We start from the raw sequence: 69,939 nt of genomic DNA, 5'->3' as shown, positions 1-69,939 counted from the left end.
TGAGTGCCGGGAATTGAACCTGGGTCCTTTGGGAGAGTAAGTAGTAAATGTTCTTAACCTCTGAGCGATCTCTTCAGCCCTATTTTAGTTTATGTATCGGGATGTTTTGTCTGCATGTTTGTCTGTGCACCTTGTGCATAGAGGCCAGAAGACGACATTGGGTCTTCAAGAATTGAAGTTACAGGCTATTATGAGTTAATATGTGGGTGCTGGGAATCAAACCTGGGTCCTCTGGGAGTGCAGCAAGTGCTCTTAACCACTGAGGCACCTCTCCAGTCCCTGATCTATTACATTTTAAACTACTTCCTTTTGGTTTTGTTACAGGGAATAAACCACAGACTCCGAGGAAGTTTGACAGCTATTAAAACCAGGGCTCCACAGTTGGGAGGTAAGAGGGATGTCTCCATTTATACTTTTCAGCTACGCTTTTGCTGCTTTCCTGGACTTAGGGCTCTCCCTATCTGTCTGCCTGTCCTCCCTCCTCTGTCTGCCCGTCCCTCCCTCCTTCCTTTTCCTCACTGGTCACCAGACTGGACTCCACTCAAGAGCTTCTTGAATGCTGAGATTACAGGAGTTTAGCCAGCAAATTGTATGTTTTCCTCTTTTTATATTAGCGATTTTGATTTGCTCTGCTTGCCTAGTGTCCCTGTGAGTTCTCTTTGATTGATGCTTTGAAAAGTTGAGTTGGATTATTGTATCCTTTTAAAAATCTTGTTTCTGTCATTCGGGTATCCAATGTTTGTTTTGTTTTAACTTGTCTTAGTTAGGGTTTCTCTTGCTACAACTGAACATTACAGCCACAAAGCAAGCTGAGGAAGCAGGGGTTTATTTGGCTTATATCCATATTATTGTTCATCATCAAAGGAAGTCAGGACAGGAACTCAAGCAGAAGGAACCTGGAGGCAAGAGCTGATGCAGAGGTCATGGAGGGGTGCTGCCTACTGGCTTGCTCCCCATGGCTTGCTCAGCCTGCTTTCCCTTTGTTTTGTGTTTACAAAACAGGGCTTTTCTGTGTACCTCTGGCTAGATCAGGCTAGCCTTGAACTCAGATGCACCTGCCTCGCCTCCTGAGTGCTGAGGTAAGGGCATGGGCCACCACACACAGCCAGGGTTTTTGGGGGGAGAGGGGGTTAGGGGTTTTGTTTTTGAGACAGGGTTACACTGTGAAGCCCTGCCTGTTCTAGAATTCACAGTGTAGACCAGGTGGGCCTTGAACTCACAGAAATTCACCTACTTCTGCCTCTGAGCTAAGATTAAAGCTGTGGGCCACCACATTTGGCCTTTAGCCTACTTTCTTATAGAACCCAGGATCACTAGCCCAGGGGTGGCACCACCCACAATGGACTGGGCCTGCCCCCATCAATCACTAATTAAGAAAATGCATTTCAGCCGGGCCTTAGGGAGGCATTTTCTCTCCTGAGATTCCCTCCATTCAGATAACTCTAGTTTGTATCAAGTTGATATAAGACTAGTCAAGACACTACCACCCCCTTTTCCAGAAGGAACGCTATGTTCAAAGCTCAGATTTGGAGGGCGGAAATGGTAGTTTCTAGAGTAACATTATGCTGAAGAGAATGTAATGTAAAGGATCAGAGAGACCAATTAAGCAGGTTGGGTTCTCCAGGGTTAACTTTAAAACATTGTACAGAAACCAGTGCAAAATATCAGGCGATTATAAAAACACATAACTATAAAACTTATCACCTGAGCCATCTCACTGGACACATTTCTTAGGAACAAGTGTTGTCCTAGCAAGCACTCTGACTCAGATGATAAGTCTTGGGTTTTGGTTTGTAGTTGTTTTGTTTTGTTTTTGTTTTTTGTGTGTTTTGCTTGCATGTGTGTATTATACTACTTATGTGCCTGGTACCCACAGAGCCAGAAGCAGGCCTAGGTCTTCTAGAGCTGAATTAAGAGATGGGCTTGAGCCGCTCTTTTTAACTCCCTGTTTCCTACCCTGTTAAGAACGGTTGTCAACCTTCCTAGTGCTGCAACCCTTTAATACAGTTCTTCATGTTGTGGTGACTCCCAGCCATAAAATTATTTTCATTACTACTTCATAACTGTAATTTTGCTCCTGTTATGAATTGTAACTTAAATATCCGATATTTCTGATGGTCTTGGGTGATCCCCGTGAAAGAGTCACTCAACAGCAGCTCACACATAAGGGGTGGTGTTGCAAGTAGCTTTTGGCTTCACCCCCCTGTGCTCCAGGAATGGGCCAAGCTACCAGTCCCTACCAAGCTTCCCTTAAATCCATGGATAAACGCGCGCGCGCGCGTGTGTGTGTGTGTGTGTGTGTGTGTGTGCGCGCACACACACACACACATGCACACAGAGTTGCTCATTTTCAACTTGTCTTCTTGGCACAATTGCTGGGCATTACTATCTCCCACCTGGAAAACGTACCCTTATCAATCAATACTCTTAGTTCCTCTCCTCCCACCTGCCCTAACTTTAGTTGATCAGTTGAATTTAGTTCCTGCTAAACATCTTTGATACTGGCCTGTAGGAGCGGCCTGTGTGGCCACTCCGTTTTAAGACCTCACGTGGCTGGTCAACTTTTCTCCATCAGAAGCCCGGCGAACTCTGTCTCTCCTTCCTACTCCAGGGACGCAGAAGTCCCGCCTGTACCTACCTCTCAGCCTCAATTGGCTCTTCTCTTTTCTTTTCTTTTCTTTTCTTTTCTTTTCTTTTCTTTTCTTTTCTTTTCTTTTCTTTTCTTTTCGGGGGGGGGGTTGTGTTGGGTTTTTGGATTTTTCGAGACAGGGTTTCTCTGTATAGCCCTGGCTGTCTTGGAACTCACTCTGTAGACCAGGCTGGTCTAGAACTCAGAAATCCGGCCTGCCTCTGCCTCTGCCTCCTGAGTGCTGGGATCAAAGGCGTGTGCCACCACGCCCGGCTCAAAATAATTTTTTTTTAAAAGATTTATTTTCATTTATGTTGTGTGCATTCCGGTGTATCTGCCACATGTACGTAGGTCCCATGGCAGCCAGAAGAGAGTTTGAGGTCCCTGGAGCTGGGCTTGCAGGTGGTTGTGAGCTAATGGATGTGGGTGCTGGAACTGAACTCAATCTTCTGCAGGAGCGGCAAGCACTTCTCGCCACTGAGCCACGCGAGCATAAAGCACAGTGTTCAGTAGGAAGGGAGGCTCCCTGATGGCTTTCACGTCTCTCTCTTCTTTGTGATGGGCTCAGTAGATAGCCCAGGCTAGCTCCAAAGCAAACTTACTTAACTGTATTTTAATGTAAGGCAAAAAAGACATTTAGGTTGGTTGTTTTTCACTCGTTTTGTGTCTGAAACAGGTAGCTTTGCAGTTTGGGGAGGACTGTTTTCCACGATTGACTGCAGTATGGTTCAAATACGAGGCAAAGAAGACCCCTGGAACTCCATCACTAGCGGTGCCTTAACAGGAGCCATCCTGGCAGCAAGAAGTAAGTGAGCACTGCTTGTTGTGTGTGCTTTGGCTTTTGTAATACTGAGGTTGAACCTGGGCCTTGGACGTGGTGAGCAGGCCCTTACACTAATACCGTTACGTAGATCATCATTTGGACATATTGTCTAAGCCCGTTGCTTAGGAGGACCTATCTGCCTTTAAGTAATGAAACTTGTCTTGAATGCCAGCACTCAGGAGGCAGAGATAGACAGATCTCTGAGTTCAAGGCCAGCCTGGTCTAAGAAGCAAGTTCTAGAACAGCCAGGGCTGCACAGAGAAACAATCAAAATATGGAACCTGTAATCTATGAGTCTGAGCATTGCTTTATTTGGTATAGAATGAATATGGTGCTCTGAAAAGTTAGTAAGAATAAAAAAGTATGGGATTGGTGGGTTTTTAAAAAATGTATTACTATTACATTATGTATGTAATACATAGCTCAGATGACCTTGAATACCTTATCCTCCTGCCTCTGCTCCTCTGTACTGGGATGGACAGGCGAGCGAGTGCCCCTTAGAGAATGTGCATTTCTGCAGTGGTTAGAGCAATGGCCATTTATTACCTTGGTAACTGATAGAATGCCAAACTCTTTGTATGTAGTTTTCTAAGTTCTCCACCGTGTTCAGCTGTTAGGAATAAAGATCCTCTGGATCTTAAGGGCAGAGTGCAAACCAGAATGCCTTTGGGCTTAGACTAGAAGTCTACATTTTTTTCTCGTAAAAGACCAGACATTAATAGTAAGCTAATTTCGTCTATTATATGAATTTAATGTGTGTGTGCACAGCATACAGAAATCAGAGGACAACTTGTGCAGTGGTTCTCTACTTTTGCCTTGTGGGACCCAGGACTGAGCTGGGGTCATTACGCTTGGAGAAAAACATCTTTCCCTATTGAACCATCTGGGTGGTCCAGAAATAATATTTAAAACTTATGGACCTTGTAATCTTGTTGGTCGTTTGGTTTTTGAGACAGCCTTACCATTTAACCTTGGTTTTCCTGGAACCAAGACTGTAGACCAAGCTGGCCTCAAATGCCTGACTCTGTGTCTCAGTGCTGGGTTCATAGGCCTGTGACACTCTGCCAAGGGGCTATGTGATCCAGTGCTATTAAGGAATGCAAGCATACCTCAGTAATGCATACATGCAAGAACATGGCTGTAGTCCAGTATAGCTTTTATATTGGTTCCTTTCTGTTGCTTTGATAAGACACTACGATCAAAGCAATATATAGAAGAAAGTTTATTTGGGGCTTACAGTTTCAGAGCCTGCCCACCTCAAATGACCTCCAAGCAGATCACACCACCTAATCCTTTCCAAAGAGTTCCACCCTCTGGGGACAGAGAATTCAAGCACATGAGTATGTGGGGTCCTCTCATGCAAACCATCTTAGCTTTGTTTAAAAAAATAGGCGGTGGCTGGAATGGACCCCTCAGCCATTGTCTGTGGCTGTGGGTCTTGAAGAGTGGAAGAAGAAGTTTGAGAATGAGAGAACATAACTCTATGGATAGCCCTTTCCTTTAAAGCAGTCTTTTTATTAATGTCTTCAGATGGACCGGTAGCCATGGTTGGGTCCGCTGCGATGGGCGGCATTCTCCTAGCTTTAATTGAAGGAGCTGGTATCTTGCTGACAAGATTTGCCTCTGCACAGTTTCCCAATGGTAAGACCTCTTTCTCTTGAGTGTTCTAAGTTCATACACGAGGGAACAGTTCTCTGACGTTAAGAAAGAATATGTTTTATTTGGTAAAACGGAGTGGTTTGTGATTCTTACTTTAGGTATCAATATATTATTTATATTTTTGAGTCTATGATGACCTCAAAAGCTAGTGTAAAAGTAGTGGGTGGGGGCTGGAGAGAAGGCACCCTTCTTGTGAGTGCAGGCTGCTTTTGTAGAGGATCCCAGGTTCTGTTCCCAGCACCCACTTCGGTCATTCCCAGCTACCTGTAACTCCTCTCCAGTTCCAAGCAGATCTCGTGACCTCTTGGCCTCCACGAGCACTACACAAGTGTGGCACACACAAGCAGGCCCATGCCATACACATAAATAAAACTAAAGTTTTTAAAAGTAGCAGTCCGGGGCTGGCGAGATGGCTCAGCAGTTAAGAGCGCGCTGACTGCTCTTCCGAAGGTCCTGAGTTCAAATCCCAGCAACCACATGGTGGCTCACAACCACCCGTAATGAAATCTGATGCCTCCTCCATCAGGCAATGGTGGCGTATGCCTTCGGGTGTGTCTGAAGACAGCTACAGTGTACTTACATATAATAAATAAATAAATAAATCTTTAAAAAAAAGTAGCAAGCCTATAATTACCATTTTTAGCTAGCCACAATTTGGCAACTGAATATTTTGGTGACTCTAGCTTTTATCTTTTTTTGTTTGTTTGTTTTTGCTTTTCGAGACAAGGTTTCTCTGTGTAGACCAGGCTGGCCTTGAACTCAGAAATTCACCTACCTTTGCCTCCCAGCTGCTGGGATTGAAGTGCCACCACTGCCCGGCCTCTGCCTGCCTGCCTGCCTGCCTTCCTTCCTTCCTTTCTTTCTTTTTTTCTTTCTTTCTCTAGCTTTTATCAAGTTGACATAAAACCAGCTAAGACAGGTACATAGCAAATTTAGAGCCTAGGCTGGGCTATATGAAATTTAGTTTCAACAAACATTTTTGGTTTGTTTGTTAACTCTTGGAAATAAAGTTGTAAAGTTTTGTTCTGTGACAAGTTACAAGGCAGCTTCCTATCTCCGAGATTGCTTCATTGGTTTTGGTCTTTGTTTTTGAGAAGATTCTCACACATTGTTTATTTAAACTGGGTTAGTGGATTCTTTTAAACATAACCAAGGGGTTGTAGCTTAATGGTAAAGGACTTGCATAGCTTTGAAGAGGCCCTGGTTTTTATCTCTTGTACTCCCAAAACAACAACAAAAATATACATAATGTCATTTTAAGTTCTGTGAACATAATTTTAAATGGATACCAAGATATGGGTCAAGGGGAACTGGAGAGGTGACTTACTGGTTCAGAGTACTTGCTGTTCTCTGAGAGGACCCAATGTCAGTGTCTCATTCACATTGAGTGGCTCTCAGCTTCCTCTGACTCTAGCCCCAGGGCATCCAGCACCCTCTTCTTGCTTCCATGGAACCTGCGGGCACCTACACAGACAAACATACAGATAAATTTAAAAATGTTAAACCTTTTTAATGATTAAGAGCTCTTAATTGCTCTTGCAGTAAAGATTCAATCTCAGTACACACATGGCAGCTCACAGCCTCCTGGAACTCCAGCCTTTGTGGCTTCCACAGTGGTGTGCACACATACACTTGCACACATATTAGTAAAACTGTAGGGGCTGGAGAGATGGCTTAGCAGTTAAAAAGACCAGCTTCACTTCAGAGGACCAGGGTTCAAGTCCTAGCACCCACATGACAGCTCATATCTATCTGTAACTCCAGTTCCAGGGGATCTGACACCTTTACACAGAGACACATTCAGGCAAAACATCAATGCACATAAAAATAAATAAATATAATAAAATTTTTTTAAAAAATGTATTAAGAAATAGGAGAATTTTGTTTTGTTTTTGTTTTCCAGTCTTGATCCAGAGGAACTTATTTTGGCAATTCCTTTAAACACTACTACCTCCAGGCCTGAGAATATAGTTCTGTTGGAGTTGTTAGAGTATTTGGGTAGCATGCACAAAGCCCTGGGTTCCTCTCAAGCAACAACTAAGCTGGGCTGGTTGGTGTACACACCTATGATCCTAGTACTTAGAAAGTGGAGACAGGAGGGCCAGCAGTTCAAGGCCAGCCTGATTCTAAGTCAGACCAAGTCTCAGAACAAGAACAAACCTATTACTTGTTCTGTGATAGATCCATCTAGCTGTCCATTCTGAGATACCTGGGGAGCCAGTCCGCCCTGTGATAAATCTGAAGGCTCTCCAGGCCTCTGGTGGACATTGGGCAGATCTTTATGAAGAAATTGAGACTACCGCTATAGTGTAACAGAAACATTTAAGCTGGTTGGTTCCTTTTCTACATATGCGCACTTTAAGTTGGATGCTGGTCTCTTACTGAGCCTTTTTCCATCTTCCTTGCAGGCCCTCAGTTCACTGAAGATCACTCCCAGTTGCCTTCCAGCCAGTTGCCATCCTCGCCGTTTGGAGACTACCGACAGTATCAGTAGGACTTGGTTCCCAGGATTCCTGGAACCGGGTGGACTGTAGTTCGGTAGGATTTCAGAAGATCAAGTTACAGTCTGTTTAAAGCCTTAGGTGGGACATCAGCGGCCAAGCGGGCCATAAAGAGACATTTAGCACATTTTTCTATTTAAAAGAGACTCAGAGGGTGAAAAATATATTGAGTTTATTTATTCTTGCTTGGATTGCATCTGTGATCAAAATAAATGTCTAATACCATTTAAAGAATGTATATGAGCTTAGAAGATAAAGGACCAAAGGCCAAATAACAGTGACACTCCACCATCATTCCTTCGGGACTTCTCTGCCTGGTGTTTTGTGTACAGTTATTCAGACAATAAAAGGCTTCTGGGACTTAACCTTTCCTTTGAAAGTTAGAGTTCTGCCTTTCATACCACGCGTACTTCAGGTAGTGCATGTTTATGCCAGTCCCTCCACTCAGTTGAAATGAGTTATATGAATCAGCAGCAACCATTACACAGCATCTTAAGGACTGAAAGATAAGCCTCTTGCTCTTGTTCATCCTTTGCTTTGGAAGCAAACTGCTGTCTTGGTTTAGCAGATGCTGGATAGCTGGCCATAGAGCACACCTTTAATCCCAGAGCCAGAGGCAGGTGGATCTCTGAGTTCCAGGCCAGCCTGGGCTACATGGAGAAACCCTGTCTCCAAAAAAAAAAAAAAAAAAAAAGATAATGGATTTAAAACTCTTGTAGAGCTGCCTTTTCTTGATTCCTGGTCATCAAAATAACTTCTTTCTAATATACCCAATTCTGTATGAGAATAATTTGTACAAGAAATTTGAGGTATAGTATATTGTTTTGCTTGAAAATACAGAAGATAGGCATGAAAGCTCACACCTTTAATCCCATCACTTGGGAGGCCGAGGCAGGAGGAAAGGCAAAATTGACAGCAGTCGCAAAAAATCAAAAGAGAGAAGAAAGTACGTGCTGTGATTGTTTCAGGTCCCCAAAGCTGATCTGAGAGCCCTGCTGTGGGGTTTGGTGGGGCTAGAATTTACCCAGCCTTACTGAGCAGAGTAGTGCACAGTTACGGTTGTGTTAGGGTGACAGGGCCTTCAGAAGGCAAGTCACCTGCCTGTCAGCTCAAGGCTGTACATGTAGTGAGTGCTTAATTGCTCGTTGTCGTTTCATTATTTGAGGGTGTCTTCTAATTGTGACAAGATGGGTATAAAATAGTATTTATCATTGTGACATTTGTACATGTGTTTTGGAGGCTCAGAAATGCAAGAAGAGTCTTTAACCCTTGGCATTCTGTGTGCTCATAGTGTTACCAACCTGAGGGTTAAAATCTCAGCACCAGGAAGGCAGAGGCAGGAGGATGGTGAGCTCAGTGCCAGCCTAGCTCACAACAGTGAAAGTTAGCATCACAGATAGAAGCCCTGTACCCACTCAACAGCAGCTTCCCTTTATCCCTGCCCTCAACTGCTGGCAATCCACTGTCTAAATTTGCCTGAGTTACCTCATTTGCATGTGTCTTAGGGTTTTATTGCTGTGAAGAGACACCATGACCTAGGCAACTCTTAAAAAGGACAGCACTTAATTGGGGCTGGCTTACAGGTTCAGAGGTTCAGTCCATTATCGGTGGGAAGCATGGTAGCATGCAGGCAGACATAGTGCTGGAGGAGCCGAGAGTTCTACAACTTGATCCAAAGGCGGCAGCAGGAAACTGTCTTCCTCATTGGGCAGAGATTAAGCATATATAAGACTTCAAAGCCCACCTCCACAGTAACAAACTTCCTCCAACAGAGTCACACCTGCTCCAATAAGGCCACACCTCCTAGTAGTGCCACTCCCCATGGGCCAAGCCTATTCAAACCATCACACATGGAATCGTATAGACTCATTTCGTGCCTGTCCTTAATTCACTTAGCATAATGTTTGCAGGACCATTCATCCTGAAAATTCTTTAATTTGGTGCCTGAATGTTTCCTTGTAAGCATTCACCAACTGGGATTAATTCATTCCACTGTTGACAGGAACAGTTGTCTCTAGCATCTAGCTACGGTGAATTATACTCTGGAGTGCAAATGTCTGACTTCCTACTTTGGCTTCTCTTGGATGTCTACCTGAGACTAAGATTGCTAGCTCATGTGATAGGTCTATCTTTAACTCTGAGGAACTGCCAAATTGTTTTCCACAAAGGCCTTACCATTTTACTATTCCCAGGAGAAATGAAAGAGAGTTCTCTTTCTCCTCACCACCATGCTAGGGATTAAAGCCAGGCTCTCTTGTCTGCCAGGGAAATATACAACCACTGAACTATACCCTCAGCTCTGCTCCCTTTAAACAAACTGTCTAGCCCTCCTGGCTCGTGAGGTGGTATGCCATTGTGTTTAAGGTTACCTTATTTTTGGTTTGGTTTTTTGAGACTATCTAGTTTATTATGGCTTTGATTTGCATTTCCCCGAAACTTTAATGAAATGGAGTTTGGGAATAATCTGTTAAGTGTGCATTACTCCAGTCAGGCGTGGTGGCGCACGCCTTTAATCCCAGCACTTGGGAGGCAGAGGCAGGCGGATTTCTGAGTTCGAGGCCAGCCTGGTCTACAAAGTGAGTTCCAGGATAGCCAAGGTTACACAGACAAACCCTGTCTAGAGCACACACACCCCCTAAAGTGTGTCACTCCATCTATCACCAGGGCTACACAGAGAAACCCTGTCTAGAGCCCCCCCCCCAAAGTGTGTCACTCCATCTTTCAGTCAGTCATAAAGATGTGTATCAGGAAAGTGTTCAGATAGCACATTCAGTTGCAGAGAGAAGGTGAGCTCTCCTAAGATGAGCTAATCCTTTTACATGTCAGTGAACTCCAGTTCTTTGATTCTGATTCGGATGTAATGCTATTATGGTTTTGCCAGTTTAATGGGTAACTGGGGTCTTTGATCTAGCATACCTGAATTATTTTTGTTTTGAAATAGTCTTGCTATATAACCTGGAATGTCCTTGAACTTGTGAGCCTTCTGCCTCCACTTCCTGAGTACTGAGATTAGAGTCATAGCCCACCATAGTCCACTAAGCTCTGCTTTGCTTTGTGGCACTGGGGATCCAACCTAGGGCCTTGCTCATCCTGAGACACCAGTCTACCACTTAGCCATCCATTGACCCTGAGATGATTTTAGAGTCCAGTAGATTTTCTGGAAATAATTATGGGGTAGGTGAGAGGTAAAAGAAAGCTAGCCAGTTTTTTATTTAATTATATTATCTTCTACCACATGCAGAGCAAGAGATAGAAAACTGAATGAAACCCTTTCCAGTGTTGTTTCCAAGGCTTTGTGACTCACCTTGGAGAATGGCCTCCCTTCTTCCATCATGTCGTCAGCCAATGGGAATCCCAGGGCTCCAGGGGAATGGGAAGTTTAGAATCTACTACCTACTTTATAAAGACTGGTAGCATGCTTGCAGAGTATACATGAATTCCAGGGTTTGTTCTGAGCACTGCGTAAAACTGGGCATGCCTGCACTTTCAACATCTGTGTAGGGATAATCTTTTGGGCATTGGGTGTCAATAAAACACTGATGGCCAATGAGCTAAGGCAGGATTAAAAGGAACATGTGAGGGAGAGATGAATTCTGGGAAATAGTCATGCAAGGCAAGATTCCCTGCCTGCACTCGGAGAGGTAAATAGCCTCGTGACGGACATAAAATAGCATAAATGGGTTGACATAAGTTACGAGCAGCCAGAGAACAAACCTAGCTTATGGCCAAGGTATTTACTCAAGCCGCCAGGTCGTTATTCGGGAACGGGGCTTGGGTGGAAAAGCCTGTGATTACACATCTGGAAGAAGCTGGAGGACCTTCTCTGCTACATAGTGAGTTCAAGCCCAGCCTAGAACACATGAGACTCTTTCAAAAACAAAATACTGCTATGACATTTTTGGTAGATACTCTATTTTGAGTAGGGTAGAGCCCAAGATAAAAGCTAAAACATCAAAACCATTTTAATTAATAAATTAACCAGAGAAACAAGCACATGGCAGAAGGCTTCTCTAGGTTTCCTGGAGTAGTGAGATTAGCTTCATAGTTGAAATTTCATCTGTTTTCCCATTTTCCTACTAGCTGAATTTGACTAGATCTATCCTGTAACTGGATTCTGAGTTAGAAGCTACAGGTACAGCTGAACCTGCTATTGCAAATATACCTGTTCCCACATGCTAAATGTCTAGCAACTGGAAATGTGGCCATAGTTCCATCCTGTGATGTGCTTTTTTTTAGCTAACTCGTTGTAGGGCTGGAGAGATGGCTTGATTGGTAAAGTGTGCCAAGGAAATATGAAGACCTGGGTTTAGATCTCCACTGTGGTGACATGCACCTGTTGGGACAGAAGACAAGAGAATAAATCCCAGAGCTCTCTGGCCAGCTAGTCTAGCCAGCAAGGGAGAGATCCTCCACTGGGGGACTTGGAGGGGAGGTGGCTCATCAGGAGAAAGGACTAGCAATGCAAATTTGACAATCCTAGTTTGACCCCTGGAACATGTAAGATGCCAGATGTGCACATCTGTAATCTCAGTGCTCCTAAAGACAGAGCAAGAGAATCATCCAAACGCTCTCAGACCAGCTTGCTTGGAACATGCAGTATGATGAAAAAACAAGAATCGGGGGCTGGAGAAGTGGCTCAGCAGTTAAAAAGCACTGACTGCTCTTCCAGAGGTCCCGAGTTCAATTCCCAGCAACCACATGGTGGCTCACAACCATCTGTAATGAGATCTGATGTCCTCTCCTGGGGTGTCTGAAGACAGCTGCAGCGTACTTTTATATAATAATGAATAAATCTTTAAAAAAAAAAAAAGAAACAAGAATCGCCACCTCAGCAAGGTAAAAGGCAAGAACCAACACCCCAAAGTCGCTTTCTGGCCCTCATACTTGCATCCACAATCATACATACATACATACATACATACATACATACATACATACATACATACATACATACACACACACTCGCGCGCACACACACACTAAATACATATTTTATAAATCTATCCTGTAGCCAGTTGGTGATGGCTCATTCCTTTAGTCCCACTACTCAGGTGGATCCGTAAGTTGGAGGCCAGCCTGGTCTACAGAGTGAGTTCCAGAACAGCCAGGCTATACACCAAGGAACTCTGTCTCAGAAAACAAACTATATACACACACACACATACATATACACATATACATACATGTATATATAGACATATATATACGTACATATATGTGTGCATGTATGTATATATGTATATATATGTATATAATATATACATGTATATTATATATATGTATAATATACATTATACATATATATTATATTCACACATTACACATATATACACAATATGTATCTATATAATAGACATGATTATGTAACATATATACAGAGATATAAATTTATATACACACACATATATATGTAGACACACGTGTGTGTATATACTGTAAAACAAATCAAGTGGAGCAAGTGGAGAGCAATAGAAAGCCCCAGATCCCAGATGGCAGCCTCTGGCATCCACCACACAGCTATACACAAATACACAAACACACACAAAAAGAAGAAAATAAAATTAAACTCGTTGTTTCCAGTCTGTTCTGTCACATTGCATGGGTGCACAGATGGCGCAGACTTGTTTCTGGGGTAGCCCAGCCTTACCCGTGGTCCTGGCTGTTTTCTTGCTGTCATGACAAGAGTCCAGCAATTCCACCCCACAACCAACACAGGAAGGAGACATAGGATTAATATTCGTTGTCATTGAATAAATGGAATTTCCTGCCAATAGAAGGCACTTGCAGTGGGACAGTCTGCAGTTCCCTTGCCTCTTCCTCAGAGTTGCTGGGATTATAGGTGTGAGCCACCGTGCTTGACAGGAACTACATCTTATAACAGATACCTGGTAAATACTGAGTAAACAAAATACAGGCAGCTGTGTTTAAAAAAAGTCAGGAGCTTTTAGAAGATATATGTTTGTGTTGACAATGTAATAATAAATGTCTATATAAACTCAAATGCAGTATAAAAAATTAAATATTCTGGACTTTGCATGATAGCTCAACAGGCAAGAGCATTTTGCCTTCAAGTTTCGTGACCAGAATTTGGTCCCTGGAACACACATAGAAAAAGGAAGGACCAACTCCCACGAGTTGTCTTCTGGCCTCCACATATTTGTCCTACATATACACGCAACAAATGAATACATTTTAAATGGAAAAAAAAAAGATAGCCATCATACAATTGAATTTTGTATGCATAGCTTCTTGATTTTTAAGTTTATTTTCGTTAAGGGTTCTAACTATCATACTGAATTTGATGTTAATCATCCACATGTATTTCTGTTTTTTGTTAATAGTTGTACTGGCTAGTTTTTGGCCATCCTGACATTAGCAAGAGTCCTCAGAGAGGAGGGAGCCTCAATTAAGCAAATGCCTTGATAAAATCAGCTGTAGAAAACTTGTGGGACAGTTTCTTAATAATGATTTACTGGAGGAGGGCCTAACCCATTGTGGGTGGTATCATCTCTAGGTTCTATAAGGAAGCAGGCTGAGCAAGCCAGGAGGAATAAGCCAGTAAGCAGCACCCCTCCATGGCCTTTGATCAGCTCCTGCCTACCTCCAGGTTCCTGTCCTGTTTGAGTTCCTGTCCTGAACCTCCTTTGATGATGAACTGTGATATGGAAGTGGAAACTGAATAAACCTTTGCTCCCCAAGTTGCTTTGGCCATGATGTTTTATCACAGCAAGAATAACTCTAAGATAAGTTGGTCCCCAGAGAGTGGGCTATTGTGACAGATCTGACTATGTTGTTTTTGGGAAGATTGTGAAAGGACTTTGGAATTTAGTGCAAGAAAAGCCACTGAGTATTCATTGATGAGCTCTCTGGAGGAGCTTAGAAGATACGACTGTTAAGGGCAATGCAGAAGATGGAGGCCTGGCTTGTGAAGTTTCAGAGGGAAGTTTAAAGACTATGGAAGCCATTTGTTATTGTGAATTAAGATCTTGTGGTTCTAGTTAGCTGTAATAAGAGTCACCCAGGTAGTACTTGTTTTGAATGCATAAAGGGGTCATGAAAAGCAGCTGACATTTGTCCTTGGGAGAGGCCACTGGTGAACGTGCAGCCTCAGTGGCAGTTGGTGGCCCAGGTTTAAAGGAGTCATGCAGAAAAGTTAGGCTTGCCACCATGAAGAGCCTATGAGAAGCTATTGCTGAAGGTGCAGCCCAGTTGCAGAAGACCCCATCATTATGGAGATATCACTACCATGGGATGACCACCGCGAACAGCAGCAGCTGTGGAGTGGAGCCAACTGGAGCCTAGAAGACAAGCTATGCACTACAGAGGGTGGAGCCAAAGAAGAAGATTGTGAGTGAGTCTCAGACACTGAACACTGAGTTACTCACACTGATGGAGCTCTGGCTTGACTTACTCAGGTTGTGCCTGTGCCCTGGTTCTTCTCCCTTGGAGTAAGAAGGTATTCAATTTAATTTTGATCTATACAGGATCCCACAGCTGAAAGATGCAGTATGATAAAGAAACAAGAGGTTTTTTGTCCGGGTGTGGTGGCGCACATCTTTAATCCCAGCACTTGGGAGGCAGAGGCAGGCAGATTTCTGAGTTCGAGGCCAGCCTGGTCTACAGAGTGAGTTCCAGGACAGCCAGGGCTACACAAAGAAATCCTGTCTCGAAAAACAAAACCAAAAAAAACCCAAACAAAAAGAGGTTTTTGGGTTTTTTTATTTATTTTTTTTTTTATTTTACAGTCTCTAAAGAGAGACTATGTTTTTAAAAGACTGAAGTTTAAAAAGCAGGTGGGGTGGGGGAATGGGGTGGAGAGATGACTCAGCGGTTAAGGGCCCTGGCTCTTCTTCCAGAGGTCCTGAGTTCAATTCCCAGCAACCACATGGTAGCTCACAACCATCTATAATAGGATCTGATGCCTTCCTCTGGTGTGTCCAAGGAGAACCACATTGTACTCATGTACGTAAATAAATCTTTTAAAAGAAAAAAAAAAAAAAAGACTGGAGTTTTCATGTGTTTAAATTTGTGAGGACTATGGGACTTTTAAAGTTATTTATGTCTTAGATTGTGATATTACTGTGCCATCTTGAGGATAAATGAGAAAGGAAAGTTCTAATTGAACAGTGATGCGTTTGTCAAGTTGACAAGAGATCAAAACTCTAAGAAAGTATTATTTTTAGATAACTGTAGACTTAAAAGCTGTAAAGCTAAAGGCTTCTGTTACATATTTCATTCAGATTCTCTTATGTTAACATCTTATGTAACCATAAAGCAATGATCAAAAACAAAATTCACATTGTTGGGGTCCAGGAAGCACTGCAAAAAACACTCAAACTCCAGTTTCAGTGAAGAAGGAATAGTTTATTGAACACACACCCCAGGACTGATGGACCAGAGATACAGCATAGACTTGGGGGCTAAGACTCCAACCCCAAGCCAGAATGCTACAGAGTTTTTAAGCCTGAAATCCATGTCAGTGCCAGGTTCTCCTACAAATCATGACTTAGAGATAGGGGACTTCTTTAGGAGCATGTCTTTGTGTTACACTTGTCTGGCTCCCATTGGTTGGGTTATTCAATTGTTGCAGGGCGATTTGCCTAGCACTCATGTCTCAACTTGCCAATCAGGATATCAGTTACCCAGGGAGGTCTTGGGAACTTAAACTTTACTGTGATTCATTCTCAATTAGGGCAAGGATTTGGGGAGTTCCCAAGATCACCGAAGCATAGGACATAACAGAATATACAATCAACTTGGCTATGAGAAAGTTTCTTAGTAACAACAGCACATAAGAAAGTTTCTTTGTAACATCGTAAAATGGTTGGCTGCAGGCATGAAACAAAATGGCTACAGTAATGTCAGAAAGGCAGTGGCTAAATTAAATTGTGGATTTTTTTTGGGGGTCTCTTGTTTTTCCTTCAAGACAAGACCCCCAAATTCTGTCAGTTGATGTCATAGTTCTTTACTCTATAGATTGTTTCTCAATCATTCCTTGTGACCTTGATGCTCCAGCAACATGGCTGCTCGGGCAAAAGATCACATCCAAAGACTTTCTAGGTCTATATGATCCAGCTGGAATGCAGACATAGCCTTAGTACACATCTTTAATCCCTAACAATATGGGTAAGGTAAGTTTGTAGAAGGAAGCAGCCATGTTTGAAAATGATGTCTAGTTGAGGGGCAGACAAGTGATGAATCACAGAAAGATTTGACAGAACAAGTCAGAGATAGGATTCAACCTGCTTTCATGAGAACAGAATGGGAAAGAGAGGCTACTTAAGAGCAGTGAGAAAAATGGATGTGTGTGGCAGTTTTAGTGAAACAGTTGTACAGAGACAGGTTGCATAGAAAGCAAGCTAGACATGGGTGAATACAGAAGGAGCCAGAAGACTAGAACATACTACCAAAGTTAGTATGGGGCCAAGGAGAGCATTTCACACAGATGTAGAGAGAAGTCAGACTGAATTAGTCAGCTTGGATGATTAGATTGTACAGAGGCTAGAGGCTTCCATGCCTAGGCCTGGGGATAGTGTTTGGGGTCCAGGAATCACCTCACAAACCACATGATAGTTAGTCAGACAGAGATAGTTTATTGAAAATACACCTCAGGACTGAAGTTTTGTCTTTTACTGTCAGTTGTAATGCTAAGTGTGGGTCCCCAAGACCTGAAGTCTGCACATAGCCTCTGTGAGTCCCCAAGTTAATTCAGATTGGTGAATTAAGATGCCAACAGCCAATAGTTGGGCAGAAGAGACATGGGTGGGGGTTAGCTTTTCAGGCTTGGGGTCAGAGGAGGACCATGAGCGAGGAAGAAGAACCCTGCAGAGGAGGAGAAAGGAAAAGCCACCATGAGTTAAGGGTCAAGAGAGTGCAACCCTAAGGGCTGCCCAATTGTAGTTAAGAGCAGCCCAGAAGGGACATAGTAAACAGTAAGTAATAACTTGGAGTTAGGAAAGTAGATTCTAAAAGCATGGAAGGTAGGCAGCTGCCCAGCTATTGTGCTGTTTAGGGCTTATTGTAAATATAAAGGCTGTGCGTGTCTTTTTTATCTGGGAACTCAATCACCTAAGGTGGGGTAAAAAGCTCTGACCAGGAATTAAATAACTTCTACAACACAGTCCAGATTCTGGAACTGAGCTGTGACATTGGAGTGAAGATCCTACAGAACTTTTAAACCTAAAACTCACAAACATCTGCACCAAGTTATTCTACCAATCAGGATAGGGATAGGGGACTTCCTTAGGAACATAGCGTTTTTGTAGGTTTATCCTGGTCCCATTGGTTAGGGTATTTACCTGTGGCAGGCGATTTGCCTCGTCTCACATTCAAGCAGGATGTCAGTTACCCACATATATGTCTCTTTCTGCCAAGTAAGATGTCAGTTTCCAGAGAGGTCTTGGGAACGTAAACATTACTTGACTATTACTCAAAATGGAAGTCTTATTACAATTAGTTTCTTATATTGGTGCTGGTGTCTCTCTTATGTTGGGGTCCATGCCAGGGGCAGCTTATGCCATAAAAGCTCATACACAGTTGGCAGGAAGTGCTGCTGGGTGGTTGGTTCAGGTCCAAGCTTAGTGTGGGTAACTATACAAAGCAATTCCACTGATTTCAATCATAATTGGTTTCCAAGGGCCCAGAACATAACAGACTATGTAATCAATTTGGGCATGAGAAAGTTTCCTAGTAACAGCAGAAAGAACATATGAGAAAGTTTCCTTATAATATTACTGACAGAACGAAAGGGCAGGCTAGCCAGGTAACAGTTGCCTAGGTGACCAAGCATGCTCAGTCAGTCAACAGGGGCTCAAGGGAGGGAGTGAGGATTGAAAAGAAAAAGACAGACGAAACCATAACCTGACTCCAGCCCGTGCTGAGGCTGAAGCGGCTTTATTTTTTCCCAGTCTGCCTTTTTTGTTTGTTTTTAAAGATTTATTTATTATTTATTTTATACGTAAATACACTGTAGCTGTCTTCAGACACACCAGGAGAGGGTGTCAGATGTCATTAAGGATGGTTGTGAGCCACCATGTGGTTGCTGGGATTTGAACTCAGAACCTTCAGAAGAGCAGTCAGTGCTCTTAACCGCTGAGACATCTCTCTCTCCAGCCCCTCCCAGCCTGCTTTTATATCATTCTAGATACATCCAAAACACACGGTCAGTTCTTAGATCAAAGACAAAGGAATCAAGCGAAGTAGTAAACAAGGAGAGCACACAAGAAAGTCATCAAGCAGAGTAGTAAGCAAAGAGGTCACACAAGGCAACAATTCGGCAAAGCAGTAAGCAAAGCCCCGGTCCCTGTTTCTAATATTCTTATCTGAGTCTGCTTCCTTGTCTGAGCCCAGTGACAAATGCCAGATTCCTAGAATCGGCACCAAAAGCTCTCAACACCTAGGCCTTAACATTTTACCTAGACCCATTCTCGCTAGGCCTTAATATTTTACCTAGAAAGAAACACTCTGGGATCAATCCAAGCCTTATATTTGTACAGTTTGGGTATGGCTCTCATCTCATCCCTTCATCTGAGGAAATAAAAGTGACATTTACAGATATTTTGGAAAACAATGTTTTTAAAAATCTTGTGGGAGCTGCAGAGATAGCTGACCTTCTAAGAGCACTGACTTCTCTTCCACAGCACCAAGTTTCAAGTCCCAGCACCCACATAGCAGCTCACAGCTGCCTGTAATTCCAAGATCTCACAAAAATACATGCAGGCAAAACACCAATGCACATAAAATAAATATAAATAATTGTTTTCAAAAAGGCTTACTCTTATTTTATATGTATGAGTATTTTGCCTGCATGTAAGTATATACGTGGTAGTTTGAATGTACTTGGCCCATAGGGAGTGGCGCTGTTAGGAGGTGTGACCTTGCTGGAGGAAGTGTGTCAGTGTGGAGATGGGTTTTGGAGGTCTCCTTCTATGCTCAGGCTCATACCCATTGTGGAAGAGAACTTCCTTAGCTGCCTGAGGTGTCAGTCTTCTCCTGGCTGCCTTCGGGCATCAAAATGTAGAACTCTCAGCTCTTTCTCTAGCACCATGTCTGCCTACACAGTGCCTTGCTTCTCCACCATGATGATAATAGACTGAACCTCTGAACCTGTAAGCCAACCCCAAATAAATGTTTTCCTTTATAAGAGTTGCACTGGTCTCGGTGTCTCTTCACAGCAGTGGAAACCCTCACTCAGACAGACACCATGTGCACACCTGGTGCTGTGAGAGGCCAGAAGAGGTTCTCATTTGCGATCCCTTAGATCTGGAGTGACAGATACTTGTGAGTTGCCATGTAGGTGCTGGAAACTGAACCTGAAAGGCAGTGAGTGCTTTCACCTCTGAGATAGCTCTCTAACTTTGTTTTTTAAAAAAATTATTTTTTGAAAATTGTATGTGTGTGACTGTTTGCCTGCATGTTTATATGTGTACTATGTGCATGCCTGATATCTAACAGAGACCATAAGAGGCACTGGATTCCCTGCAACTGAAATTACCACAGTTATGAGTCACCATGTGGATCCTCAGCAAGACTGACAAGGGCTCTTAACCAGTGAACTGATTCTTGAGCCCCAACATTTATCCTTTAATTTATTTGTTTTTGTTTCTCCAGCTAATAAAGGACCTTTATTCTTTATTGATTGATTTATTTGTTTGTTTGTTTGTTTTTTGTTTTGTTTTCTTTTGATTTTCAAGACAGGGTTTGTCTGTATAGCCCTGGCTGTCCTGGCACTCACTTTGTAGACCAGGCTGGTCTCGAACTCAGAAATCTGCCTGCCTCTGCCTCCCAAGTGCTGGGACTAAAGGTGTGCACCACCATGCCCGGCTATCTGTTTGTTTTTGCTTATTTATTTGGGACAAGGTCTGGCAATGTAATCCTGACTATTCTAGAACTCATTATGTAGAGCAGAAACTCCTGCCTCTGACTCCCAAGTGCTGGAGTTAAAAGTGTGTGGCACCACACCGCCTCCTTTATGTTTTGACTTTTTCCTTAGGTTTGTTTTATGTGTAGGAATGTATTGTCTAGGTGTAAGGTATGCACTAGTGTCTAGTGCCTGGGATCAGAAGAGGGCATTAGATTCTCTGGAACTGTAGTTACAGATGGTTAGGAAGTTACCACTTCTTTTTTTGGGGGGGGGGTTCTTTTTGAGACAGGGTTTCTCTGTGTAGCCCTGGCTGTCCTGGAACTCACTTTGTAGACCAGGCTGGCCTCAAACTCAGAAATCTGCCTGCCTCTGCCTCCCAAGTGCAGGGATTAAAGGCATGTGCCACCATAGAAGTTACCATTTCTGTGTTGGGAACTGGACCCAGGTCCTCTTCAAGTCCAACGAGAGCTCTTGAGCAGTGAACCACCTCTCCTGCCCCACCCTTTATGTTTTGAAGAATAGTAATTGGTTTTCACAGGACAACTCTTCTTGAATTTGGTATGTGCTCACGACTGAGATGTACTAGGAAGGAGGCACTGAGATGAATGTTTTCCAGGATCAGTTTATATTGGCAAAAATAACATAATGAACTCAAAAGCATGTGCTGGGAGGGCTGTAGGGTGGTTGACCTTTTTCCAAATTTCTTTAGTTTAGACATAACAGTTCAAGATGCCCTCTCTATCTTGCTTGGCTCTAAGTGAAGGCTACAGGTGGGGACTTTCTAATAAACAACAACAGCAACAACAACAGCAGCAGCAGCAGCAGCAGCAACAACAACAACAACAACAAGCCTCAGAATATACGGCCAGCTCGACCTTGCTCTGAGCCAAATTATTTTTCTGCATCTACAGTCAACCTGCCTTTGTGTCAGCAATGTGGGGTGGCTGGTGGGCGTGACACAAAATGGCTACAGCTATGTTGGAGGAACAGGCTTCATTCAACACACATGGCAGCTCATAGCTGCAACTCCAAGATCTGACGCTGCCCTCACAGACATACATGCAGGCAAGACACCAATGCACATAAAATAAAAATGGAAAAGAAAGAATTGCTTCCAATTTGCTTTCTCATTTTTGCTGTGTACAAGCTCATGGGTGTTTATTTCCCCTGGGGATTATGATCCAATACTCTCATTATTTATTTGTGCAGGTTGTTCTAACCTTGGCTGCTGGGGGACTTCTTCCGGTTGACTCTTTTTAAAACATTACTAGATTTATTTCTGGGTGGGTATGGGAGTGGGTAGGTGTAGAGGTCAGAGGTCAGAGGTCAATGTGGGAGAGGCAGCTCTCTTCTGCTCCCAGGTGAGTCCCTGGGATCAAAGTTAGCTTGTCAGGCTTGGCAGTTCTCGGTGCTGGCTGGCTCTTGCCTCCTCTCAACACCACTTCTTTCTGCTTGTTTTGCTTTGTTTTGTTTTAAGATAGGGTTTCTCTGTGTATCTCTACATTATGAGACTTGTCTCAAATTCAGAAATCTGCCTGCCTCTGCCTCCTAAGTGCTGAGATTAAAGGTGTGTACTACCACCACACTTGGCTCAACAAGATCTTTTTTTTTTTTTTCCTGTTATACTGCTCTTTATTTATTTAAACAAGGACACAGGCTGGCATGCCCAAAGACATCACTCAGTACCTAGTTGGTTCAGGCAATCCCCCTATTGGTCGGTTAGGTCCTGATTTCTAGTAATATTCACATGGTGTCTACAATCAGCTGATCCTATCTCAAGAGACTCCAGGCACATCACAGACATGGAGCATATAGGACCAGGTGGCCTCACTGGACATCATCATCATCATCAAAGAGATTTTCAAAATCATTAAAAATGTCTGCAGGAACTGCCTTTTCATTGGCTGCCAAGTCCATCAAGAGACCAGTGCTATCTCCAGCCTCATCCAGGTCTATATAGGGCCCCCGCGCCCTCGGGGAACGTCTCATCCACAGCCAGTTTCATCTAGAGATCAAATCTCTCCCCCCACAATCAGTGTCTGCTTTAAAAACCACTAGTGCCAGGTAGAGGTAGTACACGCCTTTAATCCCAGCACTGGGGAGGCAGAGGCAGGCAGATTTCTGAGTTCGAGGCCAGCCTGGTCTACAAAGTGAGTTCCAGGACAACCAGGGCTATACAGAGGAACCCTGTCTCAAGAAATCCAAAATTAAATAATAAACAAATAAATAAGCACTAGTGCCTTTTATTGGAGAATAAATACAGAATCCAAAGTCTAGGTGGGTGTTCTATGCAGGCTGGAGAATCATGTGTGCATGCTCTCAGTTTCAGATGAATGAGTTTATTAGGCATGTAGCAAGCAAAGTAAAAGAACCAATAGCAAGTAGCAGATAGACAGGAGCAGACAGACAGCAGACACACAGCAAATTATCATCAGATCAAACCCAGCAGAGGTGACAGGAGCAGTGGAGTTAGAAAGCCAAGATAACATCAAATCAGGCCTTAGCGACATCCAGCAGGAACTGACTGGGGAACTCTGGAATTCCCAGCCTAGCAGCTTTTCCTGGATAAGCTGCCCCTCCCCATCACAGGAACTTTTATCCCATGGAATAAGCAACAGTCATTTCTGTTGGAAGTAACTTCAAGCTGTTCAGGGACTCGGTGTTTTTAATAACCTTAGCAGCTTGCTGTTTTCCTCTTCTCCCTTTTACATAGTGGGGAAGGGGGTGAAGAGGGAACAGTGGCATACTGACCCAGGACAGGGGCAATTTGGAGGACATTTTAAACAAATTTGGGGTTGAAGTGGAGGGGTCAAGTTTCAAGTGCCAGCTTCTTGGTGAGCTAACATAGCAGGTAACACTTTACCAATACAGGTGCTCTGTTGTCACTAGAATGTCCCTGCTTCTATGATTTTTTTTCTGCATTAAGTTAAGGAGAAAAGAAAAACCCAGATTCATGCATGGTGAGTTAAGACTTTAATCACATCAGTCAGGAGGCAGAGGTAAATAGATCTCTGAGGCTGAGGCTGCAGGTCTAGGCCAGCCAGGGCTGCATTAGTGAGACCTTGTCTTATGAGAAGGGGGTGGGGGTCTGGGGTATAGTTCCGTGGTAAATCATTTGCCTAGCATATGTGAGTCTCTAGGTTCTATACCAGTTCCTGGGGGAAGTTTTGTCTTTGGATAGATAATAGAGATATATACCTTTAATTGTTGTTTTCCTCCTCCAAAGACATGAACAAATATCTGTTCACTATGGCTAGGGGTACTCTGGACTACTGAAGAAACATACCCAAAGCTCCACAAAAAAAGAGTGTCCTCTGTCCCTGCATGGTCCCTATTTCTTTTCCTTTCCTTTCTTTTCTTTTTTTTTTTAAAGATTTATATATTTTATTTATATGAGTACACTGTAGCTGTCTTCAGACACACCAGAAGAGGGCATCGGATCCCATTACTGATGGTTGTGAGTCACCATGTGGTTGCTGGGAATTGAACTCAGGACCTCTGGAAGAGCAGTCAGTGCTCTTAACCACTGAGCCACCTCTCCAGCCCATAGTCCCTATTTCTATAACCTCGAGAACCTTGTCACATTCTGAGCTACCTAAATTGTATGACCTTCTTTCTTCTTTAAGACTGAAAAGTGCCGGGTGTGGTGGCATACACCTTTAATCCTAGCACTCGGGAGGCAGAGGCAGGCAAATTTCTGAGTTCCAGGCCAGCCTGGTCTACAAAGTGAGTTCCAGGACAGCCAGGGCTATACAGAGAAACCCTGTCTCCACAAACCAAAAAAAAAAAAAAAAAAAAAAAAAAAAAGACTGAAAAGTTTCAATCCCTAGGAAATGGCTACACTTAATCTCTTCATTTGTTGCCTCTGCAAGGCACTGTCACAGAAGAGAAACAAAATGTAGCGCTGTGTCCAGCTCAAACTGAGCCACACAAGGAAAATACAAAGAACATGCAATGGGCGACTAAGCATTTCCATGCGTGCAGGGATGAGGGTGTAGCTCAAAGGCAGAGTGCTTGTTTAGGGTACTTAAGGCCCTACATTTGATCTCCAGCATTGATAAACAAATATTATCTAGGAAGGGTGTAATCCCATAACTCCTCAAGCTGATGTAGGATGGCTATTTTGAGACTACCTTGGGCTACATAGTAACACAATAATTTTTTTTAAAGTTGCATGATTTCAATAGCTAGGGAGTTTAACTAGTCTTAATGAACTCATTTAAAAATCTAACTTGAGGGTAGAGAGATGGCCCAGCGGTTGAGAGTCCTTGGCTGCTCTTGTAGAGGACCTGGTTTGGTTCCCAGCATCCAATGACAACTTACAAGGTCTGTAACTCCAGTTCCAGGGGGTCCGACTCTATCTGCAGGCACTAGGCATACGTGCGGGCAGAACACCCATCCATATTTTTTCAAAAGAAAAAATTAAAAATAGAAACAACTAAATTTAAGTTGAGTGGGAACATATAGATATATAACAACCACAAAACGTCTCTGGTCCTGACACAAAAGCGTTAAAGATCTGTGTGCCTGGGGTTGCGGGGGTTTGTGTGTGTGTGTGTGTGTGTGTGTGTGTGTGTGTGTGTGTGTGGCTATTTACTAAGCACGCTAGACATCTTCCTTGACGGAAGAACAGCATTACAACTCCTGTTTTACAATTCATTCAAGATGTCACACATGTCCTAATGACTGGCCTAGTGGAGAGAGTGAGTGAAATTTCAAACCCAGAGCCTTTCAATCCAGGTTCTGGTCCCCTGCATCTTGCAGACTGCTTAGAAGATGGGGAATCCTCAAGGGTGACCTGGAACTAGGGTGACCCACCACACCACCTACTTCGGTCTCAGGGTAGCACAGGAACCTGTGTGAAGCAGGAAGAGGGGTTGTGTGCCACAAGGGAGGGGACAGCCCCAGGGGGTTAGGGGCTGTGGCCGCCCGAATTCCTCGGAGGGCGGGGCGCATGGTGGCGCGTCGCCTCGAGGCGGAGCCTGCCAAGACCCGAGGAGCGACCGACCTTCCTGGCGGGTGAGCAACCGCTCAGGAGCCATGGAGAGCGGCGGACCAGGCAACTACAGCGCGGCCGCCCGGCGGCCACTGCACTCGGCCCAAGCCGTGGACGTGGCCTCGGCCTCCAGCTTCCGCGCCTTCGAGATCCTGCACCTGCACCTGGACCTGCGGGCCGAGTTCGGGCCTCCGGGCCCGGGTCCGGGAAGCCGCGGATTGAGCGGCACGGCGACGCTGGAGCTGCGTTGTTTGCTTCCCGAGGGCGCCTCGGAGCTGCGGCTCGACTCGCACAGCTGCTTGGAGGTGACGGCGGCGACGCTGCGACGGGGACAGCCGGGAGACCAGCAGGCGCCGGCAGAGCCCGTGCCTTTCCACACACAGCCCTTCTCGCACTATGGCCAGGCCCTGTGCGTGGCCTTCCGGCAGCCCTGCGGTGCCGCCGATCGCTTCGAGCTGGAGCTCACCTACCGCGTCGGGGAGGGACCCGGGGTGAGTGCGCGCGGGGCGCCCGGGCCACCGGCCTCTCTCAGCCCCCTTGGCCAGCCTGCTGCTCCTAAGCAGCCCAGAGATGGAGAGCAGGAAATCTGGCTCTGCTTCCGCAGCTTCCGCGGGAGATCCCCGTGCCCCTACTCTCTTCCCCAGAAGCCGGCTTTGGATTCCTGCCCCGTGCTCCCCATTCCTGGGCTCGAACCTCTCCAGCCGGTGCTTTGTTCCTCCTACCCGTCCTTCCTTCCTGCCTTCCTGGTCTCTGTCGGGATTATTTGCCTTAGATTGCCCTGCCTCACCTCTGACACACACGTGCTGGACCGACTTGTCCGCTAGCCTCTGTCTTTTCAGGATGAGAAACTTGCTTCGCAAACTTTGCTTTTTGTTTTGTTTTATAATTCTCCTTGCTGGAGCCTGGACAGTGTTGGTTAATTAGCTGGATGCTGACAGGGTCCTTTCATGTGCTAGCAAGCCCTTTTGGTTGCACAGGTTAAAACAGCCCGAGAAGCATTTTTACTTCCTCCTTTGAAATCCTGCTATTGACTTAAAAGAATCCGAGCAAAAATGGGAATGTGTAATTAGAGTACTCTAGACTTTATAATAATTCAGCCTTCTCAATAACGGTTGGCTCTTAAGTCTTAAGGTTTTCAGAGTTGGATGAATATTGGAAGTTTAGGTAACTATTCATAGCGGACATTTGTAAGAGTGACAGCCTTAGGCTGGGTTACAAGGTTCACCAAAGCTGTTGGCAGACTATTGGAGCTTGCTTATCCAGCTAACAGTTCCCCTTTACTGACCCAAAGAGCACTTGACTTCCTCCTTTGATTGGAGGAATAAGCGAGCCTTGCGATAGAACTTGTTGGGAAACTGAAAGCACCATGGTTTAACCTAGCACCAAAAGCAAAGCCAAGTTCCCGTCGGTGCCTGGGCGGAAGCTGGACATTGGGAAATATCTTTGGTTCCTCTGCTATATTTTGAGTCCTAATTTTCAGTGGGAGCTAGAAATTAAACAGGATTGGAAAATTAAACCCTCCCTAAATTTGCATACTCTAAAGTTGTCAAAGTTAACAACAGAATCTATTTTGAGTTTGTAATCCTCCTGCCTCAGCTTCCTGGGTGCTGGGACTCCTGGCAGTGTGCCATCATGCCTGGCCCGTATCAGGTGCCTAGGTTTAGACGTTCACCGGATGTTGTCAAACATTTAGACAAGTGCCTTGCACATCTTAGGAAACCCTGCTCATTATCCTTCCACTATCTTTTGTTTGTTTGTTTGAGACAGGGTTTCTCTGTATAGCCCTGGCTGTCCTGGAACTCACTTTGTAGACCAGGCTGGCCTCGAGCTCAGAAATTCGCCTGCCTCTGCCTCCCAAGAGCTGGGATTAAAGACGTGCGCCACCACCGCCCGGCTCTTCCACTATCTTTAAGTTATAGAGCAGAATCAATTATTGTCCTTCAAAACATCATGGCTGAGGCCTCTCTCTGCTTTCCAAAGGGTTGCCCTTTGGACTACGGAGGTCTTCACTGAGGACATTGGCATGCATTCTTTTCCCGATTTTGCAACCATTCTGATGAGCGCGCTCCCTCAAGCACTGCAGCGCCTTCTCCCAGAATTCACATGGGCGGTAGTGCCCAGGTTTCCTCGTTTCCCCGTTCTGTTTCCTTCACATCATTTAAGAACAAACGAAGCAAAAACAAACAAAACACCGTAAACAAAGATGGCGGAGGGATAATGTACAGGGTTTCCTAAGATGTACAAGGCACTTGTCTAAATACTTGACAAAATTTGGTGAACTTTCTCTCTCTATAAACGCCCGATACCAGCTAGGCATGGTGGCACATTGCCCGAAGTCCCAGTACTCAGGAAGCTGAGGCAGGAGGACTACAAATTCAAAATAACAACCAAAGACAGATTAACGGCATAACTGGGCACAGCTCCTCACGCATCTTCCACGATTTCCATTTCCCTATTAGCATCTGGTCGGTCAGCGCTGGCACACACCAGCTGTCAGGCTAACAAGGCTCCACAGGCTTTAGCGGCATCTTAGTTTTTTTACCTACTTCCTTTCCTGATTCATGAGCCCAGGCAAAGCAGCATATTGTAGCTAGCTGTGTAACTGCCCATCTTTGAGTTTGTCAGGCTTTCCTTGTTTTTTTTTTTTGTTTTGTTTTGTTTGTTTGTTTTTTATAACTTTGACAGTTTGGAGGAGTGCTGGTCAGGTATGTTATAGAATGCTCTTCTACTGGAAATTTTCAGATGTTTTCCCAATGACTACATGATTAGACTGGAATTGTACATTGTAGAGGGGAAATTCACTTGGATCACACTGAATTGAGTCAGTGTATTAGCAACATGTCATCTGTATGTTGAGGTTGACCTCGGTCACTCCTCTACATTAGTATTCTTCAGCTTTTTCTACTGTGCCACCTCCTGCCTTCCACACTACATTGTATTTATTGGAAGACTAATTACATTTACTATACTTGAGCAAAAGCAGGCAAAAGAAAAACTCAATATCTAATGTGACTTTCTTATGTATCTCTAGTGTCTTACTGTTGCAGGAACTATTAAAATAGAGCCACATGGCCGCACTACTGCAGGCAACTCTGCCCTGGCGTGTCCTGCCGGGCTACTCTCTGCCCTCCAACTCTCTGGCGGGGCAGAGCTCCCAAGTTCCCTTTGATGCCATGCCAAGCCCCATGCACCCGCCCACTCTGTCTCTAGCTAGTGCGCCACGGAGACCAATCGCTGTGTTCCCAGCTCTGGTTTGCTTGTCTCTGGCTCTGCTAGTTCCTTCTCAGCCATAAACTCCTGTAATCTGGAGGGGGGGGGGGGTCCCACATACCAGTAACCAAGTAAATCAAAACTCTTGAAGCTTATAATTAGCCAATCGGATTTATGTATCAACAAATTCTCAATTCATAAGATGCTAATACAATAATTTCAGAATCAATTGATAATGATAAAAGCTGCCCACCGGGCTGGAGAGATGGCTTAGCGGTTAGGAGAACTGACTGCTCTTCCGAAGGTTCTGAGTTTGAATCCCAGCAACCACATGGTGGCTCACAACCATTTGTAATGAGATCTGACACCCTTTTCTGTTGTGTCTGAAGTCAGCTACAGTGTACTTACATATAATAATAACTAAATAAATCTTTTTAAAAGCTGCCCACCTAGATTAGACAAACTATCCCAATTATTCTAACCTTTATAATATCATCGTAACTACCTGTGGCTATTTAAAGCCATGCTGGTTCAGGTTTTCCTGTTTGTCTGCCTCCATCTTGGCTTTTTTTTTCCTCTCCTGAGAGGCTTTCTGTTTCTGCAACTCCTAGCTCTGCCTCCCTTTTCTCTGTCCAATAACAGGCCTCCTGCTACATTAATATTTTAACGTAATTGGACAGGGAAAATCCTGTCACATCTTCTGCCTACTCCTAGAGGCTATGCAGTTGGTAGAACCTTCATCCAGGCCTGCCTTTCCTCTCTCACCTGCTAGAGAAAGGCTTCTCTCTTTCCTTCTAACATCTGACTCTTGCTTGCCCTTAAAGGTCTGACCAGACACTTTGTTCTTTTTAATATTTTATTTATATGAGTACACTATAACTGTCTTCAGGCACACCAGAAGAGGGCATCGGATCCCATTACAGATGGTTGTGAGTCACCATGTGGTTGCTGGGAATTGAACTCAGGACCTCTGGAAGATCAGGCAGTGCTCTTAACCTCTGAGACATCTCTCCAGCCCTGATCAGACACTTTTATTTCACCTATGAATCCTTCTTGGAATAGTGTAACCCATTCTTCAATTTTAAATGGATACATATTCATACAAACACACATGAACAGTTTTAGCTACGTTGTGTATGTTTTCCTTTTGCTACAGGCAGAAGTAAGGCTGGTCTCTTTTCGTGATAGAGCCTTGATTGTCTCAGTGATATACTTCAATACCAGTCATAACCCTGAGCACTCAGAAAGGAGATCTAGAGTAACTAAGAAAACTACAGTTGTGTCTTGGAAACAACTGGTGGTTGAAAGCCAGCTTATGACTAATATCCTTGCACTGTAGATAGGTTCTGGTATATCAGAAACTGAGATACACCAAGACATCTCACCACACCTGTACGAAGGCAAGGTCTCTGTCCTCCTTCTTCTGGGCTTTTCTAAAGAATCACTGGAAGAAATACCTTAAAAGGGAGATCCAGTCTACCCAGCTATGGGAGAGAATAAGAGTCAACTTACAACCTGCAAGAAAGAGCTAATCACCTCATAAGTATTCATTACAAAATCACATCAAATCTGGGCATGGCATGTGCTACATTAAGATCCTTTCAAAACAAATAAACAAGCAAATATCTAACTCTGGTTAGATGAGAAACGGCTACAGCCAGAAGGACACAGAATCTCAGTACGAGGTTCTGATTTGATTCCTGAGATACCCATGCGATACAGTGGGAATGCTGTGTCTGTCCTGTGAGGCGGGCATGAGACCATAGCCTGTTCCAGAGTAGATTAAACACACACTAGGACAGGACAGTCAGGGACAGAGTGATCCTCAGAAAGGTCTTAATGATTATGATATGTCATGAAAATGTCCCGTGTCAGCCAGCTCCTTTCTCTGTTCATGATCTGCCTGCTCTGAAATGCCTCTCTGTTCTCTCTTAGGTTTGCTGGTTGGCTCCTGAGCAGACAGCAGGAAAGAAGAAACCCTTTGTCTATACCCAGGGTCAGGCGGTCTTAAACCGAGCCTTTTTCCCTTGCTTTGACACTCCAGCAGTGAAATGCACGTATTCGGCTCTTATTGAGGTGAGGTGACCTAACTTGGTATGCTTGCCCTTGAGATTATGAATGGGAGATGGCTCCGCAGTTGAGAGCACTTCTGCTCTTCCAGAGCACCCACATCAGGCGACTTACAACTGTCTATGACTCTTTGTGCATGGGGTCTAGCACCTCACGGGCACCTTCACTTATATGCACATACCTACATGCGCATCCACAAGCTCGTGCATGTGCACAAACACACACACACACACACACACACAATTAAAACATAATAAAGTAGATGGTTTTTTTTTCATGTTAAAAAGAAAAGCCAGGTACAGTAGTACATGTCTATAATCCTTAGGAGGCAAAGACATAAGAATCATGAGTTCAATGCCAACCTAGGCCATCGAGGCAGACCCTGTCTCAGAGAGAGAGAGATAGAGACAGAGGACGTACCTTCAGACCCATCAGGTCCCCATTTGGTTGGTAACTTACTACACCCATCCAGTAGAATCCCCGAAAAGTCTTCCCTTGTAAAGCTCTCCATGTGCAGCTATTGTTTGAGACAGCATCTTACCATGTAGCCTTGGCTAGCCTGGAACTCATGATGTAGAGCAGGCTGTCCTCAGATGCTCAGAGATCCTGAGTACTGGTATTAAAGGCATGTGCTTCCAAGCCTCGTCCATTGACAGAAATTTTACACAGTCCAAATCCCATCCGTGTGCGCTTTTGAAGCCTTGTGTTCTCCAGGATGGGTTCTGAGTCATCACCGTCACTGTTCAGGTTTTTGATCATACTATTCTTCAAGTTAGACAGAGGAGGCCTTTTTTTTTTCTTTTTTTTCTTTTTTTTTTCTTTTTTTTGGCCAGGCATGGTTATGTAATTCAAGCAGCCAGAAAGAGGCAGGGGGACCATCGAGAGTTCCAGGTCAGCCTGGTATGCACAGCAGGTTCCAGGTTAGTTAGGGCTGCATAGAAACACTTTGTCTCAAAAAGAGCAAAGCAGGGGGCTGGAGAGATGACTCAGTGGTTAAGAGCACTGACTGCTCTTCCAGAGGTCCTGAGTTCAAATCCCAGCAACCACATGGTGGCTCACAGCCATCTGATGCCCTTTCCTAGTGTGTCTGAAGAGAGCTACAGTGTACTTAAATATAATAATAAATACATTTAAAAAAAAAAAAAGAGCAAAGTATAGACAAACATGCAAAGAAGGCTTCCCGGGTGAGGTTTCCCCTGGGTGAGGTTTCTTTCCCATGCTCCCTCTGTTGCCAGGTTCCAGATGGCTTCACAGCTGTGATGAGTGCAGACACCTGGGAGAAGAGAGGACCAAATAAGTTCTTCTTCCAGATGAGCCATCCCATCCCCTCCTATCTGATAGCTTTGGCCATTGGAGATCTGGCTTCAGCTGAGGTTGGACCCAGGTAAGAAACACTCGATAGGCAAGGTTGGATTGACCTCCAGAGGCAGTGGTCCTGCTAAAATGGCTCTTAGAGGCAGTGTGGGATCTGTCTTCAGATGCCCAGTAGGTTGGCAGAGGTTCTAGTTTTTCTCTCTTCCTCCTCCCCACCTCTCCGTTTTCCTTTCTTCATGTCTCAGCAATGAGACTGCCGGTCCTGCTGGTACTGCGGCAGTTGCTGGAGCTGCAGTGGAGTCTCTTGGTCAAGTGATGTTGGTGCTCAGGTGGACAGTTTAGAAGACTGATCTTGATTAGTAGCTGAGTACTAAGTTGCCACTGCATAGACCTCTGTGCCAAAACCTATTTCTCTTCTTCTAGCACTGAATTCTGCAGATTAACAACTTGGATCTCATTGCATCCTTTTAAAGGGAGAAAGACTGTCCTTTCTGCCTGCTGCAGATGCCTCAATCTACACATATGCTGTCATGATGCTAGGCGGGTTTAGTGGAGGCAAAAAGGTATTTTGTACTGTTTCTAGAGACAAGAACTTCGGCCATGAGCTGGGCACAGTGGCACACACCTGCATCCCCAGCTACTAGGGATGCTAAGACAGAAAGTCTTAACTTCGAAGCCACAGGGCTATAAAGAATAAATAATCCTATCTAAAGCCAGAATAGATTTTTCAGATTTTCATATCATCTCTCTCTTAATCCTGCTGTGAAAGGGTCAAAACTTGGACTGCACGGCACAGGCGCCTTTCCTGGCTCTCGTGTTGTTCCTTAGCTCAAGTTTTATCACAGGGCTCCAAAGAACTCTAGTAGCATCAGGAATTAAGTTAGCTCCTAGGTATCAGATAGAATAATAAGCAGAATTCCATTGGTACCTGCTTCTAGCACACACATTCAAAACACCACTAGTCCTGAGTGTTGTTATTTTGGTGTGCTTGGCATCAAACCCAGGACCTTAAACATGCTAGACAGGCACTCTCACCCTGAGCTATATCCCTAGTGACGTGCTAACTTATTCCTAATAGACAGGGAGTTCATTTTTGCCACCAGAGGATTTTTCCTCTGATTGCAAGATAAGGAAAGGCCTGTGGTTTGAGGGTGTATTTGTCCTAACAATCATTCTATTTGCAAAAGTATGAAGTAGACTATGTGGTGTGTACACCTTTGATCTCAGCACTCTGAGGGCAGAGGCAATAGGATCTCTGTTTGAGGCCAGCCAGGACTGCACAATGAGAACCCTATCTTCAAATAAAACAAGATGGAGTATGAATTATAGTCATATGCCATCATAATGGCAATGGGAAGATGTCAGAATCCATACCATATGACAGAAAGCATACCATAAAATATTCTTTTGAACCCTCCATAAGAAATTGACTCAAGCCGGGTGTGGTGGCGCACGCCTTTAATCCCAGCACTCGGGAGGCAGAGGCAGGCAGATTTCTGAGTTTGAGGCCAGCCTGGTCTACAAAGTGAGTTCCAGGACAGCCAGAGCTACACAGAGAAATCCTGTCTCGAAAAACCACTTTTAAAAAAAGGAAAGGAAAGGAAAGGAAAGGAAAGGAAAGGAAAGGAAAGGAAAGGAAAGGAAAGGAAAGGAAAGAAAAAAGAAAAGAAAAGAAAAGAAAAGAAAAGAAAAGAAAAGAAAAGAAAAGAAAAGAAAAGAAAAGAATTGACTCAAGGGCTTGGAGAGATGGCTCAGTGGTTAAGAGCACTGACTGCTCTTCCAGAGGTCCTAAGTTCAATTCCCAGCAACCACATGGTGGTTCACAACCATCTGTAATGGGATCCAATGCCCTCTTCTGGTGTGTCTGAAGATAGCTACAATGTACTCATATCCATAAAATAAATAAATCTTAAAAAAAAAAAAGAAAAGAAATTGACTCAAAAGCATGTCAAACATGGTAACACGGTCCATTTAGCTGATGATGGTTTGGTGGGTGTAGCTCAGTTGATAAAATGCTTGCCTTGCACGCAGGAAGCTGGGGTGGTGGCACAGTGCTGTAATCTCAGCACTTACAACGTGGAGGCCAGAGGATCCCAAGTTCAAGGTCCTCCTCAGCCACATAGTGAGGTAAAGGGCAGCCTGAGTTATGTGAACCCCTGCCTCAAAACAAACAAACAAACAAACAAACAAACAAATAAAAAATGTAAAAAAAGTAGTGATGACAACTTTTTTTTTAAAGATTTATTTATTTATTTATTTATTTATTATATGTAAGTGCACTGTAGCTGTCTTCAGATGCACCAGAAGAGGGCGTCAGATCTCATTACAGATGGTTGTGAGCCACCATGTGGTTGCTGGGATTTGAACTTCGGACCTTCTGAAGAGCAGTCGGGTGCTCTTACCCACTGAGCCATCTCACCAGCCCCGACAACTTCTTTATCCCCCTGTCGGGTGGCCATCCCTTGTTCACATCCAAGGGCTTGTGCTGTATGTTAAACATGAGAGTTTCCTGGCACAGTCTGCCTCCTATCCCAGGTCCTGGGTAGAAGGCAAGAGGGTGGAAGCCAATAGCCATTGGTATATGATTCCTCCTAATTGTTACCCAGACTCAGTGAGGCTGATAGTATTTGTATCCTCTTGTGGATAATCAACTATAACTAACTACTTTATGCAAACCCCAGGTGCAGGCCTTGGCTTCAGGAGTCCCTAATCCTGGTGTCAGCTCATCCTTGGAGTCAAGTGCCCTTGGCCTACTCCCTGGCGCTCTCAGCATTGACTTTCTGTTTGATCACACCTTCCTGATGGTGGTATCATTTCTCTCTCTTCACTTCTGATTTCCTGTCTTTAGTCTTTGGTTGGTTGGTTGGTTGGTTGGTTAGTTGGACAGGGTCTTCCTATGTAGCCCAGAATGGCCTCCAACTCTCAATTCTCCTGCCTCAGCCTTCCACATGCTGGGATTACAAGGCTCCAGTAAAACAGCTCAATGGATAAAGGTACTTGGCACCAAGCTTGATAATGTAAGCTGGGTCTTACACAGTAGAACTAGACTCCCCCATGCACACACATTGTGTCATGCACACGTTTGCACATGCACATCATACATTCACATAAATAAACATAATAAAAATATATATGCTGACAGGAGCCTGATACTCTCCTGAGATGCTCTGTCAGATCCTGACCAATACGGATCCAGATGCTCGCAGCCAACCATCGGACTGAGCACAGGAACCCCAATGGAGGAGTTAGGGGAAGGACTGAAGGAGCTAAAGAGGCCTTATCTGGCATCAGTGGGAGGGGAGGCCCTTGGTCCTGTGAAGGCTTGATGCCCCAGTGTAGAGGAATGCTAGGGCGGTGAGGTGGGAGTGGGTAGGTGGGTGGGGGAGCACCCTCCTAGAAGCAAGGTAAGAGGGGAATGAGATAGGGGGTTTGCAGAGGGGAAACTGGGAAAGGGGATAACATTTGAAATGTAAATAAATAAAATATCCAATTTTAAATATCCAATAAAAAATAATAAACATAAAGATTTTAATGCTGGTATTATAAATGTGTATACCACCTTGTTTACTATTTCTTAATTTTTATGAAAAAGTCTAATTATAAAAAGTTGAAGAGGCCATCTGTAAACACACCTGTTTTGCTATACTAGTTTTATTTATACATGGGCTTGTTTTTGTTTGTTCTAGACCATATTTTAATTTTACATGCATGTTTATTTGTGTGTGTGTGTGTGTGTGTGTGTGTGTGTGTGTGTGTGTGTGCACATGTGCATTTGCTCACACATATTTGTGCTCGGTGTGCATGTAGAGATGAGAGAATAGCTTGCAGAAGTCACTCTTCTCTTGGCAGTAGGTGGGTCTCAGAACTCGGTCATCGGGTGTGGCAAGAGGTGCTTTTAACTCCCGAGCCAACTCACTGGCGCTGCTCTAGTCTCTTAGTAAGTCATACTGTCCCTCTGAGGACCGAGTCTCTTAGTCATACTGTCCCTCTGAGGACCGAGTCTCTTAGTAAGTCATACTGTCCCTCTGAGGACCGAAGCCCATTCTAGCTTTATTATGAAGTAGGGACAATATCTTTTGACACCTAAAAGAACTGTCAACTTTTTCATTAATATTGCTAGTTTTATCTCAGAAGACAATTTTTAAAAAAGATTTATTCACTTATTTTATGTATGTGATATACTTTCCCTCAGATCCCTTTACAGATGGTTGTGAGCCGCCATGTGGATGCTGGGAGTTGAACTCAGGACCTCTGGAAGAGCAGTCAGTACTCTTAACCACTGAGCCATCTCTCCAGCCTCAGAAGACAATTTTTAATTCCAGGGATTTTATTATCATTGTGTGTGTGTGTGTGTGTGTGTGTGTGTGTTACAAAGTCTCACTGTGTAGCTCTGGAACTCTGCATGTAGATTTGGCTGCCTGGAGCTCACAGATGTCTACCTGTCTTTCCCTTCCAAGTGGTGGGATTGAAGAGATACGCCACCACCACACCTGGCCATTATCAGAATTCTTTCATTTATCCTATAAATAGGAAGAAGGAAAGTAATTGTGTCACTTTATGAAGGTTTCTTACATTCTGTCTTTTTAAATAACTTTGTTTTGTTTGAAATAGGGTCTCACTTTATAGCCCTAGCTGTCTTGGAACTCACAGCAATCCTCCTGCTTCAGCCTCTCCAGGGCTGAGATTACAGGCCTGAGTCCAGGGTTGAATTCAGTTTCCATGGACTTCATGTGGGTTTAGGGCCTGTTTTCTAGAGTGGCTTCCTGGCACCTCCCAAAGGCAATCTTAGGTTTTCATACCCAGGTGTGACGCACAGCCTCTTGGGGCTGAGCAAAGAAACTGATCTTGTCTTCTCTGTGTGAGTGGCTGGCCACATGGCCACATTTCATTGGCTCAAATATGGGATGAAGGCTAGTGTTCTATATGTGGTTCCCGTGGCCGAAGCAGTCTCTGAGCACTCTTCTGCCTCTCTGTGCTTAGGAGCCGGGTGTGGGCGGAGCCCTGCCTGATTGAAGCTGCCAAGGAGGAATACAGTGGGGTCATAGAAGAATTTCTGGCAACAGGAGAGAAGCTTTTCGGACCCTATGTTTGGGGAAGGTGTGGTATCAATTAATGGATGTGTTTTGTGAAACCAAGTAGCTCTTTTGCACACTCCCGGGCCTCTCTCCCTTCCTCTGTCTCCTAGAGCAAGGCTTCCTCATCCCAGAAACGCAGGAAAGGAGGAAGCAAAGAGGAAGGGATGAGCCAGGCTCCTTGAGGCTGCTAAAGGGATCTGGAAGGAACAGGTTTTTGAAGTCACTAAAATGCGCTGCCAGGCTCGAGGTGGGGAGAGTGAAGAAACCCCAGGGCTTTTGTTAGTTAGCACACCTTTCCTCTTGGTGGGAAGTTACCTTAAAGACTTCAAGCTGCAGGCTTGGAGATACAGGCTGGTCTTTAGGACCCCAAGCTGGCCTCTGAGGTGTAAGCGTGGTGGAGCATGCTCACAGCCAATTTGGGAGAAGAACAAAACGGGGCTCAGCTGCCTTTCAGAGGCGAGCATGAAGGTAGGGATACTTCCTGAAGCACCCAGAGGCCCAGGCTTCATCTTCAGCAAAAGCTGTCTGTTTAGTGGCTGCAGCTGTGGGTCTGAGGAGGACGGGGAGATGAGGTCTGCTCTGGAGAGTCAGGACCTCCCTGACTTCAGTTTCTTGGCAGGTATGACTTGCTCTTTATGCCACCGTCCTTTCCATTTGGAGGAATGGAAAATCCTTGCCTGACCTTTGTCACTCCGTGCCTGCTAGCAGGGGACCGCTCGTTAGCCGACGTTATCATCCATGAGATCTCCCACAGTTGGTTTGGGAACCTGGTCACCAATGCCAACTGGGGGGAGTTCTGGCTCAATGAAGGCTTCACCATGTATGCCCAGAGGAGGATCTCCACCATCCTGTTTGGTAAGGTGCCATCCTTCCAAGCACCTGGCTTCATTCTTAGTGCCATCTGCTCCTGTGGTCTCATCGTGTGGGCATGAAGGGAGGCGGGACTTACGCTGAAAACTGTGGGTTTTTTTCTTTATTCATTTTTATTGTGTGCATGCTTTGCCTGCATGTATGTATGTTCAACATGTGTGTGCCTGGTCCTTGTGGATGTCAGAAGATGACATCAGATCCCCTGGAACAGGAGTTACAGGTGCTGTGAGACGCTGCGTGGCTGCTGGAATCAAAGCCAGGTCTTCTGCAAGAGCAGTCAGAGCTCTGAACCTCTGAGCTACCTCTCCAGCTGCTTTTAATTTTTTTTTTAAGATTTATTTATTGATTATATGTAAGTACACTGTAGCTGTCTTCAGACACTCCAGAAGAGGGAGTCAGATCTCGTTACGGATGGTTGTAAGCTACCATGTGGTTGCTGAGATTTGAACTCTGGACCTTCGGAAGAGCAGTCGGGTGCTCTTACCCACTGAGCCATCTCACCAGCCCTTAATTTTTCTTTTGTTTATATTGCTTGTTGTTGTGTTGCTTGAGACAGACCTCACAGAAGGCCGGCCCTGAATTCACTGTGTAGACCAGGCTGGCCCTGAATTCACACAGATCACCTGCCTGCCTGCCTTGCCTTCTGAGTTCTGGGATGGAAGTTATGCAGCCACCAGGCCAGCACTTTGGGGCTTTTTTGAGACAGGTCTTGGGCTGAGGATACAGTTCATTTGCTCAGCTGGCAAAGTGCTTTCCTGGGTTCAATCTCCAGTACTGAAGGGCAGGGTTCAGGCAAGTTCTTGCTATGCAGGTTCTTCTGGTCTGGAACTCACTATATAGATCAGACTCCTATATAGCCACTATATAGCCAGGTCAGACTCCCCGCTCCTGCCTCTACCTCCTAAAAACTCAATTTCTGTACATGAGTATGAAAGATCAAATATCTATAGGTTTGGTTTGTTTGTTTTTCTTTTGAGACAGGTTCTCACTGTGCATGCCTGGCTGGCCAGGAACTCACTTTATAGACCAGAGATCCACCTACCTGTCTCTGCCTCCTGAGCCCTGGGATTAAAGTCATATGCTATATCATTCCTTGCTCTCATCAATGGTTTTAAACTAGCTTGACAGTAATATTTAAATTTTTTAATTCTCAAGAATAATTCAAAGCATTAAAGAAAGAAAAGAGTTTAAAAACTTTTCGTTAAATGTAATAGGGTTTGAGCTGGTAACATAGCCCGTTAGGTAGAGTGAGTGCCTGATGAGCACAAGGCTGAGTACTCAGTACTGATGCTCAGAACTGAGGCCAGGGTGGGGTGGGGAGTACTTGCCTAGCATGCATGGGTCTCTGGGTTCTGGGGCAGACATTAAAGTGGGCATGATGGTGCATGCCTGTAATTCTCACATTCAGAAGGTAGAGGCAGAAGGATCAGAAGGTCGAGGCTAGTGAGGCCAGCCTGAGCTACAGGAGACCCTGTCTCAAAAGGAAAAAGAAATGCTGTGACACACACACACACACACACACACACACACACACGTCAGTGCATACCTTACCTCAGCAGATTTCAGTAAGGAAGACTATTAGAAACATCATCTCTGCCCTGGAGGTGCTGGCACATGGCTTTGATTCCAGCACTCAGGGGGCAGAAGACTGATCTCTGTGGATTCAAGGCTAGCCTGATCTACAGAGCAAGTTCCAGGACAGCCAGGGCTGATAGAGAAATCTTGTCTTGAGAAAACAAAACCAGCTGGGCAGTGGTGGCACATGCCTTTAATCCCAGCACTTTGAGGCAGAGGCAAGCGGATTTCTGTATTCAAGGCCAGCCTGGTCTACAGAGTGAGTTCCAGGACAGCCAGAGCTATACAGAGAAACCCTGTCTCCAAAAAAAAAAAAAAACAAAAAACAAAAAACAAAAAACAAAAAACAAAAAACAAAAAAAAAACAAACCAAAAAAGAAAAACATCACCTCTGGGTCTGAACATGGTAAAGATTTTCAGTGTGTGTTATCCTTTCCGTCCCAAATAGTTTGATCAGCGCTGTACTCTTACTCAAAGTGAACAGAGCAAGATTTTGTTTCTGAATCTCTTAATCAGCCATAAGAATCCTGTGGCAAACTGGGCATAGTGACTCACAGTTGTGAGTCCTTACTTAGCACTGGGGAACTAAAGCAGGAAGGTCACAAGTTTGGGCCATCCAGGGTCATATAGTAGGACCCTGTCTTAAAAAAAGGAAAGACAGGGCTGGAGAGATGGCTCAGTGGTTAAGAGCACTGACTGCTCTCCAGAGGTCCTGAGTTCAATTCCCAGCAACCACATGGTGGCTCACAACCATCTGTAATGGGGATCTGATGCCCTCTTCTGGTGTGTCTGAAGATAGTGACAGTGTACTCATATAAATAAAATAAATAAATCTTAAAAAATAAAAAAGGAAAGACCACATCCTGTAGGGCATGGTGCCTGAACTGACTTCAAGGCTAGCCTGGACTACATAGTGAGTTTAGCTTAGCAGAGCTTTAAAGTACTAGAATCCCATAGCACACTTTTATTTTCCCATTGGGCAGAAGAAAAAACTGAGGCCAAGTGAGGCTCAGAGTCAGAACATGTAGTGAGTGGCAGAGTCGAAGTGTGTGTCTGTATGCACTCACCACAGTGTTTGTGTTTAAGTCAGAGACCAGCTTTCTGGAATGGCTTCCTTCCTTTTATACTAACCTTGGTGATTGATTGGAGGCACTAGGGCTTGGTGCCAGGTTCCTTTACCTACTGAGCCACGCCACTGGCTCCCAAGGTACTATCTTTAAAGCTAGGGGGAAATGTAAGGGACAGTTAAATTTTTTTTTTTTCTTCTTTTGAGACAAGGTTTCCTATGTAGCCCCGGATGGCCTGGAGTCACTGTGTAGACTGACCAACCTTAAACTCACAGGGATCCACCTGCCTCTGCTCCCCCCTGACAATAGATGAGTCAAGACCTGTGCCACCACGCCCAGGCTAGGTGTTTGGCATTTTTGAAGGTGACAGTTTCTTTTGCACACAGGATCATCTGAGGAAAACTATTTTAAGTTTCATAGAGACCAAGTTGTTACCTAAAAATAAAAACACATTCATTATGGTTGACAAGGAAGGGTTTCCCTAGTCCTTGTGGGACAGAGACCCACAGTCAGGTTCACCAAACCCCCGAGAGCTAGGGAGGGGTTGAGTCATGTTCTGTGTCACTCTGGGAGGTAATGCCGTTGAGCCTCAGACCACAAGAGGACAGCACAGCGCCTCTGTCAGGGGAAATGTAGACTTGGTGAACTTGGGGTTTGTGGTTTGTTTCTGGCCAGGAGCTGCTTACACTTGCTTGGAGGCTGCCACAGGGAGGGCTCTGCTGCGTCAGCACATGAATGTCTCCGGAGAGGAAAACCCACTCAACAAGCTCCGGGTGAAGATTGAACCAGGTCCAGAAGGCTCCTCTGTCTTCCTGTCTCCCTGACCCTCACCCCAGTAAATTACTCTTGGAGCCCCAAGTTAGTCTGAGCCACATGTTAGAATGCTTCCTTTGAGTGGTGGGCCACTATAGTGTTCTGGCCATCCCCTGCTCTGTAAGCCAACTGAACACAACCATTTCGGCCACTAAGTTCTTAATGACTTGGCTGTGGCTTTTGTATAGCTGCTCTTCTGTCCCCCTGTTCCTCTTTATCGCTGCCCAGGAACGAGGCTGGTAAATCATGCTAGCTTCATGTTACAGAACCAGGCAGATCCAGTGACTTGTCAGCTCTGGGCTTCCTGCTTTCTAGCATTTTTCTTTAGTTTCACGTGTGACTAACCTAAAACCCTTTTGGGCAACTGAAGCATGTGTTCTCTGGTGCCACTGACTGTAAAATGAACTTCTAGTACATTGGTGATTAGTTTAAGTCTAGGACAGTTGTAAAAACATCGGGGAGGTTGACTGTGTAGACGGTGACCAACCGGACTCAAAAGTCTGAGCGTGGTCCGCCTTAAGAGGTAGTTAAGGCCCTGCCCAAGGAAATGTGCTAGCCCCTTTGAACCACTGGTCTTCCTGACCCTGTCTTAGATCCATAGATACTGACCCTCTGCTATCACCTTTGACGTGCCATGGGAAGGACTATCGGTGGCCTAGAAACCTTCGCTGTACTGGGAAAGGTGTAGTCGGGTCAATTCCAACAGTCAGTCTGTAATCTGAAGGCAGAGGGGGTGTGTATAAACACTCAGTCCTGTCTACTCTCTCCCCTGTCAGGTGTGGACCCCGATGACACCTACAATGAGACCCCCTACGAGAAAGGTTACTGCTTTGTCTCATACCTGGCCCACCTGGTGGGTGATCAGGATCAGTTTGACAAGTTTCTCAAGGTACAGTCAACTCTCCATGTGGGGAGAAGGACAAGGAACAGGTAAAGCAGCTGGGCCAGAGTGCTAGGGTAGGGGTAGGGGGCCCAACCACAAGAGGTAAGGGGTCAGAGAGGGACTGAGAGATGAGGGGGGGAGGGGGGTCTGTTCCCCAGGGCGGCCAGAGACAACAACAACCGTGTCCCTCCTCACAGGCCTATGTAGATGAGTTTAAATTCCAAAGTATCTTGGCTGAAGACTTTCTGGAATTCTACCTGGAGTATTTCCCTGAGTTGAAGAAGAAGGGAGTAGATTCCATTCCAGGTAAGCAGAGAAACTGGGCTGTTGGCTTCCAAGAACTCGGAGAATGAGCAAGATGAGATAGGAAGACATGGCGTCATAGGTTCCTGGTGAATCGCCATTTGGAGAGACAGCTCAGGACCCCAGGCCCTGTTCCACAGAATAATAACTGGTGGCTGGGTGGAGTTCCATGGTCCAGCATATGCCTAGTGTATACAAGGCCCTGGACTCAATCCCCAGAGAGAGAGGGACGGGGAGAGAGGACAGAAAGAGAGAGAAGACAGACTTCAATTTCCTGAATTGGCAGTGTAGTTCAGTTGGTAGAATGTTACTTGTCATATATGAGGACCTGGGTTTGACCCTCTGCACCAAAACATAAAAGCAAATGAAAAATCTCTTTTTTAAGGTGAACTTAAGTGTGTTGGAGTCTGAGGCAGCCGATAGCCATAACTTTAAGACCAGCCTGGGTTTTATGTTGAGTTCAAGTCAAAACAAACAAAATAAAAAAACTTTGGCACGACTATAACCCCAGCTTGGGGGAGGTGGGGATAAGAGGGTCTGGGTAGAGAAGCCACCCTTGGTTCCAGTGAGTTCAAGGCCAGTGTGTGGAGGCTGCATGAGACCTTCCTTGCCTCTGGAAGACAGAGAACCAGAGGCAGGCTGACTTCTTGATTCTTCTCAGAGTGTTGCTGTGACCTCTGCTGCCCAGATTAGAAGCAGGACAGCAAAAGGGGCCCTGAGCTCATGGTGAGGCCTCTCTGAGTCCTGTGAGCAATGGGAAATCCTGGCCATGCTCCGATGTCAGCAGGGAGGTGCTACTTCCTCATAGAGCAGAGAAGATGTCCCCTACGTGGCCCAGACAGTCCCTTAGTTAGCCACACCCCTTGTCGGGACATGAACTCTGAATCACTCTGGTTGGTTTGGCGAAGTCAGTTTCAGCCTTGGTAGCACCTTGTCCTGCAGTTGGTTGGAGGCCTTGATTTCAAGGTCATGGGTCTAAGGAATAATAGTTAATAATTACTGAGTGCTTACTGCACACCAGGCAGGACGCTAAGCTTTTAATGTATATTTGCTCATTTAATCTTCGCAACTGTCAACTAAGGTAGGGCCTAGCACCCCCATTTTACAAACAACTGAGGCGCCAAGAGGTAAAGTAACCTGCTTGTGGCGTCCCAGAGCCTTTGGCAGAACCAGGATAGGAAGCTGGGTGGCCCAGGCTTGGTCCCTGGTGCTGTTAGGATAGGGAGAACAGGATGCACTTGACTACAAAGGTGGCTGTCACCTGATGACAGAGTGCTAATTTTAAAGCAAAAACCAGTTTCACAGTAGAAACAGGCATTGTCCAGTCTTACTGTGAGCGCCTCCAGATGCCACCCCAGCCAGGACCCCGCAGATGGGGAAATGGGGGGTGCAAGCTCAGGAGACTCCCTGGACATGTTGATTGGTGGGAGAGTTCTGACGTGCCTTCTTTTCTTTGACCTATGAGGTTTTGAGTTTGATCGATGGCTGAACACCCCTGGATGGCCCCCCTACCTCCCCGACCTCTCCCCTGGGGACTCACTCATGAAGCCAGCTGAAGAGCTGGCAGAACTGTGGGTGACCTCAGAGCCAGACATGCAAGCCATTGAAGCCGTGGCCATCTCTACCTGGAAGACCTACCAGCTTGTCTACTTCCTAGATAAGATCTTGCAGAAGTCTCCTCTCCCTCCTGGTAAGGATAGTGGGTTACCTCCTTGTCACACTGAATCCAGGCTCCTTGCGTGCACAGCTTCATGTCAGAGGTCAGAGGTAGATTCACATTCCGGCCTCTAAGTGACTCCCAGGTAGAAGGGAGGCTGAGACTTCACAAGACTATGCCATCAAAACGGTGAAGGTTACACAGACAAGTGCCAAGATCAAATTAACAAAGCCTGGCATCTATCAGGGCCCTGGTTCTGCAGGGCGCTCTGTAAACTCTGTTTCTGTTAGGCCATTTAACCCCCAGGTAGCAGAGACTGTATCAGAAAGGCACCAGTAACCAACACAATTTCGAAAGGGTTGGGCTAAGATTTCAACCTAGTCACCAAAACTCTTTTTTATTTAAAAATTACTTTAAAGATTTATTGATGTATGTGTGTGTCTGACCCATGTGTGGGTACCCACGGAGGCCAGAAGAGGGTATTGATACCCTAGAGCTGTGGTCGCAGGTGGTTGTAAGCCATCTGATATGGATGCTGGGAACTGAACTGAGGTCCTCTGGAAAAACAGGGAGCACTCCTAGCCACTGAACCATCTCCCTGGCCACTGATACTTTGTTGTTCCCCAGTCAGAAATAATAGTCATTAAATCCCAGTGAGAGTCAACTCTCCTGGCATAGGGGGTTTTCATACTAAGAATAGGTAACTGCACATATTCAGATCTCAAAGCTGGATCCAAATTTATTAGTATAATGGTAGGAGAGAACTCGAGGAGAAGAACAGAGTCTGGAGTAAAATTAAGGGGAGAGCCTTAGAGTTAAAGTGCTCGTGGTCTGAGAGCATCACCATGCCAGACACATGAGCAGAACGCATGCGAGAGGTGAGTGGTAAGGGAACCTCCTGAAGGTTTCTGCAAGTGCTTTCGGAGGGAATGAGGGCAGATACTCACTCAGTGGCCTCAAGAATGAGCCTTCTGGGCTTTTCAGCCGGCCATCAATAGCCCATCACTCTCTCTTTTCTAGGGAATGTGAAAAAACTTGGGGAGACATACCCAAAGATTTCCAATGCTCAGAATGCTGAGTTACGGCTAAGATGGGGCCAAATCATCCTTAAGAATGACTACCAAGAGGAATTCCAGAAAGTGAAGGACTTCCTGCAGAGCCAGGTGGGTAGTTACATCCCTGGTCCCCTCAAAGGCTGGGGACCTCCATTATCATACCTGAAGTCTTCCGGCGGGAGAGCCACGTGGGTCTGTGCTTCAGAGGAAGTGGGTCTGGCTTCTGAGGGACCCTCCTAATCAGGCTGGTGCTGGTGTAACTCCCGGGAGCTTCATCCTGCGGGAAGAGAAAGTTGCAGGTTTTTGGACATCGGGTTTTTGGTGAAACCTAAGGGATGAAGCTAGTTAGAGCTAACCAGAAGCAGGAAGAGAGCAATGGGTAATATGAGGACTGGTCATGCCAAAGAACAAAGGCGGGGAGTGAAGGGCAAGGTTCTTGTGCCAGCAGATGCCTGTGAGAGTGAAAGGCTCTCCGATGCACTGGGCATCCTCAAACCCACAGCAAGGAGGAACCAAGTGGATCCAAAGCCACGACAGCTTCTTCTGTCTGTCGTGGAGTCTGTGTGGAGAGGGAAAGGGAGATCTGTGGGAGGGGCCTTTGACCCCTCTGGCCCGTGGCCAAGCCTCTGGAGCTCCCAAGCTTGCCCTGCAGCTGCCTCACAGTGATGTGAATTTTGGCTTAATTGCAGGCGGATGGACCTTACATGGCCCTGGGTTTTGGCTGTCATTGTTTTGGTGACTGACTGCCTCCAACTTTCCAAAAGTTTGTAGTCCCATTCTGTCAACCGCCATTTGTACTCGTAGATGGTCCCTCGCTACCGTGATTGGAGGTTCACACTTAACTTATTCCCCCAGGACCGTCCTCCACACCCTAGAAGATGCCAAAATCAGTCCTTCTCACGGGAAGCACTTCATTCCCTGCTCTGATCCCCACACCCTTCTTGTCCTCAGACCATGGCTGCAGTTGGAGGAGGAGGGGCTGGGTAGACCCACTGAGTAAGCTACTGAGGACGGGTGTCTGTTTCTTACAGGGAAAGCAGAAGTACACTCTGCCTCTGTACCACGCCATGATGGGTGGCAGTGAGATGGCCCGGACCCTGGCCAAGGACACCTTTGCCGCCACTGCTTCCCAGCTCCACAGCAACGTCGTCAACTATGTCCAGCAGATCCTGGCGCCCAAGGACAGTTAGAGGCTTCGCCTGGGTGGTCCCTGCCTCAGAAAGGCTTCACAGGCTTCCTGAAGAACTGCTCCTTCCCAAATTCATGTTCTCACTCCAGTGCCCCGGAGCTTCTGTTCTTTGGGTTTGGGTCTCTGCCCTGGTGGCGGCTTCTGGTCTAGAGAGTCCTGAGAGTCCTAGGAGGCCTCCCATGCTCCCCCTAGCCCAGGCTGCAGAGAGTAAAATGTCATTCTTTTTCACTTTAAATAAATGTTTTTAAGCAAGAAGTAGATAAGTTGGAGTTATAGAATGACTCATTTATTGTTATTTATGTTTAAGAAATGGTGTGTGTGTGTGTGTGTGTGTGTGTGTGTGTGTGTGTGTGTGTGTGTGTTGTGATGCACACGTGGAGGTCAGAAGACAACTTGTGGAAGTTGCTTCTCTTGTACCACTAGGTGGGTTCCAGAGATCAAGCCTGGGTCACCAGCTTAGTGGCAAGTATTCTTACCCGGAGGCCATCTCACCAGCCCTGGGTTTTTGTGGTTTTGTGAAACTCATTATGCAGTCCTTTCTGGCCTGGAATTCACTATGTGAACCAGGCTCAGACCTGTGGTGATCCTTCTGCCTCCTGAGTGCTGGGGTTATATGCAGGAGCCAGTCACCGTTGACTTTATCCTGCTGGCGACCCTCTGTGTCATATGTGCACGGTTGCCTGCCCACACGAGGGTGTTCTCCTCTTCCTCTGTCCCCCCTCAGACCCCTGGGGCTTTGCTAGGCCTCCCCTGCCCCAGATCCTCCCTAACTGTGGTAATGGGTCGGGACTGGCAGAGTCTGCTGAGTGACTATAGCTGAACTCTGATTTCCTGGTTCTACACGGAGGTGGAAGCAGTCATCATCTTGGTTTGAGAATGGGAATGACAAGAGAGCGTGCTAAGATAAGTTTAAGTTGTCTTTCCTAAACACAGGGGACTTTGAGCTGGTCCCCATCTGGCTTCACCTGTCCCTACACAAAGGTGGAGACAAAGCTGAGGTTCCATCTCTGACAGGTGGGAAGCATGACGATGCCTCTGCCTCACCAACAGAGGCAGCTGTGAGCTACAGGCCAAAGAGGGCCCAGAAGTGCAGGGGGGGGGGGGAGAGCTGACATTCATAGCCGACTTCACAGCTGATCTTTCTCAGGACTGTCCCATGGCCCCTTCCTTCCCTTGCCTTCACACTTATCCTGTCAGTCCTGAGACCTGTCAATATTTTGTTTTTTGAGATAGCTTCTCTGTGTATCCCTGGCTGTCTTGGAACTAGCTGTGTAGACCAGTCTAGCCTCGAACTCAAGAGATCTGCCTGCCTCTGCCTACTGAGTGCTGGGACTAAAGGCGTGCGCCACCACTGGTGAACTTCCACTCACGGTTTATAGCATGGGAGTTACGTGTCCTGTTTCACCAGCTGTCTTGGTTCTGCTGGAATCCTATTGGGTCTGCTTGTGCTTTTACAGGACTGGGGTTGAAGCTGTGCTACTGAGGATTAAAGAGGAAAAGCATCAGGCTCCCCCGCCATGCGCCATGCTCAGCACATGCATAGGCAGGCTATCGCTCCGCAGCTGCTCCCATCATAGTCTTGGATCCTTCCAAGGCACTGACCTCACCCAATTCTTTCTCACTTTTCTCCTCCATTTGACTGTGGACGGAATCAATACTCAGGGGGATGCGCTAGCTCTAAGATTTCTGCAGCTTTGCCTCTCCTGAGCGGAAGCCCCGTGAAGGCAAGGGAGCTAGCTGATGGACTCTTTGTGGTCTTCTTCCTCTTTGCTCTGGAGACCCAACCAGGTGTTCTTAGGGGAAGGAGCACGTGAGTAGCCAAGAGGCTAAAAGCTGGTTCTCCCACATTCCAGGGTAAGTGACTGGGTAGAGGGTGTGTCTGCCTCAGGCTGCTTGGAGGAGGTCCCCTGAAGGGCCAGAGAAAATCCTACCCAGAGCCCTTGGTTTTCCAGCAGCCCTGACCTAGAGGAAAGGAGCCTGTCGTTCTGAAGATGAAGAGTGGAGCCTATGGGGGTGGGCAGATTGTGTCCTGGGACAATGGGGTACCTAGAAGAGAAAGGAATCTCCTTTCGTTTGAGGTCTACCTGGGGGTCGTGTGTCTGTAAATGGGGTGGAGAGAGGAGAAGACACAGATCTTATAACGTAGATGCAGGAAATGCTGACAGTTCAGTGTAGAGAACTTACTCAATTCATATAGCCTCCGAAGCTATCTCCTCAGGCAACGCAAAACAAACCAGTTGGAGCCGCAAGACATCTAATGGCTTATCGAGTCCCACACCCTCGATTCTTTGCTAATTTTATGGTTTTGCTTTTGAGACAATCTACTGTAGCCTAAGATAGCCCCAAACTCAAATGTAGCTGAGACTGACTGACCCTGAGCGCTGGAATTCCAGACACATGCATATCTTTTGCTAGGCAATAATCGCTCTACCAGCTGTACTCCCACATTCCAGGGTAAGTGACTGGAATTCTCACTTACTATATCCCTTTAAAAATTCCCTGAGTGGGATGGTTGTAGCCAGAGGGAAAAGGCACCAACAACTGCTTGTCACTTTCCAAATTTGGTAGCCTGAACAAACCACTTATCAAGACAACAACTATATATCATTTCTTTTCTTCTCTCTCTCTCTCTCTCTCTCTCTCTCTCTCACTCTCTCTCTCTCTCTCTCTTTTGAAAGAGTCTCACTACTATGTAGCCCTTGATAACCTAGAACTCACTATGTAGTCCAGGCTTGGCCTTCAGCTCGCAGAGGTCCACTTGCCTTGGGAGTTGAGAGATTAAAGGGATGCATCTCCACATGTGTCCAACAGTGCTTTTTAAAAATATTTTTAAAACCATGCTTACAGCCAGGCATAGTGGGCGTGCCTTTAATCCCAGTACTGGGGAGGCAGAGGTAGGTAGAGTTCTGAGTTGGAGGCTAGCCACATAGTAAGTCCCAGGATAGCTAGAACTATGTAAAGACCATGTCTCAAAAAAGATGCAAACATGTGTGTGTGTATATGTGTGTGTGTGTGTGTATATCTTGTTTGTTTAGTGTGTATGTGTGTGTACACTTGCACATAAAGGTCAGAGTACCACATTACAGGAGTCAGTTTTCTCCTTTTATCATGTATGGATGGAACACGGGTCCATCCATAGCATCCTTAGCAGCAGGTATCCTTATCCACTGAGCTATCTCAGCAGCCCCACATTGCTTATTGGATGTTTTTGGATGAGGATAGTTATATTAAAAAGGTTTCTGGTGTTGGTCTGGGTAGTTACCCTTTAACCCATCTCTAGAGCCTGTCTCTTGAGTTTGAGGCCAGCCTGGTATATGTAGCTAGACAAAGTTTCAAAAATGAACAGAATCCTGGGACTAGAACCCATTTGTAGAATGCTTGCATAAGAAGCTCTGGGTTCAATTTCCTGCATCTCCAGAGGGATTTTGTTCTGTAGTTTTAGTTTTTCAAGACAGAGTTTCTCTGTGTAGCCCTGGCTGTCCTGGAACTCACTCTGTAGACAAGGCTGGCCTCGAACTCAGAAATCCTTCTACCTCTACTTCAGGAGTGCTGGGATTAAAGATGTGCGCTGCCCTCCTCCACCCCAATTTGTTTTTGTTTTTTAAGGGCCCCGGTAAACAGTAAATTAACATGTGCATCCTGTTTGTCTTTGTAATGACTCAAATGTTGGGCTTCTGACCACTAGAGGGCAGCAGGCAGATACTAATGGAGTGGGCGGAGAGAAGGGTAATCAGGAGCAGACCAGACTCGCGGATAAACCAAACAGCACCGCCAGCCGACCCTAGGCGAGGAGAGCGCCACAGGCACCAAGGGAAGACTTGAAGTAGTGTCTGATCTCTACCGCTTCAGCAACCATCGCGTTTGGGTGGGCTCCAGACAGGCAAAGTGCCAGCAAATGGTCTCTGTAGCTGACTAGACAGACTATCAGACCCAAACCACCACTGGACCGTGAATGTTGCCCAGTGTGTTGCCTAGCCGCTTTCAGAATCCCAGCTTCTGGGTGTTGTGGAGGAAACCCCTTAGCCTCGGTAACTTTCACCAGGCCCTTCTTGTCTCTAGACCTCTAGACAGTTGGAAGCATCAGTCTTGACCCAGCCACCGGTTCAGATTCCTTGCCTTGCTTTCTCCTCCCCAGTTCAGCCCTGGCCAGGCCCCCAGGAAGAATTTCCAGGGCCAGAGGGCAGCCTAAGGCACAGATGCCCACCCCTGCAATGTTCCCGCCACCTGCCCAGTTCAGTACCCAGGGCCCAACCCCAGAGGGTGCGGAATGACAGATTCTGACAATCATTAAACCAGCCAGGCCTGATTTCCCAGCACCGCCTGCTAGGATCTGGGCCAAGTGGCACGGAATATGCAAATCACCTGGGACAGGGAGCCCAGTCTGAAGGCCAGGAAATCCCCAGCATCCAATGAGCCACCAGCTCAGGTTACAACCGGGGACGTACGCCGAAGACCTGGAGGGGAGGAGCTCCTGCTTTGCTCTATTTAGAGCGGGTGGGGGCAGCGCCCTGGCCACACTCATCACTGCTACCTGCGGAGCCTTCGACCGCTTAGATTTCTTCCCTTCCTGTGGCCTCAGAAGCCTGCTCACCCGCCTGCCACACCGAACCCTGACACACCTCGGTACGGTCACATTCCCTAACTCTGGCTTCAGGAACCGTCCAGTGGATTTACAGTTCTGAACTTAATCACTCAGGCTTGGAGGTTCCTAGCTGGAGTGTTGGGGCTACTGTGGGTGTATTCTGGGACTGGTCAGAGACCAGATCGGTGTCTTGGAGGGACAGGGTGGCTTCTTTGGTTCAGGAGCCCACGTGATTTGTGGAGAGAGCCCCAGAAGAATTTGTATCATGGTCCCACCCGCTTTGAGATTATTTTTATTTTTCGGAGCCGAATTTCCCAGTTTGGCGCCAGCTGGCCTGACCCTTCTAGGCTCAAGAGAGCATCCAACCTCAGCTTCCCCAAGTAGCTGGCTCTTGGTGGTGATGGTGGTGGTGGTGGTGGTGGTGGTGGTGGTGGTGGTGGTGTGTGTGTGTTTGTGTGTGTGTGGTGGAGGGGGGGGGTGTTGAAGAGAGAATGTCTACAGCAACACTGAACTTCCTGCCTCTCGGCTGTTGCTGCCCAGGCTTTGCCAGACAGAAATGGAAGTGTACCCTGACCTGTACCCTCCCCACCTTGTCTCCTCTTCCCAGGGGCCCTCATGGCTGCCACCTGTGAGATCAGCAACGTTTTTAGTAACTACTTCAACGCCATGTACAGCTCAGAAGACCCCACCCTGGCTCCTGCTCCTCCGACTACCTTTGGCACTGAAGACTTGGTGTTGACCCTGAACAACCAACAGATGACACTGGAAGGTCCAGGTGAGTGCTGTGTAAAATCTTTACAGACAGGACACCAATGATCTGAGAGGCTCTTAGATGATAAATGGACAGGGAGGAAGGGTATCCTGGAGTTAGTGGCTGGGGAGGATTTATTCATTCATATGTTTGTGTAGTACTGGGGAAAGAACCCAAACAAGACCTTATTTATGCTAGACTGTGTTCCTAGTCCCGAGAAGACTGTAGTGGCTGAGGTGGTGGGAATATAAGAACTGTGGTGACAGATTAAGGGAGGATGAACTTGAGAACTAGCCATGTTGTGATTGTGGATATGTATCTGTCCCTCTCCGCCCCTCCTCGGGTTGTGTAGGACCTCAGACAAGATCCCAAAGGGACAGGACTGATCCTCTGGCTGTACTCCACCTTGCAGAGAAGGCAAGCTGGACTAGCGAGCGGCCCCAGTTCTGGTCGAAGACCCAGGTTCTGGAGTGGATCAGCTACCAAGTGGAGAAGAACAAGTATGACGCCAGCTCCATCGACTTCTCCCGCTGCGACATGGACGGAGCCACCCTCTGCAGCTGTGCGCTGGAGGAGCTGCGGCTAGTCTTTGGACCTCTGGGAGACCAGCTCCATGCCCAGCTTCGGGACCTCAGTAAGTCTAGGCTGGGAGCCACAGGGCCTAGAGAGTGAGCGAGGTGGCTGGGACTTGGGCAGGAGGGTGCAGCCATCGAGCCCCTGCCGGAACCATGGTCAGTGACGCTCTCCCTCCCTGCCTCCGCCAGCCTCCAACTCTTCTGATGAACTCAGCTGGATCATCGAGCTGCTGGAGAAGGATGGCATGTCCTTCCAAGAGAGCCTAGGCGACTCGGGCCCCTTTGGTGAGAACCCATTTTCTCCCTTTTTCCTCCCTAGCTTGTCTTGTCCCATCTGTAACTCCTCCAGAGTGCTAGAGATATTCTCTCCCAACTTGAAAATAAGTCCATAGTCATTTCTGTGGTCCCTGGAGGGTCGTGCCTGTCCTTGCTGGTATCCTGGGCCTCTCTAAGCTCTTAACTTCTTTTCTCAGATCAGGGAAGTCCTTTTGCCCAGGAACTCCTGGATGATGGCCGCCAGGCCAGTCCCTACTACTGCAGTACCTATGGCCCTGGAGCGCCCTCCCCCGGCAGCTCTGATGTCTCCACTGCAAGTAAGTCCTGCCCTTGCCACAGCCTGCCTTCTCCAAGTGCCCTAGAGTGCATCGAGTTCTTAGAATACTCATTCAGTATCTGAAGTCTGGGTAGGCAGTGACTGGGTAGGCTGGCCCTGGCATTGAAGTGGTATTTTTCACCCCTAGGGACCGCTACTCCCCAGAGTTCCCATGCTTCTGACTCCGGTGGAAGTGATGTGGACCTGGACCTCACCGAGAGCAAGGTCTTCCCTAGAGGTGAGTTGAGGGCTGTTCTTGGGGGTCCTGTCCATGGGGTCTAGCCACTCCCCTCTGCCCTATGGCTGCAGTTTCTGTAGCAAGGCTCCCTGTTGACACCCTGCCCTTACCTTCTCTTGACCTTCCAACCCCCTTCCCATAGATGGCTTTCCTGACTATAAGAAGGGGGAACCCAAGCACGGGAAGAGGAAACGGGGGCGTCCCAGAAAGCTGAGCAAGGAATACTGGGACTGTCTGGAGGGCAAGAAGAGCAAGCACGGTAAGCTCTAAGGGCTGCCAGGCCTGTGGGCGGAGGGATACTATTCCTTCAGCTTCCACTGGCCTCTCACAGCCGCTGGAACTCATTGCATTGACGGGGCTCCATGGCATTTGTTACTGCCTCTTTACAGAGGCCTGCTTGGACTTAGAGAAGAAGGGAACTGAGGGTCCTAGGAGAGGCCATGGAGAGAGTCCAGCCTTCCCACACTCTTCCTCTTTAACTATCCCTGTACTTGGCCCCTGTCTTGCCTGATGGAACTTTCCGATGGGGAGGAGGCAGCTGGTGGGTGCTCAGAGCCAGGCAGGCTGGGGTGGCTGCGACTCCAGGCACAGCCTGCTGAAAGAGCCTCGGGCCTTGTGTGCTCCAGCTGCTCTGAACCACCTGGAGGTCACCCCAAAGGTCTTGCCTGCCGCCTCTTCCATACACACAGACCTGCACGTATGCACTCCTGGCCTGCTTTCCTTCTTGTCCCGAGGGGACTGTTAATTCCGGGAAGCTGTTTCTTGGTCCCTCAGGCTATAGGCAGCTCTCTGACCCCATGTGTGCCAAGTTCTCACCACCATTGGTCCCCACTGAACCATGAGCCCCCTCACAAAGAAGCGTGTCTCTGTCGCTGTCCATCTTAACCAGTTGTTTGATCCTTAACTGGTGAGAGAATCGAGCGCTCTGTGCAGTCGGCCTAGCGCATTGCATTTTGGGGCAGGAAAGGAAGCAGCCACTATAGCAATCACTAAGAGGACATTTCATATACTCCCATATGCCTTGGCTCTTAGCCTCGTTGGGATAGGAGAGGCCAGGTCGCCTAGAGGAGAGGGGCACCCCAGACTGATAACTGAGGAAATCTTCCCTTGTAGCCCCCAGAGGTACTCACCTGTGGGAGTTTATCCGAGACATCCTAATCCACCCCGAGCTCAACGAAGGCCTCATGAAGTGGGAGAACCGGCACGAGGGTGTGTTCAAGTTTCTTCGCTCAGAGGCCGTGGCCCAACTCTGGGGCCAGAAGAAGAAGAACAGCAACATGACCTATGAGAAGCTGAGCCGAGCCATGAGGTGAGTGTGAGCGTCAGGGACCTCTGCTTGGGCTCTACTGGCTTCCGCTAGGTTTCACAAGACAGGCCTGAGGCCCGTATGGAGAGGACAAGGACAGTGTTGTGGCCCTGTGTAGTTGGTTACGTGCAGCATGAAGAAAGCGCTGGGCAGAGATCGTGAGCACACTTAGCTTTAGCTAACATTTCTGTGTTTCCTGCAGACTTGTTCTAAGAAAGACACTTGAGAGAAAGAATAGAAATTGACAGCTCAGCTCCCTTGTCTCTGGGCCACAAAGGTGAACTAGCTCAGCGTTGCTAAAGTCCCCTCTCCCTCAGTTCACGGGCCTTTATGAAAAGCCCCAGGACATAGCCAGAAGGCACAGAGAAGTAAATGTAGAAGCAGGTGCTCTGGCCATAATTACAGATCACCGCGGCCACAACAGGTGAGGAGAGGGAACACTCAGGCAGAGAGGGCCAGCTCAGCACACTGGGGCTGGGAACCAATGCGAACCTCAGACCATAGCATGCCTCTTGCCTACACCTCTGACCACCTCCTTCCCACGCAGGTATTACTACAAACGGGAGATCCTGGAACGGGTGGATGGCCGACGGCTCGTCTACAAGTTTGGCAAGAACTCTAGTGGCTGGAAGGAAGAAGAGGTTGGAGAGAGTCGGAATTAAGGATCGGGGCTGGACCCAGGACCTGACTCAGGCATGAACTCCAGAACTGAAGCCTTCCTGGAAGGACAGGCAGGCCTGATGGCCCCCTTAACATGGATGTGTTCCCTGTGTTGCTGTAGAGAGGAAGAACCTGTTGGGCGTGCCCTCTGCAGTCTCCTCAAGTGCAGCCTTTGGCCTCTCTCCTCGCCCTCTTGGAATTACAAGCCCCAGGGTTTGAACCAACTTGTTCGATAACTCTCCAGCTGTGACTCCAGTTCCCTCCCGTCCCAACATGGACTGCAAATGAGACCCACCTGCAGATGCCTGGCCTCAGCCAAGGAGGCTGGGGAGACTGTGGCAGGAGACTGCAGGGACGGAGGGGACAGGGTTGTGTCCTCGGTACTTCCTGGACTGCCTTCCACCTCTCTGCTCAGTACTCAGGCTCCACAGACGGGGGTCGGATCATCCCTAATTTATGTGCTATAAATATTCCAGGTGTATATAGAGAGCTATTTTTTCTAAAGCATTTCCCCTCCCTGCTCTTCTCCACTGAGTGCTGGTGGCCAGACTGATTTTTTTTTAGGCCCCCTAACTGGACCAGCGAGAAGTAGGGTGATTCCAGGACCCCCTCTTCCCCCAGAGGGGTCTCCTGGATCCCCTTTCCTGTGAATGGAGGCTCCAATAAAGTGCCTTCTGGGCTTTTTCTAACCTTGGCCTGAGCTCTCTGTGTACTGAAATTTGGGACTCTGCATTGGATAAGGCATGGAGACAGGTGGAAGAAGATGTTAAGCATGAAGAAAGATGGGGTGGGGGGGGGGCTGGGTGTTGATGTATGCAGCTGGAGGGTCGGCAGGAGGTCGAGAAAAGAGAAAAAAATAGGTGTAGGCAGCTGACAACTGAAGAAGGACCCATGACTTCATCCTAGTGAGGATGTGGGCTTAGGAACAGGACCAGGGCTATCCTGTTGCCACTAACCATGTGCTTAGTGAGTGACCTTGGCCAAATCCATCTTCAGGGCTGCTTCTTCCTCTTGTACAACAAAAGTTTGGGTCTGATGTCCTCCAAGAAGTCTAGAGTTGCAAGTCCCGCCTTGCCAATAGATGCTTTTGCACTCTGGCCAATTTGGCTGCACGCTAAAGATCTGTAACCTGAATCCTAGCATCGTGACTGACATGAAAGCACAGATAGGATCTTGTAACTGGGAGTGGGGGTAGGGAGGAAGCAAAACAAAAATGGAAGTGAGTGCTTGAAGAGTGCTTGAAGAGTGGGAGCTGCCAATGTTTGACAGCCAAGTCCTCAGCCAGGCTCAGCTCCACTCTGCCTCATGCTATCCCCTCCCAAGAAGGGAGATTATCCCAGCATAGACGCAGAGAGCCCATTGGTGTTCCACAGAGCTGAAGGGCCCTGCCCCTTACCCTGTGCTTGGGAATTTCTAAGCAGGTTTTTGGTTGTTCTTACTTGGAAACAGGGAGACAGGATTTCACAGTATACACTAGACTGGCCTCGAGTTTAGAGACCCCATGACCTGTCTGCAACCCCCCTCCCCAGTACTGGGATAAAAGGCACAACACCACCTGGATCCCTCTGTCTTTGTCTCTCCCTCTCCTATATATAATTTTCTTCTTTAACATTTCAAGAAAGAAAATGTTTTATTGGGTCTTTTCAAAAAAGAAAATATTTGATTGAAATGTTAAAGGAGAAAATTATACGTTCAGACGTTGAGGTCCTAAGCCACACAGCCGCCGAGGTGACACACCCATTAATTCCAGAACTCAGAAGGTGGGTCTCTGAGTTCTAGGCTAGCCTGGTCTACAGAGTAAGTTCCAGGAAAGTCCTAATTTCTTCAGAGTTTCTGCCGTGCTGCTTGTCTCTGGGGCTGGATCTGAACTGTCCTCGGCCTGAGCCGTGCCGCTGCCAGTCTGCCCATGAGAAGTGCTGTGGGGCAGGCACGGCAGTTCACTTGCCTATGACTCTAGCACTTGGGAAGGAGAAGCAGTGTTGCTATGAGTTTAGTTTAGTTTAGTTTAGTTTATGGTTGGTTTGTTTGGTTCGGTGTAGTTTTTCCAGACAGGGTTTCTCTGTGTAGCTTTGGCTGTCCTGGAACTCCCTCTGTAGACCAGGCTGGCCTTGAACTCACAGAGATCCACCTGCCTCTGCCTCCCGAGTGCTGGGATTAAAGGGGTGCGCCGCCACCATCCTACCCACTGTGCATGTGTCCACTTAGCCCTAGAAGCTCCGGTTGGCCAAACAGTGACCTCATTTGTATGTGTCGTACACTGGTCGTTTCTCTACAGAACCGTCTCTGCAGTCTGTCCTTCCTTAAAAGGGAAAACCTCCTCAGGTGGATATCCCTGAGTTTGGGGCCAGCCTGGTCTACAAAGTAAGTTCCTGGACAGCCATACAGTCAGAGCTGTTAAAATAGAGAAAGGAGAGCGACAGAGACAGAGACAGGAAGAGAGGGAGACAGAGACAGGAAGAGAGGGAGACAGAGACAGGAAGAGAGGGAGACAGAGAAACTCTTGCCTCTGGAGGTCCCCTAATCAAAAGCAGGAGGCTTGAGGGGAAAGGTCATCCTGGCTGTGCTTCGCTCGGTTTTCCCAGCTCCAAAGAGGAGAGCTCTGAGGTGAGTCTCACCCGTGAGGTATGTGTGGAGCTGGAGGGCTGAAAAGCCTGCCAAAACTCCTGCTGGAGCAGCTGCACTCAAGGCCTGAGCAGACCTTTGGCCTGCCCTCCTCAGTTTATGAGGTGGGTCTGTAATCCCGCTATCACAGTGGATCTATCCCATACCCTCCGAGAAGACCAGGTGTCCCATTACACGGATGGGAGCTGAAGCTCGCCCAAGGTTACTGGTCAGGTGAGAGCGGGACCAGAAACCCAGCATTCCGGCCCCGGCCTGGGGCAGAGTCCTCAGGGGCAACCTTTTATGATTTAGTTTCACTCTATAACCAAACTGGTCTTGAACTCCAGCCATGTTGTACTCCAAGCGTGTCTTGAACGAGCATTGATCCTCCTGCCTCAGCCTTCCAAGTTTGGCATTCTTGGTTGTTTCGCTTTTATCTTTTTGAGAAAGGCTCTCACTTTGTAGACCACACAGACTAAACAACCCACAGTTCAATATGAAGCCTGGGCTGGCCTCAAACCTTCTTGTTTTAGCCTCTAAAAGGCTATCATGCCTAGCCTCTGGGGAACATCTCTTACCCACAACATTCACCCCAATAGTTCTCTTGCCTTTCTATCCAGACCCCTAAGCTGGCATTTCTTAGTTCTTTGTGGAAGGCAGAAAACTTATCCCAAGTCTCACCAGCCCAGGTCCTCTATCCAGTCCTCTGCCACCTGCCCTGGGTCCCCTAGGGCGTGCCTTGGGTGGGGCTCTTTATATCCTGCCCTGAGCCGGTCACCACTTATCAACTTCTGTGGGATCATGTGTGTTGCTGGGTGGGTCAGAGAGAGGTCAACCCTCCACAGCTTGGGTGTGCCCAATGGGCCCTGGCGGGGGGGGGGGGAGGGGAGGGAGGGGCTGGGCTAGCTGCTCTGCCTCTCTTCTTAGCTACCCTGCCTCTTCTGAATGGTTCCCAGAATCCCACAGCCTCACCCTCCCACCATATCTGAGGCATTCTAGATTTGCAGAATGAGAGGTGAAGACATGGAGGGTTTTGTTTGCCATTAATTTAATGAAAGGATGGCTAGTTCACTGAATATTACTGGGAAGAGATTCTCTCTGTCTCTGTCTCTCTTTCTCTTTCTTCTTTGTAAGACAGGGATTCTCTGTGTAGAAACCCTTTTTCTCTCCTAGTTGTCCTGGAACTCTCTAGCCTCCCGCTCAGAGCTCCACCTGCCCCTGCCTCCAGAGGGCTGGGATTAAAGGCCTGCACCACCATTACCTTGCTGGAAAAGTGATTTCTCTATTGACTGCTGTGCTGAGCCCTTTGGTTTTAGCCAACACCTTGCAACTCTCAATGCTCCCAAAGCTGGAAGCTTTGTAAGGGACTTTTATTAGTTCGTTGCCCATTTGTACATCTGTCCCTTTGTACCTCTCTGTCCTTACCCAGTTGCGGTATGTCTGAACAAGTGTCCTCATGTCCGCACCTAGCAGACATGAGGGTGCTAAGTAACTGTCACGTTGCCCTGCAATTGTCCCTGACTCAGTAGCCTCTATCATACAGGAGCACAAACACACACTACTCATGTTGAAAAGTCAACACATTCTTACATGCTATAATCACACATACACATATCACACACTCCACACTAACATACAGACCCACACTCATACAGACAATCCCTCCTTATCTATACTGTATGCACAGCAGGCACTACATACACTCACAGTTTCTAACATACCCTTGTGTGTACTGATACATTGGGGAAAGCCACACACACACACACACACACACATACGCAGAATCAAACTGTCCCCCTAGCTGAGGACGTGACGAGCTGGTTAAGGATGTCATTAGGTACACGGGTGATGTACTGAGGGCCAGAGGTTGTTAGGTCCATGAGTATGGAAAGGCAGACTGCTCTTCCTAGTCTGAGGGCTTGAGATGGGGACCAAGAGACCCCTTTACACTCACTAGGGTGTATTCCATTGTTCTCTCCTGAGTGATCATTTTTTGAGACAAGCTCTCTCTTCATAGCCCTGGCAGTCCTGGAACTCAGTGTGTAGAGCAAGCTGGACTTGAACTCACAGAGAACCACTGCTTCTGCCTCTGGAATGCTGGGACTAAAGGTGTGTGTACTCACGCCGACTCAGGTTCATTTTTGAGTCAATTTAGTACATAGCATATTAGGGGTCCTTATCACACTAGAGGAACTGTATCAGTTATAGTGTCCAAAGACACCACTACTGTCTTGCAGTCTTGTCTCACCTTCCTGAGGGAGGAGATGTAGTAGAATCCCATCTGACTAGACAATAGCTTGTCATAGATCCTCCCCACTCATCTTTAAGCTTTAACCTCTTTTTCCTTTTTTGGTTTTTTTCGAGACAGGGTTTCTCTGTGTAGCCCTGGTTGTACTGGAACTCACTCTGTAGACCAGGCTGGCCTCGAACTCAGAAATCCACCTGCCTCTGCCTCCCACGTGCTAAGCTTTAACCTCTTTAGAGACGTAGCCAAGTAAGATAGAGAGCCTTGGGTAGAGGAGCCCACGGAGTCTCCAGTCATCTCCCTATCACTTGCAACAAGTCTGCAGTATAAGGAAACCAGCAAACCAGAGAGTTAGGAGCTAGGGCTTGAACCACGTCTCCAGACTTCCCCACAGCCCCCCCCAACTGACAGCTTTGAAAGGTGCTAAGCAACCCCTAAGCTCAGTGGTGCTCAGTTGTCTCAATTCCACTTATAAAAGATAGGCAGTTTAGTAAGTGGTCTCCTGATAAACAAACACATCTATCATGGGGTAGGTTTAAACCAGACTACTCAAGGACCCTAGGTACCACCCGAAGGAGAAGGAGGGAACTCTCGTGATAGCCTTGGGGCGGCTGCTCCTGGGGAATGCCATCTGCTTCTCACCCTACAGCCCCGCTGCAGGTGCTGCTGCTACGTGCAGAACTAGGCTGAGGCGGCTGCGGCAATTAAGCCAGCTCAGCTGCCCGTTACTGGAACCAGCACTTGAACTATGGAGCCGATCCAGGAAGCCACGCCCAGTCTCCCCGCGTGACTCAGTCTCACCTGCCCATCTCCACACCTGCCGGCCTCTGTGACCCACGCTACAGGGCTGATGGGAAAGTCCCAACATACAAGGCATGCTGGGATTTAGAGTCCTTGTATCTCAAGCCGGGTTCCTTACAAGTCAGGGCCAAGGCGGGGATTGGGCCAATGAAAAACTGCCATTACCATGGAGACAGCAGACAGGCATCAATTCTCTCTCCTCTAATAGCTGAAGAAACACAGCAGTAGCTAAAGACTCCAGAAAATCAGTCTCCTCCGCTCTTTCTCTCAGTCTGCTCCTCAACCTCTCACAAGCTCATGCACCTGAGGTTGGCCTTGAACTCACTCTAGCTCTGAATTCTCCACCCAAATTCTAGGATCACTAGGTGTGAGTCACCACACCCAGTCATATTACTTTAATATCAAATTGGCAAAGAACAAAAAAACAAAACAAAAAAAAGGATGTTGAAGTGGGTGTGGTGGCTCACATCTGTAATTATAATCTGTAATTATAGCCCTCGGGACGTAGCAATAAATTCAAGGCCAGCCTGGTCTACAAGGCAAGCCAGCCAGAACTACCAGAGCTACCTAGTGAGAGCATGTCTCCAAAAAGAAATAGAAAAAAAAAAAAAAACAAAAAAAACAAGATAAAGAAAATGCTGCTGAGTACAGTGGCTGGATATATCTGCAACCTCAGCCCTCTAGAGGTAAAAGATTACCTTTAGATACACAGCAAGTTTCAGGCCAGCCTGGGCTTGGAGACTTTGACAAAAACAAAACCAACAAATTAGATATGTTGGCACACACCTGTGATCCTACTCTTAGAAACAAAAGCAAGAGAATCACTTCAAATCAGAGGCTTGCTGTCTACACAGCATTCCAGACCAGCCAGGGTTAAACAGCTAGACCCTGAGTAGGAGAAAGGGTAGGGAAGAAGAGAAGGAGAAAAGGGATGAGGAGGAGAAGAGAAGAGAGAGGAGGAGGGAGAGGGAATAGGGGTCTGTAGGTTTTTAAAGACCTGTTATTTATATCTCGCGGAATTCTGTTTTTTATTCTGTGCACATGTGCTATATACTCTTATGTTCTTGTCTTGCTTGCGTGTGTGTTCAGATGAGTGCATACGTGTATATTCCTGTGCTAAATATGGAAGTTGACTCTGGGTGTCTTCCTTTACGGAGTTCCACTCATTTATTCATTTATTTGCTTATTTACTTACTTAGAGGCGGGGTCTCTTTACTTAGTCTTGACTCTCTTAAGAGTCATTAAGCAGCCCAGGTCAGTCTCAAACTCACAGAGATCCCGCTGGGTTGGCCTCCCAGGCGATGAGATTAAAAGCCTGTACCACCACACTGTGCAACCCACCTTATTTTTGAAACAATGTTCCTCATTGAATTTGGAGCATGATGATTTACCAAGGGTAGCCAAAATGGAAGTCTAATTCAGCCATCTAGGACAGTTTTCTGCCTCTCCCCCAACACTGGAGACCCAGAAGGCAGGCCTTCGCAACCAACCAGGGACCTATTTATGTCCCCAACTAGAGAAGTCTTTATCCTTAAGAGAAGGGGCATGTGGTGTTCCGGGAATATAGTACAAATAGCAGCATCCCAGATCTCTACTGTCAGAGGCCTCTAGGTAGCAAGTCCCAGTTCCAGATAAGTGAGAAATGTCTCCAGCCATTGTGGCATATCCTTCTGAGGGCAAGAGTCCCTGCTCCCATGACCACTGGTGTAAATAGGATCCCAAGAGAATTCAGGTCTTTGCAGGGCTCCTCCCAACAGCTTTAGGATGCCCTCTCTCCCTGGTGACACCTCATCTCTTTCCTCCTTCCCTTGCCCTCTTCTCCCCCATTCTCTTCCTCTTCTCCAGGGAGAGGGTCCTGGGGGGATCAGGCCTCCCCTTAGCATCTATTTCTTCTCAGCACTGACTCAGCCACGGAGGCTCCCTCCAGCCTCCTGGTCTTCCTCCTGAGCCCCAAGAAAGGCCTGTGGGGAAGAGGCCACGCGCTCCAGAGGAGTCCTCTGGCACCATGGGTGTAGCTCAAGCCTTTAGCACTTTGTCAAAGATACTCGCAAAATTCCTTCTGCCTGAGGGTGTGTTTTTCCCTTGCTCTGCCTTGAGAGCCTGTCTTGCCTTGAGTTCTAGGTTACCCTGCTGCACCGTGAACCCAGCTCTGACCTCTCTGATGGGTTCAGAAGAACTGTAATAAGTAAGTTTGCTAGGTTGCTCTGACTGGCTTAGTACTCATTCTGTAATCCAGACTAGCCTCAGACTGAAACCAGTCCTCCTGCCTCTGCCTCCCAGATGCTGGGCTTGGCTATAAGTATGCACTATCGTGTACATTTTTTTGTGTGACACTGGGCATTGGATCCAGAGCCTCATGAATGTGCATGTGAAACAAACAGTCTACCCACTGAAATCAACCTACATCTCCAGCAGATTTTATTTTCTATTTCTGCTCTAACAAAGTTATAAGAAATAAAACGTAGCAGGATATCATGCTTTGCAGTCTTGTAATCCAGAACCATGTGTGGTGGTGCACACCTCTGACCCCAGTACTTGGGAGGCAGAGGCAGGTGGATCTCTGTGAGTTCGAGGCCAACCTGGTCTACGTAGTGAGCTCCAGGACAGCCAGAGCTATGGAGTAAGACTCTGGCTTCAAAGGAACAAACAAACAAACAAACAAACAATCTTATAATCTCAACACATGGGTAGCAAAGCAGAAGGATTGCTGGAGTTCCTGGCCAGCCTGGGCAAGATGAGTCTCAGGCCAACCTGGGCTACAGAGTGAAACTCTCAATATGGTGGTGAATACTTGCCATCCAGAATTCCAGAGGCTAAGGCAGGAGGATCACAAGTTAAAGTCTGAGGCTAGTCTGAACTGTGTTTGTTAACTCCAGTATTTGTTAGGTAGTAGAGGGAACATTGGAATCCCAAGGTCATTCTTCAGTACATAGTGAGTTCAAGGCCAGCCTGGGCTATCTAAGACCATTCTTCACTACATAGTGAGTTCAAAGTCAAACTGGGCTATCTAAGATAATATCTCAAAAAAAAAAAGTTGCATACCACCACTTTTTTTTTTAATGGTTTTTCAAGACAGGGTTTCTCTGTGTAGCCCTGGCTGTCCTGGAACTCACTCTGTAGACCAGGCTGTCCTTGAACTCAGAAACTCGCCTGCCTCTGCCTCCCAAGTGCTGGGATTAAAGGCATGCACCACCACACCCAGCGTGCTAACCACTTTCAATTAACCTGGGAATTGGGATAAGAATAAATTTTCTCAGATTGGTGTGGCAACATAAATACAACCTCTAATCTTAGCCTTGGGGGCTGAGGCAGGAGAATTGCCTGCTATAAGTTTAGTCTCTTGGGATATATAGCTGAACCCTGTCTCTCTAACATTTTTTAACACACACACATATACACAAACACTATTCTTTTTTTCACAGATAGGTTAGCTAAGTCAGACTCTTTGGAACACTGGAGAATTTAAGACATACATGCCCTTTGATACCCTCACACATACATACATACATACATACATACATACATACATACAGGCAAAATACTAATGCACATAAAATAAGGATAAGGAAAAGAGAGAGAAGGGAAGGAAGGGAGAGAGAGAGAGAAAGGAAGGAAGGGAGAGAGAAAAAGGAAGGGAGGGAGAGAGAGAGAAAGAAAGAAAGAAAGAAAGAAAGAAAGAAAGAAAGAAAGAAAGAAAGAAAGAAAGAAAGAAAGAAAGAAAGAAAGAAAGAAAGAAAGACTAACTTACAGAAGCTGTCCTCTGACCTCCGGCACTCCTACTGCTATGTGTACACATCAAGATAGACAAACAAACAAATGTAGCAAAAATGTTAAATGTAATGTACTATAATATTTGGAATAAAGTATGAAGACATCTATTTATAGTATTGAATCTTATCTTTAAAAACAGTGATTCAGGCCAGACTTGGTGGCGCAGGCCTTTAATCCTGATGCTCAGAGGGTAGAGGCAGGCAGATGTCTATGAGTTCAGGGACAGATTGGTCTACACACAGAGTACCAGGCCATCCAAGGACATGTACAGAAACCCTGTCTCGAAAAAACCTGAAAACTAAAATGGCCTGAACCCTGACTCACTGAGCAATCTGTTTGTACCAGGAATACATAGGAAGCAAAGGCAAAGACTCCCCTCACAAAGCCACACGGGTAAAGAGAGCCTGGGACAAAGGTACCTTCTCGAGCGTATTCACTCGTGCCTGTGATCCCAGCTACTCAGGAGGAAAACACAGGAGGACTGAAACTTTGAATCTAGCCTGGGCTATATGACAAATGCCAGTCTCAGAAAGTTAACAAATAATTGTCACAAACAACGAAACTAAGACGTGATATTGATACCACAGAACAGAGTAAGGATTCTGGACACATGTGGGCAGGTGCTGATAAAACAGGCAGACACTCGCCAGGGCTCAGGCTGCAGCGCATCCAGGCAGAAAGAACATCAGATACTAAGAAGGAGATGCATGACTGGTTGGCAGATCATGAAATGTTGTGTTAGGTCCTAAGGACAGGGGTCTGCGGCTCCGGGGAAAAGAGGAAAGGCTCTCTCCCCGATGGATGAAATGTTGCTCCCTCCCATTCAGATTCCCTCTTCCCGCTTTGCTTTTGTTCTATCCCCTTGTTAAAAACACAAACTGGGCAGTGTGCTGTGCTGGCCCAAGCTTGTCATCCTGCCCTTGGGATGCAGAAGTAGGAAGAGTCTGAATTGAAGGCCAGGAAGGCCAGTCTAGACAATTTAGGGACCTTCTGGTGGTGGTGTGGTGTTGGTAGTTTTAAGGCTGAGTGTGGTGCCAAATGCCTTTAATCCCAGTGCCAACCAACTGCGCTACAGCCCCTCCCTCGCCCCCCTCCCTTCTGTCCATTTCTGCTGCCCCTTTTTTTCTCTCCCTCTTTTTCCCTCTCCCTTCCTTGCTATGTTTTGTTTCCAGACAATGTCTCACTATGTGTTCCTGGCTGGACTGTAACTCACTATGTAGACCAGGCTGGCCTCAAATTCCTAGAGGTCTGCTTGCCTCTGCTGGGATTAAAAACATTAGTACCCAACACCCAACATTTGGGTTTTGTTTTGAGACAATGTAATCCAAGTTGACCTTGAACTCCTGATTCTCAGGCTTCTACCTTCCAACTGCTAGGATTACAGGTATGCACGCCACTATGGCAGGCTGTTAACTTTCTTCACAGACAAGGTCTCACTGGGTAGACCAGACTGACCGGGAACTCTCCATCCTCTTCAGGGCTCTGATGAGAGGCACATGGCACCACACCAGGCTACAGCCCTCCCTGGGCCTCCTTTCTCTCTGATCTCCTACCCACCTGTATTAATCAGGGTACCAGCATAGTGGGGTATTCCTGTGACAACCTGATCATGTTTTGGGGAGGACTGTGGAAGGACTTTGGAACTTTGAGCTTGAAGATCCATTCGTTGTTAAGAGCTCTGTCAGATATTGTGTAGGAGCTTGGAAGATAATGTTGAGAACAGTGCAGAAGATGGAGGTCTGGCTTGTGAAATTTCAGAGGGAAAATTAAAGACTCTTTTCAGGGCCATTGCTGTTTTGATTGTGAAGATTCTGTAGTTCTGGTTAGCTGGGGCTGAAGAATCAGCTGTGATTAACAAGATACCAGAACTACTAAAGCAAAAACTTTGCATTACTGGGACTATTGATGCTGGTTAGCTGGAGCTAAGAAATTAGTGGTGATTAAGAAGAGACCAGCATCGTTGAGGTGACATCTTCTGGGAAGTGTTTTCTGAAAGCACAAAGAGGCTGTGTTCCAGAGATAGCCAAGGTTTTACTCCTGCTGCAGAGGGACTTGGTAATGTGTAAGGGTCACCCAGGTGGTACTGGTTTTGAAGGCATGAAGGGGTCACGCAGAGCAGCTGAGGCTCGGCACTGCGAGAGGCCATGGAAGGCCATTGGTGAAGGTTCAGCCTCAGTTGCAATCGATGGCCCAGGACTGAAGGGGTCATGCAGTGTTTTGGAGATGCCAGTACCATGAGATGACCACCAAGAGCAGCAGCAGCAGTGGAGTCCAGACATCTGGAGCCTAGAGAACGACGAGTGTGCTACAAAGGGCCTGGCTGGAGAAGTGACCCAAGCCCTTGGAGGAGCCCAGAAGATCATGAGTTGGATCCCAGACATTGGATGGTTGGAGATTGATTTTTGCTTTTGATTGTGACTGTGCCCTGATATTTTCCCTCTTGAAGGAAGAAACTATTTTAGTGGAGCCCACAGTTTTTTAGAGACTTTTAATTGTAAAAAGATTTTGGATTTTAAAAGAGATAGATATTTTAAAGAGATTGAAAATTTAAGAATATGTAAAGACTGTGGGACGTTTAAAGTTATTTAGACCTTGGGGATGAATAAGAATGTAAGGGTTGAGGCTTACTAGTGATGTGTTTGTGTGTGAAGTTGACAAGGGGTCAATTATACTGGCTAGTTTTGTGTCAACTTGACACAGGCTGGAGTTATCACAGAGAAAGGAGCTTCAGTTGAGGAAATACCTCCATGAGATCCAACTGTAAGGCATTTTCTCAATTAGTGATCAAGGGGGAAAGGCCCCTTGTGGGTGGGACCATCTCTGGGCTGGTAATCTTGGTTCTATAAGAGAGCAGGCTGAGCAAGCCAGTAAAGAACATCCCTCCATGGCCTCTGCATCAGCTCCTGCTTTCAGACCTGCTTGAGTTCCAGTCCTGACTTCCTTGGTGATTAAACAGCAGTATGGAATTGTAAGCTGAATAAACCCTTTCCTCCCCAACTTGTTTCTTGGTCATGATGTTTGTACAGGAATAGAAACCCTGACTAAGACACCACCCTTCTGTTCCTTTATGTTAGTCTTGCTGTGTTTATGGTTTCAGTGCACACGACCAATCTGGGCAGCCAGAATCCTACTGAAAGTGTCCTTGTCCCTGGTAGCAGTGACCTCCGAAAGGCTCAGTCCAACAGACTCAGTAGTTTTTGAGCAGCAGACACATTCTGCTCACATCCCATTCCCACGAGTTGGGCCTCTGATCACCAAAAATGAGCACATCCCAGAATCCAGTTCTTGGCTTCTTATCTATCTGTCGTCCTTCCTGAGATCTGCCTTAGCGTTAAGCAGCAGGGACTCTGTGGGCTCTTCTGCCTCCAGAGTTGCTTGCCTACCTGCTCCCATGACTTGCAACTCTAGTGTGGAAACTCCTCCCCAGAGCCAAGTGCTTTAATGTCTCGTTTCCTTTGAGCTGTGGCTAAGCAGCATTTTCTCTTAGAAGTCCCCTTATCTACCTGACTAGTGAAAACTAAAAGCCGGTCCTGTTGTTCTAGTTACTCAGAGACTGAGGCAGGAGGATCACAATGTTTAGACCTACCAGAACAACGTAGTGAAACACTGTCTCAAAATAAAAAGCACAAAAATTAAGGACTGAGGACATAGCTCATGCTTGAGGTGCTAAACACCATCCTCATGGCTCCACAACACACTGGAGCCTTGTCCTTCCAGGACACCACCTTCTCAAGTTTATTTACCTCATTGTGTTAGTCAAGACCGACAGAATCTTCTTGTGTATGTGTTTTTGAGATGGGATCTGGGTAGATAGCCCAAGGTTAACTTTAGAAGTTTATTTTATATGTGAGTAGTTACTGGTGCCTATGGAGATCAGAAGAAGGCATTAGATCCCCTGGAACCGAAGTTACGCATAGCTGCAAGCCACCATATGGGTGCTGGGAACTGAACTCAGTTTCTTTGTAAGAGCAGTATGTGCTCTTAACCACGGAGCCATCTCTCCAGCCCCAAAGCTAACCTGAACTCATGATCTTCCCTCAGCCTCCCAAGTGTGGAATTACAGGCACAGATCACCATGCCTAGCTTCAGATGGTATATTGGTCTTAATTTTTAAAATTGTCTTTCTGCCCTCCCACCTCAAGAGAGGTGGATGTTCCAGGCTAGCCTGATCTACAGCCGAAGATCCAGAACAGCAAGGCCTACATAGAAAAATTCTGTCTCAAAAAAAAATATTTTTTTTTTTCCGAGATAGAGTTTCTCTGTGTAGTCCTGGCTGTCCTGGAACTCACTCTGTAGATCAGGCTGGTCTTGAACTCAGAGATCTGCCTGCCTCTGCCTGCCTTGCCTCTGCCTCCCAAGTGCTGGGACTAAAGGCGTGCACCACTGGCAGAAAGTGTGCTTTTTGTGGTTCTCCTTCCCCTTTATCTCTGCCCCAACTCCTGCTGCCCTAGATACCTCTCGTAGCCCCTCCCACTCTTCCTCATGTTCTACATGTCCTCTCTGTGCCCACTCTCTGCCTGTTCTTATCCCCTAATACACCATCTCTCGGTCTCCTGTCTAGGCTTTTAGACTTCCCCACACTTAGTCCTGTTTTGTTTTGTTTTGTTTTTTTTGAGACAGGGTTTCTCTGTATAGCCCTGGCTATCCTGGAACTCACTTTGTAGACCAGGATGGCCTCGAACTCAGAAATCCACCTGCCTCTGCCTCCTGAGTGCTGGGATCAAAAGCGTGCGCCACCACGCCCAGCTGTCCTGTTTACATACATACACATATGCACATGAGGAGAACATTTGAAATTTTTATTTGTTTTAGTTTCTTGGTTCTCCTGGAGTCCAGGCTAGGGTTTAACTTGCAATGTTGTTGAAGATGACCTTGAACTCCTGATCTTTCTGCTGCTATCTCCAAGGTGCTGGGACCACTGTGCCTAGCTTACAATAATTTGGTGAATGAATGACTTTACTCACTTCATGCTTAAGAAACCAGTAGCCATTAACTCTCACCTTTGAATCCCTAAGTGGTGACCCTTGGCATAGCTGGAGATCTTAAATTCTGATCAGTGGATCTGTTGCTGGGATAGACTTGGTTTCTTTCATGTCTGCCAGGACTGTATAAGTACACTGTGAATCAGCTCTCTGAGAGCTGCCCAGGCCTGGATTCTTGAGGAATTGGATGTGAAAAAATAGAGGGAGAAAGAATAGAGGAAAGTGCAGGGGGAGGGCAGTTTGGGGACCCAGGGCCAGGATAGCCGGGGAAGGGATTGGGAAGC

The 69,939-nt window shown here is 46.6% G+C and overlaps 3 protein-coding genes and 1 pseudogene across 9 annotated transcripts in view; 3 read left to right on the top strand and 1 right to left on the bottom strand.

Moving 5' to 3' along the window:
* The window catches only part of Timm17a (translocase of inner mitochondrial membrane 17a), a 12,203-nt gene extending 4,215 nt beyond the window's left edge, over positions 1–7,988 (top strand). For all 3 annotated transcript variants that reach the window (NM_011590.2, NM_001360858.1, NM_001360857.1), the window contains exons 3-6: positions 325–388; positions 3,306–3,434; positions 4,983–5,093; positions 7,520–7,988. In NM_011590.2, the coding sequence (NP_035720.1) occupies positions 325–388; positions 3,306–3,434; positions 4,983–5,093; positions 7,520–7,605 (390 nt within the window). In that variant the 3' untranslated portion in view covers positions 7,606–7,988. The remainder of the gene's footprint in view (positions 1–324; positions 389–3,305; positions 3,435–4,982; positions 5,094–7,519) is intronic.
* A 14,151-nt stretch (positions 7,989–22,139) lies between these two features.
* Gm19642 lies at positions 22,140–22,569 on the bottom strand (annotated as a pseudogene).
* Positions 22,570–25,099: 2,530 nt separating this feature from the next.
* Rnpep (arginyl aminopeptidase (aminopeptidase B)) lies at positions 25,100–46,824 on the top strand. Of its 4 annotated transcripts, none has more exons than XR_387158.3 (11): positions 25,100–25,961; positions 30,616–30,756; positions 31,986–32,134; positions 37,045–37,161; positions 37,759–37,994; positions 41,327–41,440; positions 42,241–42,394; positions 42,545–42,653; positions 44,116–44,340; positions 45,328–45,470; positions 46,394–46,814. XR_387158.3 is itself a non-coding variant. In NM_145417.3 (11 exons), exons 1-11 carry the CDS (start codon positions 25,515–25,517, stop codon positions 46,550–46,552), a joined length of 1,953 nt encoding a protein of 650 aa, NP_663392.2. In that variant the 5' UTR covers positions 25,439–25,514; the 3' UTR covers positions 46,553–46,824. The 4 variants fall into 4 exon arrangements, 2 of the variants coding, with proteins under 2 accessions (NP_663392.2, NP_001153096.1); NM_145417.3 differs by having other exon boundaries at positions 25,439–25,961; positions 42,241–42,353; positions 46,394–46,824; XR_003954455.1 differs by lacking the exon at positions 37,045–37,161.
* A 4,226-nt stretch (positions 46,825–51,050) lies between these two features.
* Positions 51,051–55,949, top strand: Elf3 (E74-like factor 3). Of its 2 annotated transcripts, none has more exons than NM_007921.3 (9): positions 51,051–51,174; positions 51,741–51,908; positions 52,297–52,518; positions 52,649–52,744; positions 52,933–53,052; positions 53,200–53,289; positions 53,432–53,548; positions 54,403–54,598; positions 55,143–55,949. In NM_007921.3, the coding sequence occupies exons 2-9, from the start codon at positions 51,749–51,751 to the stop codon at positions 55,255–55,257; spliced, it is 1,116 nt and encodes a 371-aa protein (NP_031947.1). In that variant the 5' UTR covers positions 51,051–51,174; positions 51,741–51,748; the 3' UTR covers positions 55,258–55,949. The 2 variants fall into 2 exon arrangements, with proteins under 2 accessions (NP_031947.1, NP_001156603.1); NM_001163131.1 differs by having other exon boundaries at positions 52,237–52,518.
* The last annotated feature ends 13,990 nt before the right edge of the window (positions 55,950–69,939 follow it).

The sequence above is a fragment of the Mus musculus genome, chromosome 1 (assembly GCF_000001635.26).
Source record: "Mus musculus strain C57BL/6J chromosome 1, GRCm38.p6 C57BL/6J".
In the NCBI taxonomy this organism is placed as follows: Eukaryota; Metazoa; Chordata; class Mammalia; order Rodentia; family Muridae; genus Mus; species Mus musculus.
This window is presented reverse-complemented; position numbering and strand designations above follow the sequence as displayed.

Coding starts and splice junctions, on each gene's coding strand:
- Rnpep (NM_145417.3), top strand. CDS start 25,515: ATGGAGAGCGGCGGACCAGGCAACTACAGCGCGGCCGCCCGGCGGCCA. Junction 41,441..42,240: donor CCGGGTGAAGATTGAACCAG/GTCCAGAAGGCT, acceptor CTCCCCTGTCAG/GTGTGGACCCCGATGACACC. Junction 44,341..45,327: donor GAAGTCTCCTCTCCCTCCTG/GTAAGGATAGTG, acceptor TCTCTTTTCTAG/GGAATGTGAAAAAACTTGGG.
- Elf3 (NM_001163131.1), top strand. CDS start 51,749: ATGGCTGCCACCTGTGAGATCAGCAACGTTTTTAGTAACTACTTCAAC. Junction 52,745..52,932: donor AGGCGACTCGGGCCCCTTTG/GTGAGAACCCAT, acceptor TTCTTTTCTCAG/ATCAGGGAAGTCCTTTTGCC. Junction 53,549..54,402: donor GGGCAAGAAGAGCAAGCACG/GTAAGCTCTAAG, acceptor CTTCCCTTGTAG/CCCCCAGAGGTACTCACCTG.